At 41.2% G+C, this 72,089-nt stretch overlaps 2 protein-coding genes across 2 annotated transcripts; both read left to right on the forward strand.

Moving 5' to 3' along the window:
- The first annotated feature begins 34,224 nt into the window (after positions 1-34,224).
- On the forward strand, positions 34,225-35,364 carry LOC147443245 (uncharacterized). Its single transcript, XM_086529820.1, has one exon. It carries the CDS (start codon positions 34,225-34,227, stop codon positions 35,362-35,364), a length of 1,140 nt encoding a protein of 379 aa, XP_086385946.1.
- A 654-nt stretch (positions 35,365-36,018) lies between these two features.
- On the forward strand, positions 36,019-37,409 carry LOC147443246 (uncharacterized). The gene is made up of 4 exons (XM_086529821.1): positions 36,019-36,561; positions 36,645-36,761; positions 36,842-36,916; positions 37,290-37,409. The coding sequence occupies exons 1-4, from the start codon at positions 36,019-36,021 to the stop codon at positions 37,407-37,409; spliced, it is 855 nt and encodes a 284-aa protein (XP_086385947.1).
- The last annotated feature ends 34,680 nt before the right edge of the window (positions 37,410-72,089 follow it).

The following is a 72,089-nucleotide window of genomic DNA, read 5'->3' on the forward strand; positions in this document are numbered from 1 at the left end:
AAAATTGCCGAGTATGGTTGTGCATGGTACCTTATGGCTGCTCATGTGGCTGAATATGGTTGCTTATTGCATCAATTTTATGTTATTTAGTGGGCATTGTCGGCATACTCCCTTGGCTTCTGGAACAACCAGGGGATTCTGGAATGTCCTACCTCTACGTGTTTATGATTAAGGGGAATTGAGAATTCATACTTACTATCTTTTATGTGGTTTTTTTTACTCCATCTAGGTAGGTGTAGTACACACTTACTAACATCTCTTTGTGTTACAGGCGACTCCAAAGGATAGACTGACTGCACGTCTGAGCACTATTATTGACCGAAAAAAATAGCGGCAATTAATGCCAAACTCTCTAAATTTAGGAAACATGTATAAGTGGCCCACTTCGGGGCTAAAAAGCCTCATAAAACGTGTCCCGCCTCTATCTCATGAGAGGTTGCAAAGCGAAAGGAGCTCCACTTGGCTTTCCTGCAACCCCTTGCAAATGAAACCATCTCTGAATATATGTTATGGTTAGATTTACCTTTCTTACTATTTGTCTTTGAAAGCAATCTAGTTGGGTGACATCTATAACATGTGGGATACCCATGCATCACCTACATACGGTGCCAATGCTAACTATATGTTGTGTTGTTTCCATGGGTGCAGGTGAGGGTTACCTTCTCAACTATGGTTTTCAAAGTTCCTTGGCTTGAAGATGACGGACTATCATATCTTCTGGCCCTTGCTTTCAGCACTTGTGTATAAAGATTGTTTTGTACTATGAATGGGAATTATACAACCTTTTCATTGACATAGTTTCTAGTGTCTTTTGTAATTCGAAAGGATTCTTTGGTGTATATGTTATATTGTTATTGGAACACACACACTATTCTTACTTTGCTTGACCCATCACTTATACAAACCCTGATCAATAGACAGCCATACAACACAAAAATAAATTTTGTTCTTTTTATAGAGGTAATCACCACTAACAAGTGATTGACTGGTACATATTGTAGAAAAACCAAACCTCAGCAACAAGTACAAAATCCATCAATAGTATTACATCTTTGTGGAGTAAGTGATAGAATTTCTCAGTCCAATGGAGAGCATGAGGTTATGCTATAAAGAAACAAAACCCCCCTTCTTTCTTCAAATAATTGGACCCATACTGGTGTAATTTCGAAAATTTTGGCTTGTAGACCTGGAATTTTTAATGCATTTTCCCTTTTCCCCAATTCCTTTTCCTCGTAATGGTAAAGTTATTATGGTATCCAATAATGTAGTTTATGTGCATTTTGAATGGAGAATATATGGTTTTTTTGGATAGTGGATCACAACCAGTATTTCTTTTCTCAATAACCTTTTTTGGGAATGGTACAAGTGCTACCACATGCACATGGAATCGAATTGTACCTAATCTCGATGGCATACCCACAAAGGTAGGTTTAAATGCATCATCTCCTCATCAGATATATATTTACCCTGCTATCATACATGGTCTTTTGGGAATGTCCAAAGAAAGTGTCACAAATGGCAGAACACATGAACAATTACTAGCTGAAAATAAATAAAATTTGACACAGATAAGAAGGGAGAAGATTGACATGGTATTGGGGATGTAGGGTCCTTGAGAAGTAGACCCTTTAGGAGTTGTATCTTTGCAAAGAAATACTAAGTAAAAACGAAAGGGTTGCCAATCTTTGGGGCTAGTGCATCTACAGATAGAACTTTGTCGTATTGTGTCGACTCTCTCTCTCTCTCTCTCTCTCTCTCTCTCTCTCTCTCTATTCAAGTTCACTTCAGCTGTTTGGAGTTTTTGTTTGTGTTTTTGTATTGATCTTTGGCTTGGAGTGTCCAGGCCTATTACTTTGGTTGACTATTATGAGAGGTTTTGATATATTTCTTTGCTAGTATCTTTGCCTATAATACAAGTTGAATTTATTTAGAGGCGTATGGGGACATGCCAAGGATGGTCTTGGTATGAGCCACTCATTGATCAGTCCTACGGGAAAACTAGTGTCCACATCAATGGGGCAAGAGTCTTCTAAGAGAAACAAAATCATAAGAAGAAAACCATGGGGCCCAAATTGATGAAAATGTAGCATGCTAAGTACTTCAAAGCAGGCGTGTAACAACTGTGGTAAGACTCAAGCATGTCTTTTAGGAATGTCCAAAGAAAGCTTCACAGATAGGAGTGGACACAAACAATTAATAGGCAGAAAATAAATAAAATTTGATAGAGAGTAATGAGAGAGACATGGACACAATATTGGGGACCAAAAGAGTAGCACATTATTAGGGACATTGAGTCTCAAATAAGTGGACCCTTGGGGAGTTGTACCTTTGCAAACTTCAATAGTACAAAAATACTGGAAGGGGTGCCACTCTTTGGGTCCACTACATCTAAGGATGGAACTTCGTTGTTTTGTGTTGACTCTCCTCTTCTCCCTCTCTCTCTCTCTATTTAGGCTTAATTTAGCTATTTGTAACTTCTCTTCATGTGTTTCTTTTAATCTTTGGCTTAGAGTGTCCAAGTTATTAAGTTGTATTAGAGATTTTTGCAGCTTCTCTTCATGTGTTGATTTTGATTTTTGGCTTAGTGTGTACAATTCTATTGCTATGGTATTAGAGGTTGCCTTGGGGGGTTTTTGGGGGTTGTGGTACACTATCATCACCTATCACATCTCCACAAAGAGATGGACCCAAGACTATAATGTCAATCCTAGGAAGCAAGTGACTTGACTAGGACATAGAGGCATGCCAAGAGGGTGTCAATCTCTCATCCTGAACACAATACACTCCAATAAAGCTGTCTATGTGCACTCTAACCACAGATGACATGATACTTCTCTCAACAATCCACTCACACAGCAACATGCAATTCCAATAGCAAATCAACTGCAAATAACACCAAACTTAGGCGGCACTATCCTTGCAAGGTCAAAAACACTTATAGACCCTAAAATCCTAAATTTGCACTCTAGAGAAAATCGTGATTTTCTACAGGCACATATTACATGCCACTAAATTTGAAGTTTGTCGTACATAAAGTGCTCCTAAGTATTGAGACTCTGACTCAACAACCAGATAGCAACACTCGAAATGAAAGATATATCACCTACAAGGTCAAGAGAGTTGATTTTTAGATCTCGTGATACACTTGCAATGTTGATATCCATGTGTTTTCAAAATTTTGATATGATGATCATACAGTGCATGCAAAGAGATAAAGAAACAGTAGCTAGCGATGACACACGACATTAAAAAAAACCTTATCTGCTTATGTTTACTTAGGATAATGAGTTTATTTAAAAAACCTTACAAAAATTTCCTTTTATACCTTGGTTAAGGGTCTCATATGTACAAGGGTTGAAACTGCTTCAAAAATAGCTTAAGATAAAATTAGGAAACTTATAGCCCCAAATTTTGCATAATTACAAAGTGAACAAAGATCTAATGGTTTTAGGTGGGATAATTACAATCATTTTATGTTACAAGGGCTCAAAAAACATTGTTGGCAGATATGCCGTGAGTGGATGCTAGCATAGCGAGAATAGAACCAACAACTCTCTGTCGTCCGAGTGTGAAGCTTAACCCGTAGGCGCATGGAAACAAGAAGATGGGTGTCAACCACCTTCTCAACCTTCTAAGACAATCTCTAATCAAGGAAATCAAGTCTAAGCGTTCTTATGCACTAGTGAAACATTCCAACCTACAATGCTCATGCTATCCAAAACTAGGCCAAATGCATTCGAAATGTCACGTAACTCACAGGATATACTCTCCTTATCACGAGATCACTACCCTATGGACTGTGACTCATTATCCAACCTCTAACTACCTCTTGCGACAATCGCATATAAAGATAGACAACAAAAAACAGGTTACCATTTTTCATTGCATATGGTCCTAACGCGTAGCTCTACTCCCCATGAACTCATAGGTACAAAGAACTCGTCAAACGGATACCCGGTGTGAGCGGGATGGAAACACATAGAACGACTCTATAATGACCCGACACACACTCTTGGGATGATATACACACACACACTATGGGGCACCACTTGGCTTATACAACCCACCTAGCCGAGACAGGGAACACACCGATGGAGTGAGAGGAGAGAGACTACCCACTCCACACAGAGAGACACACACACATACACACCCAAAAAACTCAGCTCAAAGGAGGAGAATTTCTTATGTTTAGATACAAATGAGCTTGGGAAAACACCAATGGGGCAATAGCTCACACAATATGGGTAAAATATGCTAGATACAATCACAAATTGGAGAAGAAGCTTCGCTCATAGGAGAAACTTACACAGACAAAACAACAAAAAAAAAGTGAGGAATTTGGCAAAATGGACAGTGCAATCGCGTCTGGAACAGACCAAAACCCCAGTCTACAATGTCAAAGTGCTCAAATCCGACCTTGGATGAGCAGTTTACGGTCACTTACGGTCAAAACAGGCTCCAAAATGACCAAAAACACAGTTGCGGCTGTTCCTCCTCTTCTCTCCACTCTTTTTCTGGTCTTCTCTCTGGTTTTTCAGTTCCCACACTTAGCTTTATTACTTGGGCAACCTTGGCCTTTTGGTTGACCTCAAACGGACCCCGTACAGGCCAAAAACTGACTCCGTAGTGCATAGTTGTCACCCTGCTGCATCCTCCGCACATTTAGCACTCAGCTTTTTTCCAATAATGCATTCCGCCACCACGTGAAGTGGCCCCAAAATATGGTCCTCATGATGACCTTTCTGCATAATTATCACAAGAAAACACCCACGTTGTGTCCGTACTTATCCACGTGCAACTATTAACCCCATTCGACCTCCTGACGCCACTAGATGCCATCTGACGCACCTGCTTACCTCATGTCATCGGCCCACGGATAGCTTCCTTGAGAAGTTTTACGTGCTACTAACTCCTCATTATTGTAGAAAAAACACACTGGTACTGGTAATATTGAAAATCGATGCACTATGTACACCCTGTCCAACCTGTACACATGTGGGCCCCACGTAACCACCTGGCTCTGGAAAATGGGCAATTCCTTATTTGATGCACCATGCATGTGTATGTACATATGCGCAATCCCTTGCTCCAAAAAACTCCAGACATAATTTGCCCATCCCCTAGCCTGCTAGATCATTCATGATCGGCAACAGCAAAAAGCGATATGAGACTCGCAGCGTCACAAGTCTCCTCATCCTTCACCAACACTGCTTGATCCACGGAAAGCTCATCTTACTCCACCATCATTAACCTAGCATGATACAATTTAAGACGCAATCCATTTACCCTTGACTTATGTAAAATCCCATCCAAGTTAGCCAATTGATATGTACCATTCGGAAAACACTCCACTACCTTAAAAGGGCCTTCCCACTTAATCTGAAACTTGTTTTGCAAGGTGTTGTCCAGCTTACTGTTGTAGTGCAAAACCAAGTCATGCTTCTTGATACCCTTACTTTTGAACTTTTCATTTATCTTTACCAAAGCCTTATCCTGCATCTGCCCATAATGTTCCAATGCACTCATCCTATCCAGCTGAACCTCTTGCAAGTGCAAGAGCCTCTCTTTGAACGCATCACTAGGCGGCCCAAGCAACTTCTCTAACATCTTGACAGCACGCAACTCTACTTCCATAGGCAATAGTGCTTCCTTTCCATACACCAAATGAAATGGAGTAAACCCTGTACCTGTCTTCACCAAAGTACGATAAGCCCATAATGCACTAGGCAATTCCAAATCCCAATTCTTTCCTTGGTGCTCTGTCACTTTCGAAAGAATTTGTACCAACTCACCATTGAACCTCTCATTTAAGCCATTACATTGCGGTTAATAAGGAGTGGTATGATGGTGCCTAATCTTCATCTTTGCACATAAAAAATCTAGCAGTTTAGCTCTAAATCCTGGCCCCTTATCTGAAAATAGCTCCAATGGCACCCCAAACTTGCAACATATTTCATCATACACAAATTTTGCCACATCCTTTGTAGTGATCTGTTTTACTGCTATAGCCTCTACCCATCTAGAGAGATAGTCCACTGCAGTCAAAATATAGCTTTTGCCCCTGCTTGTGATAGGTAATGGGCCTATTGCATCAATCCCCCACCTTTCAAACACATCAAACGCCATAATGGTTTTTCGTAGCTCTGGCTTCAACACTCTCTTCCCAAATGCTTGACAACTATTGCAAGACCTACACCAATGGTGAACATCCTTGTGCAAACTAGGCCATACATACCCCTCTTGCAAGATCTTATGCAAGGTGATCTTTAGAGCAAAATGGCCACCACATGCGCCTTCATGATTCTCTTCCAACACTCTATAAAGATCCTCCCGCCAAGGTACACGTCTCAACACAAGATCAACCCCTTTCATGTACAAGACATCACCAATCAATTTGTACATGTATGCTCTACACACAAAACCATACTTCTTAGACTTCTGAATGTCCTTTGGAATGATTCATGTTAGCAAAAACTCCTCTTTTTGAGCCAAACTTTCCCGGCCATGATAAAGAGGTAAGTTGGTCCTCAACACAAATAGCTCCCCAATCATGCTTTGAGCTGTTTCATGTGCCTCTCCATTTAGAGCATGTTCAATGTGTCTGATGCTCCATGCTTCGAACTTTTTTAACAGGCCTTTAATTCTGAAACACATTTCCTTCAATGAAGTGTTCTTGCTCTTCCACACACCCAGCACTTGCTTCACAACTAACAAGGAATCACTTTTTATGCTCAACCTTCTAACCCCATGCTTCAAACAAATGTGTAATCGGGCCTCCAACGTAGCATATTCAGCCTCATTGTTACTATGCGCATCCAATTTGACCCCTCTCTTTCATACTAGCTTCCCCTCTGAATCATAAAGTGCTATACCCCCTGAAGCTGCATCATGGCTCTTTCTGTATGAGCCATCAAAAAACAACACATGTGCATTACTAATCTGTGGCACTTCTTCAACTACCGTTCTCACCACCTCTTCCTTAACAAGAAGGGGATTCTCCTTGTAGGTCAACAAATCGGCTAGGGTAGCTCTTGTACTGTCTTCCACTAGAAAAGAGAACTCAAACTCTTGCAGCTCAATTACCCATTTCTTGACCACATTTGACATGTTAGTGCCATTAATTAATTGTGGCAAAAAGGCATAACTCGTCAAGAAAACAAAAGGTCGTGGTAGCAAGTAATGACGAAATCGCCGACAAGCAAATATTACACTGGCCATCACTAGCTCTACTTCCGAGAATTTTCTCTCTACTAACAACTTCACTCGGCTTGCACAATACACTGGCCTCATATAATGGTTGCCCTTCCCCTTTTGCAATAGCATGGCTCCAATGGCATCATCCCCTACTGATGGATTTACATAAAACACTTTCTCCCAATCAGGAGCCTGCATGGCTGACAACCCCCCTAACACCTCTTGAAACACTTCTTCACACTTGTCATCCCATTGCAATGGATCATGTTCTGCCACTTGTTGTAATGGATAAAGAAGCTGAGAAGACAATGGAATAAACCGTGCCATGTACTTCACTTTGTGTATAAAGGTTGCCAATTGCTTTGTACTCGTAGGTGATGGAAGAAGAATAATAGACTTAACCTTGTCTGGATCAGCCTCAATGCCATTTTCTGACACCATATGGCCCAATAACTTCACCCTTGGCTGTGCTAGATGATATTTCTTTGGATTTAGTTGTCCTCCACATTCATCATATCGAGCCAATACCATCTGAAACTTCTCATGGTGTTCAGCCCTACTGCTGTAGACACAGAAGTCGTCCATAAAAGCTTTAACACAATTACCAATGAATGGTTCCAATACCCAATTTTCTCTCTCTTGATAGAAAGAAGGTCCATTTGTCAACCCAAATGGCAATACCGTGTAGCAATAACAGCCCCATGGCGTAATAAAAGTTGTCTTTGTGCGGTCTTTAAGAGCAATCTTCAATTGAAAATAGCCTGAAAAACCATCACACACACACTGTACCTCTCATAACCTGCCACTGAATCCAAGATTTGATCGATGAAAGGAAGAGGATATGGGTTCTTCTTAGTGGCTGCATTTAACGGCTTAAAATCTACACAAATCCTCCACTTCCCATCTTCTTTGGACTGACTACTACTGGACTCACCCATTCTGTGGTCTCCACTGGAACTATGAACCCTGCCTTCAATAGCTTGTCCACCTCTTCCCGCAAGGCTTCCATCTGCTCTTGGCCCATCCTTCTTAGCCTTTTCCACACTGGCTTAGAACCTTCTTTCAGCTCTATATGCATCTCTTCTCCCTTGAACCCTCCGATCTCTTCATATGAAGTAATGAACAAATCAGGAAAACTAGCCACCATGTGCAAATATATCTCCTTCTCCATAGTTGAGAGGTCTCCACTGATCATTTGTGTCATCAATTCCTACTTCTTTGAAATTCAACCTTGGTTTTCATCAGCCCTTCAATCACTTCATAAGGCCCTTCACTTTCATCTTCAACCTCATTTGCAAATGCAACTAAACTAGACTCCTGGATTCATTTGTCCATCAAAAGAAATGCAACATCAGCATCCTCATCACTACTGGTAGTGCTATCACTGTTCTCATCAGTCCTGTGGAATAGTCTTCATCACTAGACTCATCCTCATCTTCATAAAGCTCTTCCAATCGTTTCCTTGTGTCCATATTATAAAGCTTCTTGGCACCTGTCTTTCCATAGAGGCTAATCGTACCATGTCGCCAATCTTGAACATCTCCCATTGTACGTAGCCACGGTCTGCCCAGTATAATAGGATATGCTCCCAACCCCGCTGGCATCACATGAAAATCAACCACTGCCTTTGCATCATATGCCTCCACTTCTAAGCTCTTTACAACACCCAAACATTTTACTTTTTGATGGGTTGCCAATCTGATCCGAAAACCTGACACTCCAGTCACTGTAAGACCCATCTTCTCAATGCATGAGTGTGTTATGACACATATTTGGGATCCACCATCCACATAACCTTGTCCTAGATTTTTTCTTTTGTGCCACACATCTACTATTGGGCAAATGTCTGGTAGCTCGTGCATTGCCAACACCTTTACTGAACCTCTCTCTGGCTCTTTCTCCATTAGGTTAACCAGCCTCTTCCACTGTAGCTTTAGTTTAGGCACCATCTCTATAAGCTTCCCAAAAGTAACATCTGCCTTCCTGCTCGTCAGATCCTCCTTCAAGTCATAGCTTAATTGCCCATCCTCTAGTGGAAAATCTGAAACATGAAACTTGCGACGAGCCCTCCTTTTTCTCTTGGCCTTGACATCCTCGCCTTCATGGCTCTTTCCCTTCTTCTTACTAGGACCTAGGGCACTTCTTCCTTCCTTTTCCTCTATGGTCCTCTTCCCAATAGGCATCACTAATGTATCCTCTAGCTTTGATGCCTTCTCCAAGGTGACTACACTTAGCACTTTTATCTTTCCATTTTCCTCCTGGGTTAAGCCACTGGTTCCTTCTTCTCCCTTAATTTCAATGCCATAATCATTTGACCTAGTTAGCAGTTGTCTTGGCAATGGATACATGTCTCCCCCCATCCTTGGTGGCTTATCACATTGCGGGCTGATGTGGCCCAACTCTCCGCAATTATAACATGTGGACGTCTGCCTCCAGAACCTACCATTGCTTTGTCCAACACCATTCCTACGTCTTTCTTCACTTCCTTGTTGATTTGCATACCTCCCTCAACCTCGATTATTTCCCACTTGACCTAGCATGTTTAGGCTGAGATTCTTCATTAAATCTACCACTTGCCTCATGTCTTGCCTTAGCCCATCATCTTGCACTGCTGTAGTGACCACTGTTGGCATAACCTGAGGAGTAACAGGAACCACTAGTTCATGATGAACCGCTGGCATGCGGCCTTGCAAAGAATCCATAGGCTGAAATTCAGATCTCATGGGCAAAGACTCCACCCCTAACTGGCTCATTTTCCTCAACTTCCACTATTTGTTCCTTGCTACCTCTAGTGCATCTTCATATGTCCTAGGCTTCTTTAGCTCCACTCTCCAACGTATATTCTCCCAAAGACCAGCCAAGAATCTGTCCTTCTTCATCATGTCAGGCAGGGGTAATTGTGGTGCTAAGGCCTTGCACATCCGCTCCCATGCCAATGAGAACTTACATATGTACGCATCTACTGGCTCACCTTCCTTCTGCACCAAACCTTGTACTTCTTGCCAGACTTTGTCAGGATCTTCTGTCTTCACAAACTCCACTTCCAATACATGCCTTAGATTGTCCCAACTCAACCTTAAGGGTGGATCAGCTCCACGCAACTCCTCTTCAAATGCCTTGGACCAAACTCATGAATCACTCTTCAAACAGATTTGGAGAAGACGTAACATCTGCATCGGGTCATGAATCTGGTTGCTAATGCACGCAACCTCCATCTTTTCCAAAAATTCTTCTACATCTTCTTCACTTCTTCCATGAAACTCCGAATAAGAGAAAGCCATGGCTACCCAAGCTACGATGCTTTGAGAACCCCTTCGAACACACGGGCAAAAACCCAAAACTTTTGACTGACTCAATCCCTAGAAACCTCAATGATGCTCAAGCTTAGATAAGGACAAACACATGCACATCAAATGAGTTTTCATAGTTAATCATCGAAATTACAACAGGCAAAGGACATTCCAGGATCTCTCTTAATCTTCTTGGCCCGAACATAAAGACTATGCGCTGCTCGAAAAAAATCTTCCTGGACACATGAACATTTATCTGGATTCTCTGAGTTAAATGAAAAGGAGTGAATTGAGGGCCATTTTGATCATCCATTAAAGTCAACCATGCAGCTCCCAAGAAAGCACACCTGTCTTATCCTCTGATTTTGCCAAAATTTCAGCAGCATAACAGCATAAATGGATCAAAATACCAAAAAACCAGCCATCACAACTTGGAAAAATTTTGGCAGAGTTTCCCCAGAAGAAGAGCAGTGTGAACCCAAAATATAGACTGTATATGTATGCATAAACTGCCAACAATAGAACCCGAGCATCAAATAGGAATCACAAGTACATAGCCTATGGCGAGGTCATGAAAAGGGTGCTCCAGCTACCTATATCACCGAAAGGATCTTCACATTTGAGAATCCCCCAGCTCAATAAAACCTCACGCTATGGACCCTCACACGAAGGCTTGTGCAAATCTCGTATAGTCAAGTATCAGAAATGACTATCTTCCAGACCAAGTCTCAGAAATGGCATGGACTGTAAAAAAAAAACAAGTATGGCTCCACAAATGCGTACAATGGCAGTTTCCACAAGTAACGTACAATACCAGTAGACAATGCGCTCAAACAGGCGCCAAATGATGCATACCCACGGCAACTGCAAGTGACTACCACTGCTAGTATATCACTGTACTCCAGGTACATATACCTGTGTGAATCACCTGTACCTGTACCTAGCCCTGTAACCTCTAACCTGTAGTGTGCAACCTGTAATCCCAAATCTCGAAGCTTGAAGCTCAAAGCAGAAGGTACTCGAAGAAGATCCTCCGTGGGGGCGCCAAAAGAAATGTGAGTGGGATGGAAACACACAGAACACCTCTATAATGACCCGACACACACTCTTGGGATGATATACACACACACTATGGGGCACCACTCGGCTTATACAACCCACGTGGCCGAGACAGGGAACACACCGATGGAGTGAGAGGAGAGAGACTACCCAGTTACCCACTCCACACAGAGAGACACACACACATACACACCCAAAAAACTCAGCTCAAAGGAGGAGAATTTCTGATGTTTAGATACAAATGAGCTTGGGCCAACATCAATGGGGCAAATAGCTCACACAATATGGGTAAAATATGCCAGATACAATCACAAATTGGAGAAGAAGCTTTGCTCATAGGAAAAACTTACACAGCCAAAACAGCAAAAAAATAGTGAGTTATTTGGCAAAATGGATAGCGCCATCGCGTCTGGATTGGCCCAGAACCTCAGTCTACAATGTCAAAGTGCTCAAATCCAACCTCGGATGAGCAGTTTACGGCCAAAATAAGCTCCAAAATGAGCAAAAACACAGTTGCACTGGCGTTTGTCCCTGCTTCACTGGGCTCTGGTTCTGATTCTTGTGTCTTGAATTCTGCTATCTCTCTTTGTAATTCTGCGATCTGTTGTTGGACAAGTGTATCTTGTTTAGTAACTTGTCTATCATGTCAACCATTGTCTCTTGCAGTGTTGCCAGATTCTTTTGGAGTTCTTCATACTCTTTGTGAAGAGCTTTGTGTTTGGCTTTCATTCTTTCTTCCATGGCGCTATACCCCTCTTTGCCATATGCATTCATTGTCTTTGCTCCAGTCGTAATTCCTTCTGCAAGTTGGTGATTTGCGCTTCCAATGCTTGTATAACTTGAGTATCTGCCCCTGCACTTGCTTGCAGCACTGCCCTTGGTGTGGCCCTTAATTTTTTGATTGTCAAATCTTGAAGCTCTAATTTTTCTTTTAGCTCGAGCACTTCATCTTTTGCGGCCTCTAGATCATCTTCTACCTTCTCCTTTTCCTCTTGGAGAGCCTTGACTTGTCTTGAAACCTCTGCCATCTCTAGTGTGAGAGTGTCACATTTGCTCTCAGCCTCCCTTAGTGTTGTAGTGAGAGTTTTGAGCTCCTTTTCTGCTTCTTCAGCTTTTAGGTGAGTAACTTGTACCAAGTTTGAAAGGTTATCATGTTCCATTTGCATATTATCATCCCTGGTACGCAACATACTGTTCTCTTCAGCAATGGTAAGAGACCACGTTCTGACTCTGTCCAGTATCTGATAGGCGGCTCTTATGTCATCTTCATTTTCTGCTACCAGGTTTCTAGCTATTGGCCTATTGATAGGGCCAGCAAATGCAACCTGATGTCCCGTACTGATCATTACTCCTGCTGGTGGTACTCTCCACGGGTTGGTTAATGGTCTCCATATAGGTGCTTGAGGGGTGTGAATCAACCCTGGCACTCCAGGTTGTGTGGAGTATCCTTTTGGAGCTACTCTTTGTGATTCTTGGTCTACCCTTGGTTCTTCAGATCTATCAACCCTGTACTGGCCCGTAGAGAACTCTTGTCTCTGTTGTTCCTCTTTTGCAGCCCATGGCAGAACAAGAGTTTCGTAAACTACTATCGAAGCCTCTGCCATTGTGTACCCGTCTTGAATGAGGTCTTCATATGTGTATCTTTTGTCTTCCTCCTTATCCCTAGGTGCATGTGTGGCCTCTTCTGTTGCTCTTGGTGAGGATTGTGGTTTGGGTGTAGAGGATTTTGGACTTGGAGGAGGGGTGGAAGAGCCTGGTGGTGAAGGTGGTGGTGTTTCACCTTTCATCCTATCGCCCTCTTGATCCTTCTTCACTGGAGGTTCTGTCATTTACTTCAGCTTCTTCTTGATATCTTGAAATTCCTCCATAATGAAAGACTCTAAGTTCTGCTGTTCAAGCACCCTTTCTGTCTCCTCATACACCCGAATGTAGTGATCAAACTGGTCCTCTAGAGGTCTAGAGGAGCTTCCTCCGACTTTTGCCGGGTCTGGAATCTAGTGCTACTTTTCCTTTCTTCTTTGGTGGTTCCACAGGCTCTTCTTTGGGTATTGTTTCTAACCTTCTTCTTAGCCTTGTGGTGACTAGTGGAGCAACTGCACTTACTGGCTCGTCTTATGTATGTGGCTTTAGCTTGAACCACTCCTTCAGTGTTGGTGGCTCTGGCCAGTGTCCTCTAGTGGTGATGGCTTCATATGCAATCTTTGTGAAGGTTTCCCCTCCTCCAATGTACTTAGGCTTTTCCATGCCCATGCCAAGAGCTTGCTCATGCAGGTATTGGGTGTAGTTCATTTCTTTGGGCATGATGCTTTTCAATGCCCAAGTTATGGTTGTTGCCAGTGCATGGGGAGGAGTGGTGTATTTTTGGGGCCTCTTGCTACAAACATGGAAATATTGGTTGTAGAGTTTGCATATATTTGTAGCTCTCGGGTCCACCAGGTCTTCAAATGTTTGATTAGGCTTCTTTTAGGCGTAGACCTTTAGTTCGTCTCTCCTTTCCCAAACTGAGCTTCCCTTATTGTGGAGCCCAAGTGAATCTGCTATGGTTTGAGGGGTGATCAAAGTTTCTGTCTTCTGACCGTCCAAGGCCGTGTTCACTGCTACCTTTGAGCTGGCTAGCTCATTGACTCTCTGAACATCCACACCTAGTGGTGGTGCTGTGAAGAAGTTATGGAGGTCTGATCTTTCCACCTAGTTGAGGGTTTCTTCCCAGTTTGCAAATTCTAACATCCCCCATGGATTCATTGGGATATCCATTGTGTTGCCTTGTGGGTCTCTGAATGTGCCTTAGTATACTGCCACTCCTTTCTTTTCTAGAGTGGCCTCATCTACCCAAGCCTTTGTTGGCTTGAGTGTCTCCTCTGGCAGTGTTTAGGGATCACTAGCTGCAATAATGTCCTTTATAGACATTATTTTCTTCTTTGCTGGTGATTTACTGGCCTCCATAGATCCTGCGGGCACTTCGAGTGCAAAAGTTACTTAATCTTGCATTTTCTCAGCTTTTAGCTATCCAAATGACTTTTAGATTGAAACACAAGCTAATTAGGGTCTAAGGGTCCAGTGCGCATGGTTATGATTTCTTTTGGGTGCAGATTGATGCTATGAGACATTATACGTGTATAATGTCAAAGTGCTCAAAACAGAATGATATTTCACATGTGCACAACACTTATCATGTGCTTCATGAATGTATGCTTGGATTTCAATTTGGATGTTATTTGGGCAAGCTGTGACCACTAGAAACCCCTGTAGGCTTGAAGATGGATTCTAGCTTAGTTTTGAGTATATGAGGCCCAAATGGGATGAAATGAGGTAGATGCTCTCATAATTATGTTGTGGAGGCTGAGAGGGGTTAAAGTTAGCCTCCAGGTTCATTTTCAATTCAGTGAGACATCATACGCGTATAATGTCTACTCTGGCCAAAATGGCTCATGCTTGAAGTGTAAGTGGTCATTGGCATGGGATACCCTCTTGTGACATAAGAATTTGATTTGGGCTTCTCCTCCTGTGCTTGGAGTCAAATATCATTCATAGAGCTTTGGATTCTGATAATGGGGTTAAGATGGGTATAGAGCCATAGAACTTGATGGGACTTGAGCTTTGGACTAATATTACTGGGCTAAAGACCTTGGAAGTGAAATTTTTCCCAAAACTACCATTTGTCTATAGGAAGACATTATACACGTATAATGTCTCTATTGAGTTTTTTGGCTTAGACTTCCCATGTAGCTTCCTTTTGTGACTAGGACTCCCTTCATGAACTCTGATTTTTATTTGGAGATGGGTTATGTGGATGGGGACCTAGAATGCTTCCTTTGGTGGGATTTTTTGATTTTGTACTCCTAGTGGTCATCGCCTAGCCCAAACTTGTCCAAATTGAAGGCATGATGTGTGTACAACATGGTGCACAAGCTTGTGCTCAAAATTGTTGGGTTTCGCCTCTGCATATGAGTTTAGATATTATACGCGTATAAAGTCTACTAATGCAAAACAGCTTGAAATTCCATAGGCAGGTTGTGTATGGCTTGTGCAAGGTGTCCATGATCTCTGATATGAACTTGGACTTGTGAATTATGTCAAAAAGGCTTCAAGAGGTGTCATCACACATGATTCCACTCTTTTGAGTGAGTGAAGGTCAAAACACATCCATTTGTAATTGAAGTGTGCTGGGTAGCTCATGACGATGTGTTCAAAGAGTTAGACTTTCCAAAACCATTACAATCTGTCAATTCAGGGCTAATAGACATTATACGCGTATAATGTCTATTTTGGAATTTTTGACCCAGAACTGTTGTAGAGGTTGCTCATGATGTTTATATGGCTTTGATAGGTGTACATATGAAATAAGATAAGTGCTCTTGAGCTCAAGGTTTGTTTTTGGAACTGATGTGAGTAGTGATCAAAACATTCCCAATTTTATCCAAATTTGGTGTAGAGGTGAGGTGTGATATGCTTAAAAAGTTTGGATGATCAAAATGTTGGCAGCACTTCTCTGTGATAGAATTAGACTTTATACGCGTATAATGTCTATTTTTTACAAAATGCATTTATGAGCATATGCATGTGATATATGGGCTATGTTTATGATGTGTATAAAATTTCACATGATTTGAAGCCCTTTTGATAAGTTCAAGGCCAAAAAATGAAATTAGGCTAAGACTCTGCGTTTTATGGGTCTTGAGTACCCTAATTGGCTCCACATCTGATGAAATCTTATGTGCTCCATGTTTAGGGTATGCAGAATGGTTTGGTGAAGTCATGTGAGTGCTTTTTGTGCCAAATCTGATTGTGAGACATCATACGCGTATAATGTCTTCATTGATAACAAATGGTTTTGATGCCTTGAGGTGTTTTTTTGTGATTGTGCCCTAATCCCTACTAGCTGGTTTTAACTTTAAAAAGTTAGTTGTTCAGCTTTGAAACTCCTTGTTTAGCATTTCAATCTCCAAAAGAGATTTCTTCATTAGTGGACGTGTTCCCGCAAAGATTCTTCTTGATCTTTAATTCCCCTGCATGTGGATGTTGTTGGGCACCCTCTTGTGGCTATGATGAATCATGTGAACTCACAGATGCCCTTTTTGGTGATTTGTCTCTCAAATAGCGTCTTTTGCTGAGGAGACTGTCGGCAAAAAAATTTCTTGATGTTTGATCTTACATGTTGGTTGTTGCTGATATGTCGATGACGCCTGTGAAGTTTGGTAGAAAATGGACACCTAGCTCAGCCGTGAGGCCCAAATGACGCTTTGTGGTTCCGAAGTCTTACTCGATGTTTTGGTCCACTTTTGATGATCGATTTGGGGGGAGGCTAACTTGGCTTATAGCCATGCTTGAGACATAACTTCTCATGAAGTATTGTGTCGTTTTGGTGATTCCTTCTTGATCAGTCTCTGTCTTGTTTGAAGAGGTTAGGGTTTTTCCAGTTGACCTAAACCCACATCGGAGGTCATAGAGGTGTTCTTTTGGGTTAGGGTCAACCCCTGTCAAGTCTTGTAGCATTGCCGTTTTTTGAAGTTTTTTGCGACAAAGAGAGTGTAGAACAAGAAACGATCGTGGTAACGAGTCTACCTCTCATATTTGACGCCGGTTGGTGTGTCGTGTGTGTCATACGGAGTCGTAGAAGATCCAAGCGCTCTAGGTCTCCCAAGATCTCTCTCACTTGTAATAGTGAAAATGAGCTACTAAGTGGATCCAAAGAAACTTATATTGGGGTTCCCTGGACCACTTTTTACCAAATTTGACTTGTGCCCCTATCTTGTTGTGAAATGTACTTTAGGCTCATAAATTTCTTCATTTAAACTCCGGTTGCTCTGTTTTCAAAAAAATTGTCATTCAGTTCAAAAATTGGCCAAATTGGCTTTCCGCAACTTTTCTCATATTTGCACCCCATCTTCATCATAAGCTACCGTTCACTTATTGATCACTCCCATATTTTTCTTTTGTCCCCATGTCATCATTTCACCTATTCTTTCTATTTTTCTTTGTTTTTTGATGAAAAATAATCAAAAATAAAGAAAAATATCTAACAATTATCCAAAAATCAAGATAATTAGATAATAGCATAATACACCACTATATACATCTATTCGTAGTATTTTTGGCCGGATTGCTCCGTTTTCACTTTTTTGCATGAAAACTAGGATTTTTACATATGTACACACACTAGAGGCTCATCTTGGTGTTTGTCCTTTGTCATATGTTATCACATAATAATTAAAGGCATATCTACTCACGTTTACCAAAATACTCGCAATCAAACACAAAAACCCATGAAATCGTGGAAAACAGTGCCCCTTTTTTACACTTGTAGAGTGTCGGTTCCACATTGAAAATGTCAATGCCTCCCCCCTTCCTAGTCAAAGTCCCCCTACACGACAGTGTAGCGCCCTTGGGCATGTGCTGTGTATGGGACTCAAAAAAGTGCTAATGCTAGCCATGTAATGTGGACCTATATGCATACTCAAGCAATGCACGGAAAAATTAATATTGTGCAAGAGGAAGGTATAAGCCTAATGCTTATTGGCATTCGATGTTGAAGCTTCGTATGGATGTATGCTCCTGGTGAGGTCGTCGGAACAAAAAACTCTCCAATATTCTTGCTCTTTCTTTGATGATCAATAGAGTTTGTGAAGCCAGGCTGCCCATTGTCTTTGTATTTGTGATTGTTCTTTGCTTAGGTTTCCAAATCTGAACTTTGGGTATTAATTGATTGGAACTTGTCGTTGTTTGTTTGTGGAAGTTGTGTATTGTTAGTTCCTGAGGTTGTTGCTTTTGAATCCAGATTCGTGTATGTTGTCTTTGAGCCTTGAGTAACTTCTTTGGTACCCATATCTATTTTTAGCGAGAGTTCGTCCTGTTTGTAGTAAATATTATTGGAGAGCTATCTACAATTTCTTTTTGCTCATTCCTGGCAACTTGATTCTTCCTGATCCAAATCTGCTTGATAGCTTTGTTGTACGGAATATGTGGGTGTTGGGGTGCCCTTTGGTGACTTCTCTCCTTTGGCTTATGATTCATCAAACTCTTGTTGTGGACAATAGTATTTTCCCTAAGGACTTGCTCTTCCTGCCTTGAATTGCTCTTTGGAATCCATTGTTGGACAATGGGTGCTTGTAAGGGCTGCTTTCCTTTGTCCGTCGATTACAAATTGATAGTTTGTTTGCAGCTTTTGTAGAGAAAGAAACTTGTTGTTTTTCTGAATTAGATTGTATACTCACAGTGTTCTGACTCCATTCAAGTTGTACATTAACCTTCTCTGCCAAGGTTGCCCTAGAAATAAGGCATGTTGTATATGCATATCTTCTACCACATAAAATTTATGCGGATTGACATGTTGGTTGACCTGTACTATGAGCACCGTCCATCCCAGTACCTTGATCGAGTGTTCTGAATAACTGTGGAGTTTGTGTTTCGTCTCTTGTAATTGGTTGTCAAGTTGAAGTTGCTTGTACAGACTGTAGGAGATCAAATTGCCTTGGACTCTCGAATCAAGCATTTCTGTGATCTTCACGTGATTGTGTCCTATTTTGACATCGATTTCGGGCTCCAGTATGGTCTCTGTGTCAAAGTCTGTTACCTTAATGGCATTAATATTTAGAGGTGGTCCATGTTGTTGTTTCTGTCGAAGAAGCTTCCTTTTTGCTACCCTTTCCTTGGCCTTTGCTTGAGCTTCTGCAACAATCTTTTGTTTTGACTGCGTCTGTTTCTTTGCATGATGGATTTGTTGGAGCATTTTTGGGTTTAGTGGTAGATGAAATATTTTTAGTCGACAACCACTAATCCAGTTAAGCATTTATTCCCCATCTAATGTAGCAAGCTTGATGGCCCCACTTGGTGATAAGTCTTTGATCACAAAGGGTCCCGTCCCTCGCTTTTTGAGTTTCTTTGCGTGTTGTTTTAACGTGTAAACCAAAACATAATGGCCTATTTGAATTTTTTGGAGCATACATGCTTATCAAAAAATTCTTTTTGTCTTCTTTTTTGTGCATGGATAGAAGCTACTACTTTCAAGCAAAGTTCATCTAGCTTTTCAAGGTCATCTATTTGTGAAGAAATTTCATGAACTGTCCAATGTAGACATTTTGCTACTCTTAGTGTTGGGATTAAGAATTACATAGGCTGAATAGCATTAAGTTTAAACACCATGTTGTACGGAATTGTTCCTATAGAGGTGTTGTAAAATCCTATACGCTCATAAAGTTGAATGTAGCTTCTGTTCCCAATCTGTCCTAGACTCTGATACTACCTTAGTTAAGATTGTGCATAGAGTCTTGTTTGTAGCTTCTGCTTGGCCACTACCCTATGGGTGGTAAGGAGTTTACTTCTTATGAACTATCATGAAGTCTTCAAGAAGATTTTTGATCATCTCATTTATGAAATGTGTGCCTCGATCACTGTCAATTTCTATAGGTAGACCATTTCTAACAAAGACATTTTTTTATAGAAATTGTGCAGTGTCCTGGAATCAACCTTTTGTGTAGCTTTAGCTTCTATCGGTTTGGTGAGATAATCTGTGGCCACGATGATATAATGGGCATGTGTTTTGTAAGCAGGGGGTGAGATTGGTCCCACAAAGTCTATTTCCCACTTGGCAAAAGCTCTGGCTCCCATCATTGGTTGTAAGGGCATCTCATCCCACTTTATTGGTACATTGGTTCATTGACAAGACTCGCATCGTTTGGTATATTTGTTCGCGTCCATATGTAATGTTCGCCACCATATTCCAGAGGTGAGGACAATTTTTGTTGTCTTTTCCCTTGAGAAATGGCCTCTACTAATCCCTCCATGTGCTTGTTCTAGGATTGGAATGTACATGTTCTCTGTTGCACACAACCTAAGCTGGTTATCCTTTCCCCTTTTATAGAGACAATTTTCAATTAGAGTAAAATCACGAGCTTCTAGTTCTATCGTTCTCTGCCGTGCTTTGGTGATATTTTCAAGAAATGTCTATTTCTCCAAGGTCAACAATATATTGACTCCATTCTAGTGTAAGTGTTATTTGAAACAATGTCGTATGTACGATGGGTGGGCTTGATCTGCATTTAGCGCAACTAGTTACATAATCATGAAGATCAATACGCATAGTCAGCCAATACACTCCTAATTGTCACAGTTGTTGGAAAGTTTTCATGGCTGAACAATGAAACGTTAAAGCCTGATTATGCAGCTCCAATCTTGGACCATGTTTAATTATCGTATGAACAGTCACCCAAGTATTATGTCATAGCTATTTTTCTTGCCAAAATTCACTATAGCAAACGTATGCTCGTACTCAATTCCGCAAGATGTAACAACTATTTTTTCCAAAAGCCCTATGGGCCTCTCCATATAGCCGTCAGCCAATTGCAACTTCATCATGGTGGTTTTCAAAGATGGTTTTCCCCATTTCTTCCATACATCCTTTGTCGCGATGGCTACACCGGCTCTACTGTCAAGAATTGCCATGGTGGTGACACCTTCTAATTCAATTGGGAGCGTGGTATTGCCATCTTCCCGTTCACAGTATTCTCCTACCTTGTTTAAGGGCACTGGTTGCATGTTTGCTTGAGGTTTCTCTAATTCCTTGATTCCTTCCCACATTCGTGGATTTGGATCCCCTACTCTAAATTTTTCGAGACATTTTTCTACCGTTTTCACATATTAGGTCTTACTCTAAGAAACTCGGCTAGCATAATGGTACAAGTCACTAGAGTTGATAAGATGGTTATCAACCCTTGGGAGTCCCTACCCTTCCTTGTAGAGAGTTTTTGTGATGGAACAACCTTCACATCCGACTTTGCTTCATACTCTCCCATGTAAGAGGAAAAAGTTCTCAGAGATATATCCCAAGATTTCACGGACCCCTTGTCTCCCCAACACAAGTGCATTTCTAGATCTGCTTGAGGTCTTGCCTCAAATTCTTCAATAGGAGAAGAAAGGCATCTTCTCCCATACTGGTTTTGTTAACCCTTTCGCTTAGTTCATTGGCTTCATTGGCTTCCCTTATTTTTCTAAAAAGATCATTCAAGCCCTCGTCCCCTTTATACAATTCCGGTATGATAGGTTGAAAACCTTCTGAAGTTTGGTCTGTTGAGTTCAGCACTATCCCAGGGTTTTCAATTGCATGTTCAGGTTCCAATTCAATTTCCGGGCTAACAGTTATTCTTTCAGATCCGTGTGTTGGAGGGTCCTTGATATTGATACTGGAAGTTCTATCTCCTCCACTTGTTTCCTTGCAGCCGGCTCTAGTAAGGTTTGCGTTGTTTGGATCATCTTTTGACACATTTCCAATCTCTTTTTTTCTAACTCAGCAAAGGGATATGTCATCCATTTTTGTTCCCGAGTTTGGTCAATTTTAAGCCTTGAGTTCTATGCTTTCAAGAGTGTGTCTAGATGTTCGTTTACTTTCTCTACTAGGACACATCTGCCTGATCCCACACTTTTTGATTCCCCTTTCTTCTCAAGCTCTATTTGTGTTGGTGTTTCTGGTTTTTGAACTGTTTGTCTTTCAAGTTTTTCCAGTCTGTCTTTGGTTCGTTGTAATTCTTCTGTTAGGACATTTTGTTCTGATTCTTTCTTAACTCCTACACGTGCTTTTCTAGCCTTCCATGTGTGTCATTGGCTTTTTCATTCAATGCTAGGTGTTTTCAGTCCTAATTCTTCACTTACAGGTCCCTCTTTCTCTTTTTGAGCCTGAGCTCGTGTGATAACTTGTATAGGTATTACAGTTTCATTCTCTGAACCACTGCTTGAAGGGATCGCCTCCAAAATGTTTAAAGTTTTTTTAACCACTTTGCTTGGATTTTTTGGACAATCAGAAATCAAATGAGTGATGTTGCAGTCTGGAAAATATGCATTGACTCGGACAATTTCCATATGAGAACAGTCTTTCTTCATGAGTTGTACAAGACGGCGAGCAAGTATTTTCGAGCAACAAAATTAACGAGCGAATCTTTATAGAAATTTCAATACTAGTAAAAAAAAATTAAACTGCAATGGCTATTTACACATCGTATTTTGCTTGCAAAAAACACCAGATCCACCAATGTTATAGCCTAGACAAGTGGTGGATCATCAACCATATGGTCAACAATTGTCTACTTGTCCTTATCCAACAAGCTCTTTGCTTTAAATTAAATTCAAGTGTCGCAAAATTTAGAGAATGCAAAAAATGCATAGTTAAACCACATGTCAAAGAACCTGCCCAATTTCCCTTTGGATAGAGGCAGCCTCATAGTGTCACATTTGGCTATAAGCAAAATGTTGGCCATGTTTTTTCGCAAGTGGCCCGTGGTCAGGTGGTAAGGCATGCACATTTCTTGATGACTACCAATGCCCAAAGCCTACAAGCTACATTCAAGTCCCACTTTTGGAGAATGACCACGTTGGTGTGCAATAGAAAAGATGGCTGGGCTGGTAAGTCCGGTCCTCTGACAGCTCGCCATCTCAAATGGGCCGCTTTTTGCCTAACAAGAAATATATTTTTGGGAAAATTACCAAAACGCCCCTCTATTTTGTTGGAATTCCCAAAATATCCCTCAAATATCCCCTCTATTTTGTTGAAATTCCCAAAATATCCCTCAAATTTCAAAAATTCCCAAAATTCCCTTGTATTTATTTTGTTTGGATTGTTCAACATTTTTTGATCTTTATTCCTTTTTTATTGTTGAGATCCGTTTTTGAGTGATTAGCATGTAATTTGACACAAATTATCTCAAGTAAAAGGCAATTATGTTTGAAAATAGTGAAGCAATTCATCTCCAAAGCCTAAATGACAAATCAAATTCTAGTTTTTACATCTTGTATTGATAGACAATCAGTCTTCTTACAAAAAGCTTGAATTTTTTTTTTATCTTTGGAGATATTTAACTCACAACCAATGGTGTTTTAGGAATTTTGGTAAATTTGGTGGGTAAAGTTGAGAATTTATGACAAAATATTGAGGTTTTTTTGGGAATTTGTGAAATTTGAGGTGTATTTTGGAAATTTTCACAAACTAGAGGGGTATTTTGGAAATTTACCCTATATTTTTTAGATAAAATAGAAAACAGGGATTTTTTCTTCAGACGATGGTTTGCTACTACAACCAGTCCGCGCCGGTGCGGACTGCTTGCAGGAGCAAACGAGTAGTGTGATATGGCTCTAGATTGCTTGGCTAGGCCAGCGGCAAGGACATTGATTTAGAGAGAGAGAGAGAGAGAGAGAGAGAGAGAGAGAGAGAGAGAGAGAGAGAGAGGAAGCAAAGCGGCTCATGTACGTTTCTCTTTCCCCCACAGTGCGTGAGTGGCCATTTCACCGGATACAACCGTTCAACACCAAAGAACAGAGACTCACAGAGCTCTGAACGAGGAAGGAAATTTCTTGAGCCCGTGGCTTGGCTACAGCGTTGATCAGGGTGTCGTAGGTGCCGCAAGAGATGCGCGCACAAGGAACTTTGGACATGTTACCATATAGCAACACCCATTGCGTTTTGTGTACTTCCTAGATAGAACTAGAAACTTTAGAGCTTTTTTCTAGATGGATCTAGCAAAATTATTATTTTACAGAATTTCCTATATGGTGAGTTGTAGTTTGCTACATGGAACTAGCAAATTCAAAATGCCTCTAGATTTTCTAAATGGTAAGTATGTGGATTTGTTAGATCCAAGTAGGAAATTCCAAATTTTTTATATGGTAAGTTAGTAATTGCTAGATGAAACTAGCAATTTATAAGCTCCGTTGGGTTTCCTATATAGTAAGTTTGTAGAGTTGCTAGCTACAAAGAGCAAAATTCTGAGTTTCTATATGGTAAGTTAAGAATTGCTCGATGGGACAAGCAATCTCAAGGTGCCTCTAGAGTTTTGTTATAGTAGCTATGTGGTTACTAGTTAGAGCGAGCAAATCCTAGGTCAAACACAATTACTGAATGGTAACTATCTACTGCTAAGCATTTACAATGAAAATCTAAGATTAGAATTGGTTTCCTATACGTTTCTTCTGATAGTCTGTTTGTTAACAAAAGCACAACATTTTGTACATTTTATCATGTAGGAAATTATATTCTTTCTCATTGTATTTGATAGAGTGCTTAACATCATGAGCTTCTAGTGAACATGCACAAATATCTAGTTAGGTGAAGTTACAGAAAGGGGAAAGATAGGCCCTTCAGGCATGTTTAGAGTAGTGTATTAAGGCAACTCAAATGTGGCTTGATAGTGTATGGCTCCATGTCTTGAAACTCTGGCTTAATGTACTGAAGAAAGCAAGTCAAGTGCAATGAGCGGGTTATGAAGCTTTAAGGCATCCATCTGCATGTGTTGTGATGCAAGGTTGCTTGCAAGCCATAATTTACATTACACTTGCCATATAGTCGAAATCGTTCATGATATTGTAAGCACTTTTTAACTATTTTTGGACTAGGCTCTAACACAAGCAGTTCTAACTGCTTTATTTTTGCAGAGTTAATTCAACTTTTGACATCAGCTTTTATCTTCTTTTGTGTTTATTTGTGTTACACTGTATTGCCTTTGCAGGACCAAGGTGTTGATAGAGGGATTGAGCTCTAGAATAAAATATAACAACTTGTCATGCCTTCCTTAGCTCTACATGCCGTCACCCTCAACATAATCGCATGTGCCATATTATGCTACAAGAAATATTAGCACTCTTTGAGCAACACCGCTTGGTTGAAGCTACTTGCCAAAGTTTGTCAAGTATAATAACGAGCTCAAGGCCAACTTCTTCTTCTTTGAGTCTTGCATAAACTTCATCCAAGCCTAAGTAATAGCATGAGTGATTGTCAACAAAAAAACCCTTTTGGTTTCGAGTTTTACACTATTTTCAAATTTCTAGCAATTGTCCATGCAAGCTTCTTTTGATGGACTAGCTTTGTTACTTGTTTCAATGCTTCACTATATTACAAACTCCACCATAGTACTCTTTCCACACAAGCTAGAGCTCAATGATGTAGCTTTTCTTGAACCAAATATTCTAGCTATTCCAATCAACTACCTCGATCTCAATAGCATGTTCTCTCTTATAGAAGCTTTCAACAAAATTCCTTGGCATGTCATGCATAATGACTTTACCACAACATAGTGAGCTTCTAGAAGACACACCACATATCTAGCTAAGTGTGGTTGATGTCCTGATTCCTCACACCATATACTTACATATGTGCATTTTGAGGGTAGGAAATTACACCGATCTTATGCAACAAAATCACCTATTTGCATACATCTTGACCAAAATGAGACTATATCCTTATGTAAGTTCACTTGTATTTTGATTGTTGGTTGCTATTTTTTTACTCTTTCACTTCTTCAAATTCCATCTCCTCTCTTCAACTGTTTCACACTTAAAAGCTCAATTCTAGGACCTGATGCATGAAGTATATCAAAAGCAATCAATATGTCAAAAGCTTATGATGCCCAGGTTAACTTTTTCTATTAATGAAAATATCCTACGATGGGACTTACATGTTGATCGTTCTTCACCATTAAGTGGCACTCACCATGCTTATGTGTCATGCACCCTTAAAAGCCCACACAATTTGCAAAGTTTGAATTAAATTATGCAACTTAATGTTGTGGCTATAGATTTCAATGTATAATGAGTATTGTCACATACATGAGAGAGAGCAATGAGTGGTGTATGATCATTGTTCACATGTGTGTGTGTGTGTGATAGAGAGAGAGAGAGAGAGAGAGAGAGAGAGAAATGAAATGTTATATTAACGTCTTCAAAAGGCCAAAGTGACCTATGAGACCAGAAAATTACAATGTGGTGGATGTGATACAAAGTCAGAGTAACAAGATGACAAAAATGAAATGACAAATGTCACAATAAATTACTATGGAATCTTAAACTACTAGGTGTGAACTAAGAAGCTAGCTAGGATAGATAGATCACAAAAGATCCAGCATCGGTCTCGCTGGCGGATCTCATCAATCTCCTCCATGGTCACTAGTCTGACCGAGCGTCGTGCATGTCGAGCCAAAGTGATCCGAATCCTTTGATGCAGCCTCCGCCGATGCTGTGTAGTCCTCCACAATCATGGGTGTCTGGATCTCCCCAGCTCAGTCACTCGATCGAACAGTGTGCCTCTGGTGTGAGACGACAAGCTCTGCTGTGGTAGTAACTCCTCCGGGTGTCCAGTGGCAGCTCTAAAGAAATCTGTGATCTGTCTCTGAGACTGGCTAGCCTCTCCTCTCATCAGGCTCTCTCTGTGTCTGCGTAGCTCGAGCAAAAACAAACCCAAGCATCCCTGATCCTCGTACTGCATGACTCTGGAGAATGGTCCAAAGCCCTCTCTAAACAAGCAATGGAAGTGGCCTCGTATCTAGTAGTAGACGGGGCAGTGGCATGTGTAGTGCAACTCTGAGGCTCGATGTCACACAGGGGGCATGTCCTGGCCTTTGCTGGTACTCCGTTGTATCTCCCAGTCTCGATCCGCAGATGGTGTGAAGATGTGCGTATCTGGCCGATAGCACATCGTATCCCATGAGACAAGTGAGTGTCCATGTATCTGGGCCTCCTCACAAAACCATCAACCGTAAGCTGAAGGAGATGCTCTCTGTAGAAAGCCATCTTTGTGCCCAGCTCCTGTGCTGGCTGTATCCATGTCCTCCTGGTGTCTAGCTGGGAGATTTGTCAAATCATGCTCCTCGTATTTCAACAGTTGTTGATGGGTGGTATCCTGAGAGAGAGAGAGAGAGAGAGAGAGAGAGAGAGAGAGAGAGAGAGAGAGAGAGAGAGAGAGAGAGAGAGAGAGAGAGAGAGAGAGAGAGAGCCCTCGTCCTGTCTTGCGGTCTGCAGGAGAGAGAGAGAGAGAGAGAGAGAGAGAGAGAGAGAGAGAGAGAGAGAGAGAGAGAGAGAGAGAGAGAGAGAGATGGTAATCTTATGGATGTCTTTCCTCTGATAAAATCCATTAGACAGGGCTTCCATGTTTCCCCTTATTGTATGATGTATGATATGATGCATTGGGATGGCTGGTGCAGGCAGAATTGGAGGCAGGCAAGATAAAAGGTATCCCACATCCCTGGTGCAGCAATTTGCAAATGGTACAAATGCTATGACGAGGTAGGAATATGAGCGATCTATTACCAGCTAATCAAGGATTAATAGAAGATGGTCAAGTTTTCAGTTGTATCTAAAACAATATGCATGAATGCACCAATACATTGTGTTGGTCAAGTCAGGTCCATAGCAAAATCAGGGTATACCCAATAGTTGATTGCTATTGGGGTGTCCATGGTAGCTTCTTCATCGACTTGGTCTCACTATTTCTCTACACTATGAGTTGCAAAGAGGGTGTTAGAGGTATGTCAGCTCAAGTAAATTTCCCGATAAAAACCCATTATTTATTTTGGCTTTTAGGGATTTACTCTACTTATTTGTGGGTAGGGAAACCTATAGATGGGAAATAGAGGTATGTTGACTAAATTTGAAGGTGTTCTCACCTTCAAATTCAAATTTAGAGGTCAATCTCAAAATTTATAGGGGGATTACACTAATCCTAGGCCATGGAACTTCAACCTAGAGTGTAGGAGGACATTGGCCGGACACAGTTCAACTTCAACTTAGAGCTTGCGATAGTGGCCGGACACATTTATCCCAAGAGATCTTAAAGATCTATTCGACAAGGAGAGTTGAACTCAAGACTTGTTATGAGAGAGAGAGAGAGAGGGAGAGAGAGAGAGAGAGAGAGAGAGAGAGAGAGAGAGAGAGAGAGAGAGAGAGAGAGAGAGAGAGAGAGAGAGAGAGAGAGAGAGAGAGAGAGAGAGAAATGAAATGAAATGAAATGTTATATTAACGTCTTCAAAAGGCCAGAATGACCTATGAGACCAAACTGATACAAAAGTGGTGAATCTGTTACAATGTCTGGGTACCTTAGTACTAAAGTACTAAGTAAGAAGGTAAATGTGAGAAACTAAATACAAAGTATTAAATAAACTTCTTAGGAGCATTCTGGGTGTCTGGCTAGAATGCTTTTAATCCTTTGTTGTAGTCTCCTCCGGTGAAGTGTGCTTCTGCATCTTGGTCGCGGTCATCTCGATTTCCTAAGCTCAATCGCTCTGTCAATTAGGGTGCCTTTGGTATGAATGTGGGTACTCCTTTGTGTTGGCTGTTGGCCTCTTGCTTCCCCTTCCACTCCTGCTTCTCTCGATTCGAAGAAATCTGTGATCTGCCTCTGAGGCTGTAGTGCTCTTTGTCTTCTCATTAGATTATCCCTGTGCCGATGTAGTTCCAGTAGGTACAAGCCTAAGCATCTTTGATCTTGGTATTGCATGATTCTATCTAGAGGTCCAAAGCCTTCTTTAAAGAGGCAATGAAAACGCCCACGTATCTCATAGTATACTGTGCAGTGGCATATATAGTGTAATTCTGTCTCCGGCTCCATTCCGCATAACTTGCAAATTCTGCTTCAGGTGGGATTCCCCTAAATCTGCCAAATTCAATTTCCAACTGGTGTGAGGATGTACGAATGTGACCAATAGCACATCTCAAACCATGAGATAGGTGGGTATCCATGTAACTCGGGTGAATCACAAATCCATCTCCAGATAGTTGTAGGAAGTTTTCTTTGTAGTCGGTCATCTTCGTGCCCAATTCTTGTGTAGGGTCTACCCATGTCCTCTTAGTATCCAACTGTATAAGATCCTATCGGATGATTTTATTAATCTCCGTTCGTGTAATTGCCAGTGATGGAGCCTCAAGAGAGTATTGGAAGGGGGGTAATCTTTCCATACTGAACCCGTGTCTCTGAAACCACGAGGACAGTTGCGCATACCATCATGATGTATCCCCTTTCATTGCCAATTGTCGAGAGGATTCGAGTGCCAGTCTAGTATATCGGCCATTATTTGTATCCCACAAACCAGTCTATTTATATCCCATTATTTGTATCCCAATATTCGAGTGCCATTCTATTTATATCGGACATATCGTCAGACAGAGAGAGAGAGAGAGAGAGAGAGAGAGAGAGAGAGAGATGGGGGGAGACGAAAACCTCTTTAGGGAATTTTGAAACTTAGGCTTGGAGCAAAACGAGAAAGGCCAAGAAATTCAATCTGAGCCTCCCGCCACCCAAAAAGAAAGAGAGCGCTACGTGAGCTGCTTCCAGGCAGTCTCCGATTTCTGCACGAAGAGAGAGAGAGAGAGAGAGAGAGAGAGAGAGAGAGAGAGAGAGATCAGCTGTGCAATATCGGCCCGAAGCTGTTGCTGCGCGCGTCAGATGCTGCCCGAAGGTTAATTGCTGTTGCGCGCGTCAGAAGCTGCCCGAAGCTACACGAGACGCTAGTTCATTGCTGCTGCGCGTGTCATCTTCTGCCTGCCATCGACGAATTTGCTGCCGGATTGCGCCTATTGAGCAGGTAACTTTCTTTTAATAATTCTGTAATTCTTTTAAACCCAAACACCCCCCCCTCCCCTCCCCAAACCCAAAATCTGAGCAATAACTTTGATGAACTATGCTTCGTGCAAAAAAAAGAAAAAACCAGAGTTCCTCATTCTGGCAAATTAAAATGTGTCTTAATTTGAGCCCTGTCCCTCCACCCCAAAAAAATAAAAAATAAAACTTCTTTTAAGCATTCTTTGAAAGCTCTCAATGTTTGGTAAAAATGAGTCTTAGCTTAATATTGTGCCGTTCTTTGTTTGAATTTCCTCTTGGCAAATTCAAGGAAAGGAATTGTGTATGTTTGGAAAAATAATGTTTTCGAACACTACTTGGCTTTGTGTTAAGATGCTCGGCAATGACAATGTCAGCCGGTTTAGGGTTGGCAATTTACAATGTAGAGGTAAATCTCAAAATTTGTAAGTGGGATTACACTAAACGGCTTTTTTTAATCATGAAGACAGAGAACTTACGCATCTTGTAGTCATGGACTCATTATGGAGGGAGAGAGAGAGAGAGAGAGAGAGAGAGAGAGAGAGAGAGAGAGAAACTTTGGTGTGTGTGTGTGTGTGTGTGTGTGTGAGAGAGAGAGAGAGAGAGAGAGAGAGAGAGAGAGAGAGAGAGAGAAACTTTGGTCCCCATAAACGAACTAGGGATATTCTTTTGACTCTAGCACATAACATGAGGGCCTACACTTTGGCATACATGACTCAAAATAGGTATACATGCATACATGCTCCAAGTGGGACCTCACATAAAGGTTACGATAATGGCCATAGCCCATACCCTTCCCCTTGGGCTTTGGACTATGATCCAGATAATCGACAACTAAGGAAGACATACACCACCCCCATGACCCGGGGGAGAGGGGGGGGGGGGGGGGGGGGGGGGGGGGGGGGGGGGGGGGGCGTTGGCCTTTAAAATGATAGGATAGGCTAGAGCCCAATTGTTGGTAGACATAGGTATTTGCTATGGATGCAAAAGAACCATGGAAGACATAGACCACATGTCTGTTAATTGTAAGACATAGACCACATATAAACCATCCACTATCTAAATGGGCGGGGGGAAGACTTATGGGCATTTGCTGTAGATTGAAAAGAACCGTAGAAGACATAGCCCAAGTGTTTGTTAATTTATTAGGACGGTGAGTGGGTTGCTTGTAATAAGCACACCATTTTGCATGAAGGGGCAATAAGCACACCATTTTGAGAGAGAGAGAGAGAGAGAGAGAGAGAGAGAGAGAGAGAGAGATTCATGTGTGTGTGTGTGTGAGACATATCGGAACATATCAAATCTGTTAAAGATGTTAATGGCTTTGTGCTAAAGATGCTAATGTTTTGACTGTAAAGATGCTAATATTCTAAATCCATACTATTCTTTTCATTGTTCTTTGGTTGCTAGTTCAAAATGTCTCTTCAAAATCACTTGTCCACTGGGCTTCAAAATGATGGAGAACGAGCTTTCTTTTTACGAACATTTTCTCGTGAGCTACGAGAAGATCTAGCATCACAATATTGCCAAGATCTTTTGCAACGCTCGGAGATAAAAGTGTTATGGCCAGAAATAAGATATAACTTATTTTCTAACGGGAAAAAAGTTTGGAATATACAAAAGATTTTTCTTGACGATATGGTTGATTGGGATGGAAATTTAAATTTAGTGTTGGCAAAAGAAAAGTTAGGCCATATCAAATATTACAAAGTGACCCACTATGGAGGTGGAAACATGCCTTTGTCATTGATGAACTATAGAATGAGTATGATAATCAGTCTCATTCCGGCTAAAAGACTTTGTACTTATGAAAAGCCTTGGTAGATTCAAAATAAGTTACATAGAAGAATGCTTTTATGACATCATTTACTTCTTGTGAAGTTAAAGTAATTTATGTATTTTCATGTTTGTTTATTTCTCATAGCATTGAAGTGCTTAACTTTGTAATGGAGAGAGACCTTGTGTTTGATGAATGGGCTAGTACCTCTTGGAAAGCCATAATTTATTTCTCTTAGAGCATGTTGTGTCCTAGCTTAATGAATATTACAAACATGGCTAGTTATTTTTCTTTGACAGTTATGGAGAGAACACAGTTTTGGAAGTGTGATTGCAATTATCTTTGCAAGCATTCTGACAATGGCTGGTGCCTTGTAACCAAGCGTACCTTTTATCACCACAAACAACAAGATGTTCTAGGAAATCTCCATCCTTCCATTAGCAAAAAACAAAAAATGGAGTCAGAACAAAGACTAGATCTTGCCAATGACCTGAGTGATAGTAGAGCAATTAACCATCTAGCCGAACACATTGATGGACCCCATAATGCAACACCTACCCGAGCCATGGGACAAGGCAAGAAGCCCAACAATTCTCAAAGAAATACATGGTGCACATGTAACATGTATTGTGCAGGTGGTAGACAAGTTCATGCATCAACCTATTCTTCAACCAAGCAATGAGGACAACTTTACAGAAGAGGTTCTTAAGTGCACATGTGAAGGTGGATCATTATCATCGAGGCTTAAACGTGATTGCTTGGAATGCTGCGAGAAGTGTCCAGTTTGTGCCAAAGCAAGGAAATCAATGCTTTCCTTTGACTACATTCCCATCGGGCCTCAACTAAAGTTATTGACAAAGAGTAGCACTTATTTCCACGAGCTACTATGTTTATGGAGGCACAAAGAAAAATGGCTCAATGGAGATGCAATTAGCAACCAAAGAAGCATTGTTGATTTTTGGGATGGACAAAAATTCCAAGAAGTCAAGGACTTTTGGGATCCATCAACATCTTATGAGCTACCGGTTGTCTGCTCTAATCCTCTTTGCAAGAAGTCTTACACTACTTTTCCTACCAGTAGACGTTATAAAGCTCTTCAAAATGTTGTGGGAGAAGAGTACAACTTTGTCTGCATCGAGTGTAAAGAGGACATTGTGTGTAAAAGGAGCCTACAAAAGGTACATAGAAGCATCACATTGTTTTTTTTTTTAAGATCTCATGATTTCAAACCAAACTTATTTTTTGGGTTGCCATGTGAATAGGGTGATCCTCGAAATGTAGCATTGTTGCTACATTGGGATGGATTTCAGACATCACAAACAACCCAAAAGAGTTGTGGGGTAGTAGAGGTCATGGTGTTGAATCCAGAAATCAAGTCTTCCATTGATATCTTGCCAGTTTTGTTTATCCCTCAAAGTTGCAAGAAAATTATGAAGGTTTCTGGTGAAGTTTTTGGGGCATTTTTGGAACCTTTGCTAGATGAGCTGGAAAGCCTATATCTAAATGGTGTGGAGGTGTTGTATGACTATCCCATAGAGAAGATCTTTGGTGCCAATCAACAAGGTCTTTCAAAGCTATGTACGCTACGCGCTATGGTCATGATGGTTACAGGCGACCATCCGGCACATTGCAAAATAGGCCTCTTCAAGAATGGAGGACAAGAGTTTTGCAGGCGTGATAAACCTCAAGCAACTCTAGTACGACTTGGTATAGGATCAAAAGAGGGGCGATACATCTATAATGAAAATCGCCGACAAGCTAGATATCCACCTTCAAAGAGGACCATTGAGGAGATGACAAAAGCTCTTGATGAGGCTAAACGATGTTGCACAGACAAAGAAAAGGAAGCATCATGGAAAGAAGCTGGTCTCTCAGGAGAGTCCATACTCTGGAGATTATATGATCTATATGGATTTGATCTCTCTCTAGATTTAGTCTACGACCCAATGCATATCTTATCATTGAATGTATTCAAGAAATATATCTCACATTTATTTGAAAGTGTTGAGGCTCCTTTGAAGAAAGAAATCGATGTTGCTGTGTGTGTTGTTAAAAAGGCAGCACCTACCTCCATTCGATATGGACGTTGGACTAACTCCCCAAGCATCTACTTTGCAAGCTTCAAGGCAGAGGAGAACCAAAAGTTCATCCAGTGGTGTCTACCATATGTTTTGAGAGTTGTTAGTGGCATTCCTCCTGAAATGCATGTTTTGGGATTTTTGCTGATTGACATTGCACACAACTTCTACAACCATAGTAGAGATCATGGATGGTCTGTGAAAGACATAGAAGTTGTGAAGACATTGCTACAATCATGGAGAGTTCGAAATGAAGAAATATTTGGTGCGAACTCATCACCTCTAGAACATGTAGCTGATATGTATATCTTGATTAGTTAACAATAAGTTTGATATATTTGTTCAGGAGAATAATCTCTTGATAACTTGTTTATAGGTAATGGTGAGATGCTTGATGATGTCTTGTGCCATGGGTTGCATGACCGCTTTTGGTGTTACATATTTGAGCGTCTTGTAAAGGCATACAGCTCCATCAAAACAAATAACATGGAGGATGAAGCTTCATTTGCAAAGTTCTATTTGAGAAGGTTCTTCACAAGAGCTTTTCAGGCTATCCGTGGTGATAGTGAAAATCTCTTACCTTCTGAAAGGTTTTTGAAGGACCTACATTGTGCATTGATTCTTTCTCAAAGTAGCTCACTATTAGCAGATGCTCCATCACATGATTGCTCTCCATCACATATGGATGGGCTATTGGTTGTGTCTTCAATTGAAAAGGCTAAATCTATGTGGAGTGATCTATTAAAATATGGAAGCAATTCACCATGCACTAGAAATGTTCTTCTCAAGGGGATTGCAATATCAAAGAAGAGATGCACTTATAGAGATCCTACTAGTGAAGAGAAAACTTATCTAAAGAAGTTTTGGAACATTTCAGAGCAGTACTTCCAATGTTTGGAAGTAAAGACATACCAAAAGGTCCTCTTTAAAGGGGATATATTTAACGTGGGCGCCAATGTCATAGTGAAGGTGGATACCGATGATGCAACGGTGGAACACAGAGGTCACTGGAAGGCTTGTATAACATCCTTGTTCTCAACACAGCTTGATGGAAAGTGTATGCTTTTCTTTGGTGGACAGTATTACAAGCAATGCATTGTGGGAAATGGGGACTCAGAACAATTGTTAATGGATCCAGTTACTCAAATGAGTGTGCTTGAGAAGGCCCCTTTTCCTTTCACATGGGATTGTGTTCGGCCCATCTACTCTATACTTCACAAATTTATTCCATTGCCAATACCAAGGAGGCAGAGGCTCATTGCTTATGAGGTGAAGGATTTGAGGCAGCGTGATAGCTTGTTAATGGACGGAGGTTGTGGAAATGTTCCATTATGGGTGGAGGTCCATGATATAGTTCAAGTGTGCTTGAATAGCAAGAATGCAATACAGATTCAACATGCTATTGTTAGAGAGACTGATTACAAAAGGAAAAGGGCAAAGCTTGCTTTATTGGAGCATGATGCATACCAACAAAACACTTATAAAGTTTGCAAAGAGGAGCATCAATGGAGAAGTTGGGATACATGTTCCATTCAAATTAAAGATTGGACAGTCACAAAACAAAAAAAGGTAATAAAGCCTGGACATACGGCTAGATGGATACCTATTGTTTGGCATTCTCCATAGAAATATAATTGTGGTAGCCCCTTTTATTCAATCATAGCTAGTAATCTTGTAGAAATATTTTAGAAAGACTATTGCTTCATGGATGACAATTTTTGTATTCATTGTTATGGTGTTCTTTACATATCTTTTGTATAACTTCACTCATATGGTATGCAAGCATGGCTAGTACATTTGTGGAAGTAGTTTAGAATGCTAGTATACTTGTGGAAGTATTCTAGAATGACTATAATTTCATGGATGACAATTTTTGTATTCATTGTTATGCAGGTAGTATACCTATGGAAGTAGTTTAGAATGCTTATTGCTTTATGGATGACAATTGCTAACTTCATTGTTACGATGTTATTTGCATATCTTTCTTAGAACCTCATCATAGAGTATGCTAGAACTTTTGGGAGACCTGCTTTATGGATGGATATTATTGTACTTATTGTTAGTATGCAAGCATGGCTAGTATACTTGTAGAAGTAGTTTAAAATTCATATTATTTTATACATGACAATTGTTGTATTCATTGTCACAGTTTTCTTTACATGTCTTTCTAAAACATTACTTATAAAGTAATGACAAGTGTGTGTATAATTTTTGAGATAAACTTTGTTACTTAAATGTCTTGCTGCTCATGTGTGTGTTCAATGCTTTGTCTTTTCAGATATGAGTTATCCACAGTCCTTTGTGGAGCAACTACTGTCTTTCTCTAATGAAGAGGCCCTCAAATTTTTAGATTCTTGGAGGTCCAGTCATCTTGGAAATAAGAGAGTTGTTTCTTCTCCATCTAGCATCTCTATAGGTGTTGACACTACTAGCAACGAGAAATATGACCCAATCATATATGAGCAAGTGTTTAGGCCTCCACCTCCTAAGCTTAGAGAACCCAATAAACTCTATGGTAAGGATTTCCTCTTAAAAGAGGGTAATAACCAACATGGAGTTCTTTATTCAAACTATGGGTTTGTTAGAGGATGGTTTGCCAAACACAAGCCATTTGGAGACCTTAGAAATAATATGGAGAGAAAGAATACCGTGTTGGATGTAATAAGAAAAAATAAAGGTGAGCTTAAGCCTGTAATAGTAGCTCGACAAAATTATCATTGGAAAGAAGAGGACGTTTATACATGGGCCATCAAGTCTCTTGCGGCAAAACGAAAATGGAGAAAAAAGAAACCAAACAACGAATTATCTTCTAGCACCCCAATGGTATGTGTCATTTTGTAGGATTTTCTCTAAGTAATGAACTTCTATTATGTCAAAGTATAATCGAAATGTTTTCATGAGATTAGATAGAAAAAGAAAAAGATGATGATGATGATAACCAAGAATTTCATGAGAATGATGGAGGAGAAAGTGAACTACAAGGAGAAAGTGAGCTAGGAGAATATGGTTCACTCACAAACCTTGTGAGTAATCCTCTAAGGTATTGGAAATTTATATGAAAACTAATGATGAAGAAAATAATGCTTTTGTTGTTATTGAATAGCTAAAGGATGCTTGTGCACAAGAAACCACTTGTATATCTATTGAAGAAGAAGAGGAGCAACCACAAGCTACTCATGTAAGCACTTCTATCTCAAAATAGCAATAATGTATGACCTATCATGATAAAATTTGTTATTATGTGTTTAGAGAGAGACGGAAGCATACGTTCCTAAGATGCCATGGGAAAATCATGATTTACAAAGTGATGCTTATGAGGTATGTGTGGTTTACTCCTCTCTCTCTCTCTCTCTCTCTCTCTCTCTCTCTCTCTCTCTCTCTCTCTCACACACACACACACACACACACACACACACACACACAAGCGTGTGCGCACACACACACAAAGATATCAATTGAAATAATTGAGGTAAATTTAGCTATTTTTGTGTGCATGTGTGCATGTGTGTATGTGTGTGTGAGATATCCAAATTCAATTGCTTAATGCGCAAGCATATAGAAACTACATGCAAGATGAAGAGTTTGTCCAATGCTATCAAGAAAAGGATATGGAAGTAAACAATGAATTAGATGAGTGTGAAGACCATATCACAAAACTGGTACAATTCTAATTCATGTATTTTTTTTCACTTTAAAACTTTTTGTTGATTGCACTCTTCTCTTGAATAATTTGTGAAGGAAAAAATCAATGGAAGAACACAAATTATAAGTGGTATAAACCAAGAACAGAAAAGAAAAAGCACACGAAAGCGCAAGGTACTATTTACAGATGCTTCACATGGAATATTTATTTAATGAAATACTTACCCTACTTAATTTTAATGTTATAAAAAAGCCATGTTTTCCCACTTCTATAGGCTACTTCTAAGATTGAAGAGCTACTAAAGGAGAAAGATCAAGCTTCGAAGTTTTTGAAGCTTAAAAAGAAAAAGGCTTTTTTCTTCACAAGAATAAGATTCTTTAAATATTTTTGCATGTGGCTACAAAATAAAAGAGTGGACTTTAATTGTTTTAGGAGCAGAAATCTGATGGGGGATGTTCAATGAATCAAAATCAATGTGTGTTGGAATTTCAGGTATGGAATAAAAGCTAAAAACATTGCCTTACTTATGTTCACAAAAATAATACGTCACTTTTTAAACCATTTTATTTTGTTATGGCAATTATGTAGGCACGAAATTTGTCCAGGGATGACAAAGAGACTATATTAATGAAGTGGCTAAATCTCAAGAAAGTACAAGACTTGTACCACTTGATCAAGCCAACGTATTTTGCTATGCAGAAATCGAATAGTTTCCTCAAGAAGAGAGCAAATGAGGATACTAATAAATCCACTATGTGTGAAGATTTAGTTACATGGCTTTTGTTAGAAGGCCTGATAATTTTTTATTTTGATAAAGTTGGCTCTTTATCCATGAAGGATATCATTGTAACAAATGACAGATAGTTTTATAATCCAACCACATGATTTAAGAACTGTAGCATGTAACACACGTTATGTAAGCTTTCATTTGTTATACTCATAGCTATCTTTATGAATTAAGCCTACTTTAGTCTCCTAATGTTGAAGTAATCTCTCCTAAATTGTTTGCTCGTGGGAATTTTTTTAGATTAATTACTATTTTGTGTCTACATGTTCCTTAATAAATTATTAGGTGAACTACTAGGTTGTTAATAGAAAATTTACTAGATGAACTACTAGTTTGCAAGCAACCGTCCTTATATATTACTAGATGACTTGCTAGGTCGTAAACAAAAATTGCTAGTTGACTTATTGGTTTGAAAACACCGATATGTAAGGTCAAACTAGTAATTGAGTCAACTCCTACATTGAACTAGTGATCTTTTTACCATATTGAGACTTGAATTGCCATATGGCTATTCAACTCTCCATATAGTAAAAAAATTACTATATGTAGCATCTAGGAGTTCTCTTTTTTACTAGTTTGCACTCTTACTAGATGTGTGTATTGAAACTAGTGAATCATCTAGCAATCATATATTTTTTACTATATGGTAAGCTGTCCAAAGCCCCTTGTGGGGTGTTGGGACCCATGCTTCACTGGCTACAACAGCAAATTAGTATTGTGATGCATGGCTTGCGATGAGGCTGATAGCTACAGCTTGGATCAATATTCAATGGCAGCAATACTTACAAGGACAGCAGTGTGCGGCTTGATGCCAGATGGCTCTCTCTCTCTCTCTCTCTCTCTCTCTCTCTCTCTCTCTCTCTCTCTCTCTCTCTCTCTCTCTCTCTCTCTCTCTCTCTCTCTCTCTCTCTCTCTCTCTCTCTCTCTCACACACACACACACACACACACACACACACAGACTTTTGGCAAGCCTCTTCAAAAGGCAAGCAAAAGGTTGCACACTGCATACCCCGTTTTACTTCCATTCTTCTGCACTCTCATTGATCAGGTCATGCACGCATTACCAAGAGTAGGAAGACGATGGCGTGCACCTACATGTTTACTCTATCTCTGCCTGGTTTACCCCCCTCAGACAACCCCGGCCGCCGCGGGCTCCCGTAATGCTTCCACCTCTTCCTTTGAAAGTGAATCCAAACCTTGCTTGGATCTAAAGGATCTACGAGTGATCTGAAGCATCTGAACCCCAACTTAACCCTCCACTATGTTTAAAACCATTCACTCTTCTCATTGAACCGGCCTTGGATGTCTGCTTGTTTGCGTGGTTAATTACTTTGAAATGCATGAGAACAGGCACTTCAATTTGTGAGCCAGTGCATCCATTTTCCCAAATTAATATTTGACGTTGGGGATTTTTATGCGTCACCAATTTCCTTGTAAAATTCCAAAATCTACTTAAATGGATTTCAATCTTCGCGTCTAGATAATTTTGAGGTGCATGTGTGTATGATGAAACTTGTATTTAGGAACCTCTTTTCCCTGGGTGCTTCTGCTCATCCTAGTCACAACTCGTGATTTTCATGCCCCTTGTATGTAGACGCTTCTATATGTTGTAGACATGAAAATAAGTAGAAGAGGCTTCTCATAAGTTTTTACTATTTTATAGCAAAAGTTGACAATGAGGGAAAGAGTTCCAGATGGTCAAGATGATGATAGGAAGGTGAATGACAAGCTAAGTTTGATGGAGAGATCCGTCCAATTTGATGCAAGATATGGCTCTAGCCAAGCAAAATGTTGACAAATTAATAGTGAAGTGTAATGGGATGAATGGTGCTTGTAAGAATGACAAAGTGCATTATGTGGAGAAGGGGAGTGCAATTTTCTTGGAAAAGATAGACTATCTGCAAGTAGGACTAGATGCTATAAAGCAGCAGTATGAGTTGGCACTTATGGAGTTACAAACCAATAAAATATTATGGAGATCTTGAAACATGAGCTTATAATTTGTGTGAAGGCTAAAGATGAGGCAATTAGGCTAGTTAGAGCGGCCATGAGTGCAGATGGTCAACAACAAGGCGGGTTGAGGAACTCTTACTAGAGATTTCCACAACAAAGGGGTCTATTCTATTGGGTGATTTCACAACAACTCATTCTAATTTGTCCTTAGATTTGCTCAAAATTTATCTACGCTCGGTTTTTTTTCTCGGTGATTAGAAACCCCCTTCATAAGATGGTCACCCCCACATTTATAGCATAGTCCCAGTGGTTGTCATGGAGCTCCTTAAGCACCCCTCTGTTGGTAAGTAGATCTTGGTCCCTTGAAGCCTCCATTGGCTATGAACAACAATGTTATCTCGTCCAAACTATATCTACTTTCTCTTGCAGCATGTGCCGTTGTTGTGGTCCAACATTGCCGATCATGTTCCATGGTTCTGGTGCTCTCAGCTCTTTTGGTGGGTAGTATGTTGCACAGGCCATTGTTCCACTTGGCCCTTCATAATAGACAGGTACAAGCACTAAGGTTTGTTCCTATGGTTCTTCCACAGCGGGCGTATATCTCACCCCTATCGGTCTTGTCCCTGGGGTTGGTGGTTGTTGCCCTAAAATTGGTTGTGGGCGTTCAATCCCAACTGTACCTGGAAAATTCTCTGCAGTATATCTAGGTACTAGTGGCACTTGAGGTGGTGCTACTTGCAGTTTGGGAACATACTATTGTTCTCACACATACCCCTTATTGTAGTATTTGTTCGATGGTGCACCACTTTAATTGCTTAGCCTGTGGCTTGGAAAATGGGCTAATCCTCTTTAGCACCTCCTCTATTAGTCGCTCTTGATTTACTCCTGGTTCATTTAGTTGTACTGACTTCCCAAACTTTGATCCACTTTGTTGAGATGACGAATCATCATCTCTGTCTCTTTGATCTCCATCTATGTAGATTGCACAGTTATCTACCAGGAATAAAGCCTCTTTGGTTAACTCATTCAGAGTGGGGCTTTTCTTCATATGCAAATCCTTTTGAAGGTTTGCATTTCTCAAGCCTTGGATGAATATCAACATGAGTCTAGATTGAGTAGGTAATTCTTCCATTGGATAGAATTTTACATACAGTTTTAGCCATAGGGCTACCTTCCTAACAGATTCCCCTTCTTTCTACTTAAACTTGTGGATTTGAGAGACAATATTGTGGGCTATCCCTCTTTGAGAGAATTCCTCCACAAACTCGTCAAAAACTTCTTGGATGGTCTCAAAATCCCGTCTTTCAACAGAATCAAACCAGGTGGTGGCGTCCTCCTCTAAGGTGAGTTAAAATCCAGCAAATTTTGTATCAAAGTTTCTAACCTCTTCTGCTCGGATCACTCTCAAGAACGTTGCCACATGATCTCTAAGATCTCCTTCTCCTGAGTACCTCTTGTGTACCCATTTTTGGACTTGAGAAGGTCTAACACGTCTGTGTTCTACCAGTCAAACTCTGGAATCTCCTCGTCCTTCTCCCATCACAGGGTCTCTGTCATGTCTCAATCTTCCGTCAACTGCTCCTCCCATCCCATCTCCTCTATATGACCTATCAACAGGTGGTTTTGTTACAAACCCTCTTTCCATTTTGATTCTCTCCATATAGGGGAATCCTACTGTGGTCGGCACCATTGTTGGTCCCTTGCTCTCCTTGGGATAAGAATAAGAGTAAGTGGACATAGATGAGACTATAGGTGTCACAAACGATTCGTTCATGATAGGGACTTTGACTCTATAGAACTTTTGTTCCCTTGTCACTATGGGTCGCAACCATGATTTCAACGTTTTAGGATTTTTGTTGAGATACGAAGGAAAAATTGGAGTTTCTACCGTTCCAGCTTGCCTAGCTGAAAATCTGGTTGCATCCTCTATTTCGTCAAAGGGATTTGTAGATTTATTGGGGGTAAGGTTTAGTCCTTGATGAGTGGCGGTGAGGTCTGTTGGAATTACTCTAGTGGCTGTCAATCTTGCTACCTCTGCTTTCTCTATCGGCATATACTCTCGTCCATATTTGTCAACATGTATTATGAGACTCCCTTCATCTGATTCATATGAGAACAAGTACAAAGTCTTTTCTATGCCCAGCTCAAAGGCGAATGGTGCTAAACGTCAGAAATATGTCTTGACTCTCCCATTCAGGTATTCATAGATTCCTTGGTTAGTTGCAACTTCAGTTACCTTCTTGTCAAAAACTAGGGTGGCATTAGGAAGGTCTATTAGAGGAGGTATTTCGGTGATTTCAGAAACCATCTTCCCCTTCACCACATTATCCCCGTATTTGTTGTAGTTCTCTGGATCCTTAACAATAAGGTAATGTTCTCCCTCCTCATCCCGGAATCTATCCCCATCATCGTAAGCTAGAAGGGCATCCACTCCTTCTACCGTTTTCCCTCAATAAATATGTTTTTTCGTCCCCTTTCATCAGCATATACCAGAGCCCCATGGGCATTTGGTCCTTTTAAGTAAAGGGTTGTAAACCTCATTGTCCGAGGAGGGTTCTTAGAGGTGATCCCTCCTCCTCCTCCTTGGCTTCGTCAGTTAACCGCGGTGTTCTAGTCCACCATGAGATAAAATGATTGTTCAGAAGAGGCGTCGGTCCCACTACCATCTTCTATGATTGGTGCTAGTGGATCTATTCTAGCTTGGGTCACACTTTCCTCTGTAGACACTATGCTGACCTGATCTCCTTATAATTTTTCATCTCTTTGGAGGTTTCTTCTTGATCTTAAATACATCAATTCCTTAACACACCACTACCAATCCAAGCCTTTCACCTTAAAAGTTCTCTTTGTCATTTCTTACTCTGGCTATTTCAGCTCTCCAATTGGTTGACTGCTTACACTTTCGATTGGCCTTGACTTGCTGGACCTTGTTGCTGGCTATCTATACAAAACTTTAGACTCTGCAAATCTTTGTCAATGGTGGTTCTCCCTTTAGTAACATTCAGTATTGATGATTAGTAAGAACATGCGAGTACTTCCCGTCTGAAGTTTGTTTTGGAAGGGTTGGCTCCCTGTATATGTTCTTTTCACTGAATTGAATGGTAAAATGTGTTGTCAGAGTTAAGAGGAACACTTGGCAGGTTTAATTTAATCAAATAGGCTCTAAATTTGGCCCTTTGACTTTATACGTGTATAAATTCTATCTGAAAAAAATAGCAATATTTCTTCTCCAGATGTTCTCTACCATGCATGTAACTCTCAGAAACTTTCAAAATGAAAATTGGACCACTTTTGTGCAAGTTATAATTAGATGCAGTCTGATTCTAGCTCAATTTTTGTTCTTTGGCACTTACTCGCCCAAACATGCTCCAAAATGAATGCAATCTTGGCTATTGGCTTCTAAGGTCCCTTAGAATGCAAGGATATGCCCCAGTTTAGCTTTTGAAGTCAATAGGGCCAAAAAGACATCATACGCATATAAAGTCTTTTTACTAGTTTGAGGAATTTTTGCAGGTTTGTGCTTATGATAGTGTGCTTATACCACGTGTGTAGTCTGAAATTCAAAAAATGTTCAATATCATCAAAAACACATTATACGTGTATAATGTCTTTTTGACCCAATTGAAATGAATCTTGCTCCAGAGGTAGTTCAACACTTAGGGACTTCACAGATATTCTCTAACTTGAGTTTGGAATCAAGTTTGTTCAAGTTGTGGCCAAAATGGGTGTGTAGAATGTTTGAATTGTTTCTTGGTCTTTTCAAGCTTAGATTTTGGTCCAAATGCAATAAAATTTAAGCTATGGTCTCTCTCAATGCTCTAGGCCACTTGGGAATACACATTTGTATAATTTGAGTATAATCTAGGCCAAAACACATCATACGTGTATAAAGTCTTTTTGACCAGAATAAACTTAAATTTCTGCCCAAGGTTCTCCTTTATGTGTACACAAAGCATATGTGCTCAAAATCAAGTTTTGATGCCAATGTTTCCGCAATTCACCACTTTTCTTTATTTTTGGCTAGAATATGAAAAATTCTCTCCAAATGTCAGGTTGGATGAGCAAATGGTGTGAAATCTTGCAATCAAGTTTATAGCTATCTTCCAAGTGCTTTGGTGATGACAAACATGCAGGTTACTGCCCAAATCTAAGCTGGAGACATTTTATGAGTATAATGTCTTTCATCTCAGATTTCAGATCTATTTCTATCCAAGTTCCCCTATTTATCAGCAACATGTACATGTGTTTACAGCAAAATTTAAAGCTCAAAAGTGCTCACAAACACAAAATTTTGTCTTTTTAGTCACAACCACTCCGTCTTTTGGCTTTTGGTCCCCAAATCTATGCCAAAACTCACTCAAGGTGTCCCTAGGGTATAAAGATTCTTTTGAACACTTTGGTACAGTTAGTTTCCACAATTTTGGTCTCTTTTTAACCCTGGAGACTTTATACGCGTATAAAGTCTAGCCTTGCACAATTGAGATTTTTATGTGCAAAGGCCTCTCAAATGTCTTCTTAAGCTCTCAGTCATGTAAAACATTTTTGTGAACTTTGTTTTTGCACTGTTTTGACTAAGAATCGGTCTTCTTTCAAGATTTCAATGCAAACAATCAACTCAAGCAAATATTCTTTGATGGACAATTGTAGATCAAGATCAAATCCTCTACCTAAAGCTACTCCTTAACATAAAAAATGGGATCATTTTGCAATTGTGAGTATATACGCACTTATCTGAGACACATGGACTAGCTAATGCCTTCATCACCTCATCAATCACTCAAACTCCAAAACCAATACATTTCTAAACTAAAACCATCAACACGGATGACCAAGGCAAGACACACGCTTCCTAGCACCTCTCTATAGGTCCTAACTAAACTAATATAGAAAAGAATACTCTGGTACACCATAGGAAATCTCACCTCATAGGATTAGTCTAAGGTCACCTATCTAGGGCTTCGATCCCCGACAACGGCGCCAATGTTGGCAGATACGCCGTGAGCGGATGCTAGCATAGTGAGAACAGAACCAACGACTCTATGTCGACCGAGGGTGAAGCTTAACCCGTAGGCGCATGGAAACAAGAAGATGGATGTCAACCACCTTCTAAGACAATCTCTAATCAAGGAAATCAAGTCTAAGCGTTCTTATGCACTAGTGAAAGCATTCCAACCTACGATGCTCATGCTATCCGAAACTATGCCAAATGCATTCAAAATGTCATGTAACTCACAGGATATACCCTCCTTATCATGCAATCACTACCCTATGATTGTGACTTGGTATCCGACCTCTAACTACCTCTTGCAACAATCGCGTATAAAGACAGGCAGCAAAATACATGTTACCATTTTTTGTTGCATATGGTCCTAACGCATAGTTGTACTCCCCATGAACTCATAGGTACAAAGAATTCGTCAAACGGATACCCGGTTTGCAAGAAAACTCATTCGGAAGCTTGTAGGAGCTCGCTTTGTGATGTCGTCGGAATCGCACACTCTTGGTGTTGGATGAAAGCCTTCGTTGTTACTAACACGTTGACAGTGTCACTTTCGCAATGGACCTTCCATAGAGCACGTAGGGAAGAGAACAAATCACACACTCTCTCTCTCTCAATCACTCTCTCTCAGACACACACAACACACAATGAAACACAAAATTGATTAATTCAAAAGTTAAGCTTAGGGTTACAAAATTTAGCTTATATACAATTCCTCCCTAGAGGCTATTTCCCACAAAGTCTAATGGTTGCTCAAATGTTACAAAAAAATATCATTCGCTTCAAAAATAATGATACAACATATTAGGGAAACTTCTTCTGTGTTCCATTGTCAACAAACATCTTGAGCATCTCCTTGTTGGAATCTTCGATGGCATTTCTCCCCTCCTATTTCATGTCATCCTTGATATGAGTCAATGTTGGGGCTGTTGTAGAGTTGTGGGGAGATGTTGCAGATGGTGATGGGCAGTCCACCTGAGACCTTCTCTATACTCTCTTCCGAGGTGCATATCTTCTTGGGCATATGACTTGAAAGTGGCTTGATGATGAAGCTCAATGGCCTGGTCGCTGACAAAAAGTGCTCATAGATAATTGAATTTTGGTCCAAAAATGGTGGTCTTTAGTGTAAAAAAACTTGTATAGAAAGCCTCTTCAAAAGTACTCATGTAATGGAAGGGATAAACATTAGGTGCACAAATAATCCATGCAAAATTTTTTTGTTAGGTTGCATGTTGATATCATATGCCAAGCCTTTATTCCCCTCCAAAAAAGACATCCATTGGGTACCTGCAACATGAACATTATGGTACATATTGATGAAATCTGCTTACATTCGACATCTCTTCCATAGGATTTGACAAGATAGATATACTAAGCCTTTGTATTGCTTTATTGCCACGGTGAGAGAGCAAAGAATATATTTCTCATCTAGCCTCTCATTGGAGTCTAGACCTGGTAATGTTGGATAATTTAACCAATTTGGATGGCTTCTTTGCACTGTTTCATACTTGCACTAGGTTTTGGCTCTAGGCATTGGGCAAAAAGTAACATCTTGCTAGAGTGGAGAGGGTACTCACATCAAATGAATCAGAAATTTTGGATGCTTATCGAGCCACGCCTTCCTCTGTCTATGTTGTCAGTCAGTAGAATGGGCTGCAACCATATATGGGATGTAGCCATCTCTTGCTATATATCTGCTTTGCAACAAAGGCATTCATATATGATTAATGGCAATGGAAAGATTTTGGTGGAGCATTCTTCATTGATCTTTGTAGGTCTTAATAATTGCACATTGATAGAATGGAGGATTCTCACCTCCCATTCCATGGATTTTTTCCAGTGTATCTCATCCATTGTGGTAATTCTCTCCTATAAATCCTTGATTTCTTAATTTGTCAATCTTTGTGTCTTGGTTAGAAGCATCTCTTCTATCATAGATTCATTTTCCACTTGCTTTGCTTTCTGTGGAGCAGCGCTCAACTCTGGCACATCTTGAGACGTCTCCTCCTCTCTTTGCTCATCCCTTGTGCTCTTTCCACCTTGTGCTTTAGATTTTTGTGTCACTTCTATGGTTGATGATGATCGTGCTATTTCCCTTAGTTGATTTTATTGTTCACCTTTAGATCCCCTTTTTGTATCTTCATCATCTTCATGATTGTTGGTTTGAGTGATTTCTAGCGGCTTTCAATCAAGCTTTGCCTATAATGCCGCCACCAATCCATGTAGCTCCTCATTGTCCTTTTTTAAAGCTTCATTTTATTTTTTTTAGTTTGTCTTTGCGGGCCATGGTTGTCGTTGTCGTTGTCGCATCTCATCTCATGCGCTCTCCTATTCTGACTACTCTTTCTAGCTCTCTAATTTGATCTTCAGTATCTAAGGATGTATAGCTTATATCCAAGAGCTGTGCAAGTCTGGTCTTGATTCTTTCAATTGTGTGTTTTGAGTTGTCCAATCCTCTTCCACGATCTCTAATTGTACTTTTGTAATTGCTAGTTTGCCTCCCAATCTCCATTAAGGGCAAAAAGACATCATACGCGTATAATGTCTTTCTGGTCAGGATTGAGTCAAACTATGCATATGAGTATACCCATGTGATCTATAACAAATAATGAGCACATAGAACTAATTTCATCAAGTGGGAAGCACTATCGGAGCTAAAAAGTGCCAAAATATGGTTTGAGGCAAGTGTATGACTGCATTGCTCATATCTAGCACAAAAAGTATTGAAACTGAGTTTGGAAAGCTTTTGAGAGTTTCTTGCACGGTAGAAAATCTATGAAGTGGAAATCTTCTCATTTTGGCCAAATAGACATCATACGCGTATGATTTCTCAAGGGCATGTTTAGAGACCAAAGCTGACTTTAACGTTAACCTAGGGGTCAAGCACCTCAAGGACAGTTTAAGGACCCAGTTTCACCTAAGTTGAGTCATATGGTGGTTTAGAAAACCTCTTGAGGAGTTCAAAAATCTTCTAACAGTTTCAGGAGGATTTAACTATATTTCAGGTGTTAAGACCACAGAAGGAGGCTGGATTGAGGTTTAATACATCAAGGAGTACCTAAGATTAGAATTTGAGTTGAATCTAGCACATTGGACGTCATGCGCATATAATGTCTAAGGACCAGATTTAGGACTTATGTGGTTGGATTGAGCCTGCCAGAGTTTTCCAACTAACTCTAGCAACCCCCTTTATCAAGGCAAATCAATATGAAGAACATATATAGGGAGCCAATCCTCCAAAAAACAAATTTTGGATGAAAATTACCCGCAAGGTCATACTACTAAACGCTGAATAGTACTGAAGTGGGAATCACTGTTTGACAAAGATTTGTAGAGTCTAAAATTTTGTATAGATAGCCATCAAAAAGGTCTAGCAAGTGGAGACCAATCTGAAATACACACAGTCAACAAATTGGAGAGCTGATAGACTAGCCTGGATAAGGAACGACTGAGAAAACTTTTGAGGTAAAAGGTTTGGATTGATAGTCATGTGCTAACAAAATTGATGTATTTAAGATCAGGTAGAAATCTCCAGAGAGACCGGAGGTCACTAGGAGCCCATGCCAGCTTAGTGTCTACTGAGGAGAGTGTGACCGAAGTAAGAATAGATCCACTAGCACCAATTATAGAGGACGGTAGTGGGACTGACACCTCTTCAAAGCAATCTATTTACCTCACAGCTAACCAAAACATCACTGTTAATCGACAGAACCAAGTGGGAGGAGGTAGTACCTCTAAGAACCCCACTCAAACAACAAGGTATACAACCCTTTACTTAGAAGGACCAAATTCCCATGGGGCTCTGGTATATGCCGATGAAAGGGGACGTGAAAGCATATGTATTGGGGAAAAACTAGCCGATGGAGTGGAAGCCCTTCTAGTGTATGATTATGGGGATAGATTCCGTTATGATGAGGGAATACATTACCTCATTGTTAAAGACCCGGATAACTATATAACAAATACGGGGATAATGTTGCAAAAGGGAAGATGATTTCTAAAATCATATAAATACCTCCTCGGATAGATCTTCCTAACGCCACCCTGATGTTTGACAAGAAGGTGACTAAAGTAGTGACCAACCAAGGAGTGGTAGGAATCTACGAGTACATGAATGGTAGGGCCAAAACGTATTTCCGGTGTCTAGCACCTTACGCCTTTGAGCTAAGAACGGAAAAGACTTTATACCTATTTTTGTACAAATCAGGTGAAGGTAGTCTCATAATATATGTTGACAAGTATGGACGGGAGTATGCGCCAATAGAGAAATCGAAAGCAGCACAATTGATAAGCACTGGAGTAATTTCAATAGATCCAGTTGCAACTCAATGTCCAAACCCTACCCTAGCAAGTCTACAAACCCCTTTGAAGAAGTGGAGGATACGGCAAGGTTTCCATCTAGTCAAGCTAGAGTGGTTGAAATGCCAATTTTTCCTTCATATCTGAACCCAAATCCTGAAACTTTGCAATCTTGGTTGTGTCCCACAGTGATAAGGGAACATGAATTCTATAGAGGAGAAATCCCTATTACAACAGGATCATATGTGACCCCCATAGTATCATCAATGCCCACTTATTCTTACTCTTATCCCAAGGAGGGCAAGGGACTGACGACGATGCCGACCATAGCAGGATTCCCTTGTATGGAGAGAATCAAGACGGAAAGAAGATTTGCAGCGAAACCACCTGTTGATAGAGCCTATAGAGGATACAGGTTGGAAGAAGCATTTGATGTCAGATTGAGACATGAACAAGAACCTGTAAGAGGAGAGGGACGAGGAGATTCCACATCTAGGTTGGTAGACCACAGACGTGTTAGACCTTCTCAAGTACAGAAATGGGTTAACAAGAATTAATCAGGGGAAAGAGACCCCAGAGAACACGTGGAAACATTCTTGAGAGTGATCTGGCAGAAGAGGTTAGGGACTTTGATACACAGTTTGCCGGATTTGGACTCACCTTAGAGGAAGACGCCGCCACCACCTGATTTGATTTTATTGAAAGACAGGATTTTGCGACCATCCAAGAAGTATTTTTTGATGAATTTGTGGAGGACTTCTCTCAAAGAGGGATAGCCCACAATACCATCTCACAAATCCATAAGTTCAAGCAGAAAGAGGGAGAATCTGTCAGGAAAGTTGCCTTACAATTGAAATGATATGTAAAATTCTAACCGATGGAAGAATTACCTACTCAATCTAGACTCATGTTTATATTTATCTACGGACTGAGAAATGCAGACCTTCAAAAGGATTTGCATATGAAGAAAAGCCCCACTCTGAATAAGTTATTGTGCGATAAAGATCAAAAAGACAGAGATGATGATTTATCATCTCAACAAAGTGGAGCTAAGTCCATGAAATCAGCACAAAGAAGTGAGCCGACGATAAATCAAAATCACCTCATAGAGGAGGTGTTGAAGAGGATTAGCCCGTTTTCTAAGCCACAGGCTAAGCAACCAAAGTGGTGCGCCATCCAACAGAAATGGACGAATCGCGCTACTGAAGAGTGCTACTACAATGAGGGTTATGTGCAAGACTGAAAGTATGCTCCCCATGCATAGGTAGCACCTCCCAAAATACCACCAATGCCTAGATATACGGCAGTGAATCTAGGACCAATAGGGGTTGAAAGACCACAGCCAGTTTTGGGGCAACAACCACCACTCCCATGAGCAAGATCAATAAGTGTGAGGTATACACCCAATGTAGAAGAACCAGAGGAACAAGACTTAGTGCCTATACCTATATATTATGAAGAGCCAAGTGGACCTATGGCTTGTCCTGCATATTACCCACTAGAAGAGCTGAGAGCGTCAGAACCATGGAGCATGATCGACCAGGTTGGACCACCAACAACGGCACATACAACAGGAGAAAGTAGATATAGTTTAGACGAGAGAACATTGTTGTTCATAGCCAATGGAGGCTTAGGTGGCCGAGGCCTGCTTACCAACATAGGGGAGTTCTAGGAGTGCCACAACGTTGATACCATGCTATAAGTGTGGGGGACCACCTCATGAAAGACTATCCTCATACAAAAAAATTCTGAGTCAATGCGTATTGTTGAGACTGCGGCATCAATCATTTGATCACCGATTGTCTAAAAAATCCAAACAAAGTGGTTAAAACAACTTTGAACATCTTGGAGGCAATTTCTTCAAGCAATGGTTCAAAAAATGAAACGGTAATACCTATATAGGTTATCACACGAGCACAAGCTCAAAAAGAGAAAGGGGAACCCATAATCAAAGAACCAAGACTGAAACCACCTAGCAGTGAACAAAAAAGCCAGCGAAACACATGGAAGGCTAGGAAATCACGGGTGGAATCTAGGAAAGAAAGAGAACAGACAACCCTAGCAGAAGAATTAAAACAAACCAAAGACAGATTGGAAAGACTTGAGAGTCAATATGTTCGAAAACCAAAAATTTCAAAAGACATAGAGCTTGAGAAGAAAAGGGAACCAAAAAGTGCAAGATCGGAAGGATTTGTATTAGTTGAGAAAGTAAATGAACATCTAGACGCTCTCTTGAAGGCCTATGAATCAAGGCTTAAAATCAACCAAACACAAGAACAAAGATATATGACATATCCCTATGCAGAGCTAGAAAAACAAAGACTGGAAATGTGTCAAAAGATGATCCAAATAGTCCAAGCCTTGCTAGAGCCAACGGCAAGAAAACCAAAGGAGTGGGTAGAACTTCCAGTATCTGTACCAAGAACCTCTCCAACACATGAATTTGAAAGGACAATTGTTAGTCCAAAAACTAAATTGGAACCGAAGAAATCGATTGAAAGACCTGGGATAATGATGAACACTATAGATCAGGAGTCTGAAGGCTTTTAACCTATCATACCAAAAATGTATAGAGGGGACAATAGCTTGAATGAGCTTTGGAATCAGATAAGAGAAGCCAATGAGGCCAATGATTTGAGCCAAAGGGTTAATTAAACCAATATGGGAAGAGATGTCCTTCTTCCTCCTATTGAAGATTTGAGGTGGGACCTCAAGCAAACTTGGAGATGCACTTGTGTTGGGGAGACAAGAGATCGATGAGATCTTTGGATAGTCAACCTATATCTCTGAGAACTTTACCCTCTTATATGGGAGAGTATGAAGCAATGTCGGATGTGAAATTTGTACCATCACAAAGACTCTCTGCAAGAAAAGTGATGGACTCCCAGGGATTGATAACCATATTGTCTACTCTAGTGGCTTGTACCATTACTCTCGCCGAGCTTCTTAGAATAAGACCTCACATGTGGACTAAAGTAGGGAAATGCCTAGAAAAATTTGGGGTAAAGGGTCCTACTTCATGAATATAGGAAGGAATCAGAGAATTAGAGAAGCCTCAACTAAACATGCAACTAGTACCCTTAAACAAGGTAGGATAATATTGTAAAGGGGAAGATGGCAATACCACACTTCTAGTTGAATTAGAAGGTGTTACCACCATGGCAATTCTTGACAGTGGAGCTGGTGTAGCCATTGACACCAAGGATGTACAGAAGAAATCGGGAAAACCAGCTTTGAGAACCACCAGAATGAAGGTGCAACTTGCAAATGGTTATATGGAGAGACCCATAGGGCTCCTAGAAAAGGTAGTTCTTACCTCTTGCGGCATTGAGTACGAGCATACCTTTGCAATAGTGGATTTTGGCAAGAAGAATAACTGCGACATAATACTGGACAACCATTCATATGACAATTAAAGATAGTCCAAGATTGGGACTATAATCATATATACCTCACAAACATGGAAACCACTAGGAGAATAAAGATTAAGGACCATAGTTACAAAGATGTGGACCAAACCCCGGTAGAGGAATTTGACCGCTATGTCAATAGGATCTGAGCTTCTAGCCTGGCTAGGTAAACCAAAGGAATTATGGATGTGTGGAGCATCCAATTGTGGAAGCTTAATGCGGGAAGAATGTATTCTAGAAAGAGTTATCGAGGATAAGGAAAACATTCCGGAACCTTTCCCAAAGGAGGCCCTAGAACCCTTAGAATGGACGCGTATTCTAGCAACATTAGATGTGTGTGCTATTACGGAGGAACTGATGACTAAGTTTTGTGACAAGGACGGTTATGATGTGGTTCATTAGGAAGTGAATGGGGTATAGGAGGGCCTCTTTACTTGGCAGTTTAAGGGAATGCTTAAATCTTAAGCCAAGTTTGACCAAGCCTAAAAGAGAGGGCAAAAAGGCCTATGCTGAGATTTTTTAAAAAGCCATTTTCATATTTTGAATTTGAAAATAGTTTATTTAGTAACCCAAAAGAGAGGGGGGTAAATGAATTTTCAAATGTCTTTTTTCCACCCCTCTTCTCTCTCTAACATATAAAACACTCTTTCTCACTTAGAACTCATTGAAGGAGGCACTTTTTAGCACCCCCCCGCCAGAAAAAGTAGATTTTTCACATTCTCTCACTACATTCTCTCTCTAAAACGTGAGACAACTCTCTCTCTCTCTCTCTCTCTCTCTCTCTCTCTCTCTCTCTCTCCCCCCTTTTCTCTCATGCCACTTCCTCTTCCAATCATTAAGGAACATTCTTGGTTGTCTCTTTCTGAAAAAGTGCAGATCCTCCAAGGTTGCAGATATGTCCTCTCTCCCACTCTCTCTTCCTTTATTCTCTCTCTCTCTCTCTCTCTCTCTCTCTCTCTCTCTCTCTCTCTCTCTCTCTCATGCTTCTCCCACTCCAACTCCAGCTGAGTGCAATGGAAAACTCCATTACCTTTGTGTGCTGCAGCATTTCTCTCTCTACAGTCATGATCAACAATTCGAATTCAAAAGAGATTGAGCTGCACTCCCTCTCTTTCTTCCCTCCACAACACAATCTTTTTCTCTTAACTCTGAGTACTCTCCACTTCCTTCCTCCATAGCCACCTTCACCTGCTTGTAGCAGTCACCATTACACATTCTCACTAATTTGCTTGATTAACTAACACAATGTCCTTCAATCCCCCACCACTGCAAGAGATTACTAACAAATCAAAACGATATCGATTAAACGTTGATTTAGAGCAGGAGTATGCATCTGTGCGACTTGGCACATCTAATCCCAATGCTGGAGAACAGCTACGGAACCATGGATGCAAGGCAATCAATTTATGGGTTGATGGCCATATTTACCCTTGTGATCCAATGACCAATGCATCACCGCCTTTCCGTAATGTCACTCAGCTACTACTGCGATTTATTGGAGATGGCAAAGACGGACTGTTTGGCTACTGCTGGAGATTACATTCAGCTTTTTTCAATGAAAGAGAAGCAAAAAAACATCTCTGTGCTGCCTATTCTTCATTGCAAGAGAAGTACGTGAAAGACATTCAACAAGTCAGAGAGGAATCCAATGAGAAGACGAAGCAGCTTAATGACGAGATGTTAAAGCTTATTACAAAGATAGAGCATCAAAAAATGGAGCAAGAGCATCGTCTAGACAATTATGTTCAGCTACAACACACTGCACGTAATATGCGCCGGCGAATCGATCATCTCACACACATCCATTGGGCTTATCACATTCGCAAGCGCAAGAGACATACAATGTCTATGCTATCTTCAAGCGGTGGAGCTCGAAAGAAACGTGTCCGTCAAACTCGGTAGAAATACAAATGCAAGCTTCTAATTTCGTACATTTTTTGTAGGTTGCTGTAATATTATTTCAATATGTAGGAACTTGGCTCCGATGATGATGGGAATCGAGTCCAATGCTGAAACGATCGGACATACTCTGCTGCAGCATATCATCAAACCAAAGGAGTTGGTGGAGCTATTCAGTGAGCCATCCAATGCTGGCATTGCTAAAGTTTTGCGCCAGAAGTATTTCAGTGAGTTGAAGAACATTGTTTCTCCTCAGAAGATGATGGATGTGTGTGACAGCGCAGGAATAAGTTTCAAGGCCTACGAAGCTTTGTATAGGCTTGTCACACTAGGTCACGAAGAAAAAGGTTTGTTTAGGTTGCTGCCAACGCCTTACAGTGTTAGCGTCGCAAAAAGGTGCGCCAATAATGATGTTGCAAGCTTGTTGGGTGGATTTCAATATGTGAGGATGTCCTGCCACTAGAAGAGAACAAATCTTTTCGTTACAACGAGTTCAATAATGTCTATGTTGACTTGTTCAAGCTCCAAGAGTCAATGATCAGATTTTATGGGTTGACATAGGAAGAGTGTTATGGCAAAGTTATATTTGTCATGAAACTTGATGAGTGCCAGATTGTCAAAGGTCAACGGCTCGAAAGGGTAAGCGTTACGCTTATGAACAGAGCCTTGGTGGGCATTGATGTTGAGCTAAATGCCAGCGAGAAGGGAAACACCTGTTTAGGTGTTCAATCTGAGAAGAATATTTGGTGGTTGGTAGCTTTTCATCTCCCACATGAGACACATGAGTCTCTCAAATGGTATTTTAATCAAACCCCAATCATTGACGTCATTCGGCAACAACAAGAAGGACAACGATTGCAGGTTTTAGGTCTGGGTACGTTCCAAGTGGAGTGGCATTTGGCAGGAGACTTGAAAACTCTCAAGTGTATGTTAGGATACAAGCAAGTGCAATGACCCTATTTCCATGCATTTATTGCTGCCCACAGTAAAGTCTCATTAGGAACTGAGGGCAAGGGTAAGGGTAAGGGTGGCAAAGCTACAGTCAACTCTGTAAAAGGTAAGGATAATGGTAAGGATGGCAAAGCTGCAATCAATTCTACGAAAGGTGTGACCACTACACAAACAGTGGGTACAGCACTCCAACAATGGTTTCAAGGTATCCTCAGTTGTAACCAGGGTGTACCCCCTGATCAAGACATGGATGATCCAAATTGGGATCCTATTCTACTGATTCCTCTAATAAATATGCATGTGTGCACTCTTCATGCCCGTCTACGAATTCTTGACAAGAAGTTGATGCTCCATATTAATTATTCTTGGAATATGGAGCCTGCAGAAAGAAGGGAAGAGTGTATCAAAGAACTTGAATCTATTCTATCAAGCATTGGCCTTCATGGTGGTGCGGTAGAGCTATCAAAGGATAGGAAGGCATCTGGAAGTACACAAGATCGTCCTAATAAAATATGTATGGGTGGTAGTAAAGCTAGGCATATGCTTTCAGACTATTCTAACTCTCAAAGTCCCAATGAGTTTCAATTGTGGAAAAAGGTATGTGACATTACCACCTACAGAGGTAACAAAGCAGCCCTAGGAATTAAGCGTGCTCGTGTGTGGCACTCTATAGATGATACTTTTCGTTTTCTTGAAAAGGCAAATCTAACTTCTGCTGAGATATCCACTTTAAAATTTGTAATCAATAGTTTCACAACGCAAATGGTGGATGCCTTGGGGGAGACACACATAACACATTACATGGTGGGTTGAACACTTTGTCTTTGGATTAAAAAAAACATCAGTGTTTGAACTAAAGGTTTATATTTTTGCAGCATATTCTTTTTGGTCATAGCTCATTTTTTCTCGACACATTCGGCTCATTGGGCATCTGGAGTAGCCAAGGAATGGAGTGCTCACACTATCAAGCAAAAGTAGTGTATTTTAAAAATTCAAGGCATGGAGGTGGGAGGAAAAAGAGCAATGCCCTGCACGAAATGTTCAATTGTTTCTATAGAGTTTTAGCGGGAAGATAAAGGAAGAATACTAGAGTGCAAAGAAGCTTGAAATGCAGAATCATTAGGAGAAATATGAACCTTGCATGGGCCTTGTAAGGAATCCTAATGTTTAGGGATTAAGGCTAATGTTGTGTGGGGTTTAGGGGGCAAGGGCATTGAAGAAGGTAGTTTTGAGTAGGCTTTTCTAGCCTTTTTTTTAGACAAATGTAGGATGTGGACCTAAAGGGTTTCTTTCTCTCTCTAGCTTTTTTGAAAGTGAAGGAAGCATAGGGGTGTGTCCACATCAGCAATTCCGTGGGTCAAAAAGAGTCAAAATTTGACTTTTTTTAAAAAAATTCATTTTTATTTGTTTTTTACTTAAAACTCCCTCCCAACATATATACATATCCAAAAATCATTTTTTGACCCATTTTTTAACCCATAAGCTTAGAAAGTCCATTTTTCAAAAATCTTTTCCCCCAAAAAGTAATAAACATTTTGTTCTCTCATCCTCCTCCCTCCTCTCTCCCTCTCCCTCTCCTCTCCCTCTCTGCCCCTACCTTCCTCCTCCTCCCCAATCTCTCCCTCCCCTCCCTCTCTCCTTCTCTCCTCCCATCCTGCTCGGCCTCTCTACCGTTCCCCCTCTATCTTTTCATCATTTGCTTCCTCACGCAACAGCTTCCATGGTGCTCACGGACATCACAAATGATTTGCTTCCACCACCACGTACTCCGCACACCAAAAGCATACATATTCGCTTACCCACGGAATTTGCACCGAAGACCACTAGTGAAGGTGATCAAAGGTCATCACAGGAACGTCGCACCACTTGTGAGACCAATGTTGACATTTGGGTGGATGGCCATTTGTACCCTTACGATCCTATAAGCCGCTTCCATCCACCGTTTAATAGCCTTTCCACATTTCTTCAATTTCTTGGGAGGGGAGAAGCAGGCTTGTTAGGCTATTGCAAGCGGCTGTGTATGGGTGCAGGTGCTTCTTTGCATATGTGGATGCACGAATGTCAAGCTCTTCACCTCAAGACGACGGCATTACAAGAGAGTGTTGCCTCTTCGGAGAGGGTAGTTAAAAGTCTTGAACAACAAATGCAAGAAAAGGAGTCCCACATCCAGAAGCTTACCAACACCATCACATACTTGAAAGAAACACCCCTTGGTGCAAGGGAACGCAAACGCCCGTATTCATCCATTGAAACTCTTGCACATTCCGGAGGAGCACGCAAACGACGAGTTACAGCCACAAGGTGATTTGGTCTTTACTTGCATGCTGCATTCTTACTTCACACTATTTTCTAACATTTATGTTTATTTGTTGCTAGAAACTTCATCCAGGAGGCATGCGGTGGAACAAGCCAAGATAATCGAGTCAACCTTCTCACTAGTTGTCTCAATACCGAGGACGTTATTTCTATCTTACAATCACCTGGAGGTAAGCACATTAAGGATGCAGTCACCAAGGACCTTATGCGTAAATTAAGAAATGTGGTTAATGATGATGACGTTCAACAAGCTTGTGATGAGGCTGGAATCAGCACCAAAGCCTATCAGGCTATTTTTCAACTCCTAAAGGATGCCCTCAAAGAACACGGCATTGTGGAAAACCTATTTCCCGTTCCTCACAAGGTCAAGCTCGCAAAGAAGGCCACAAATGAAGATGTGTTCTCCCGCATTGGGACATACCTACACATTGAGGACACAATGCCAACTTCCCTTTATGCTTCGTGCGCAACAAAGACAAGGGGAAAAGGTAAGAAACAATCCATAAGACCTTCGAATAAGGGCTTTCCTTACACAATGTGGAACAATATTTTCGTGGATCTTAGAAGGCTTCAAGAAGCCATGCTTAGATTTTACGAGTTACCTGAAGAAGGTGACACACTTTACTTTTTTCTTTGGTATTATTCTTTTCATAGAAGCTGAAGTTTAAGGTCTTAGCACTATTTATTTTGTAGTGCTTGGCACAAAAGTCGCTTTTGTGCTGAAACTCGATGAGTGTCAAATAGTGAAAGGCCGAAGGTTAGAGAGGCTAAGTGTCACTCTAATGAACGAGGCCCTTCTGCAAACCAAGCGAAGGGATTCAGTCGAGCCATATCCCACCCTATCTTTTAGCGTGCAATCAAAGAAAGACATTTGGTGGTTGGGTGCTATTGAGGTGCCCAAAGAGACCAATGGAGTACTTTCGTGGATTTTTGAGAGAACTCCATGGATCACAGAAGTAATACACTCCCAAATTGCAGGTCAGAAGTTGGAGATTGAGGGCTTTGGTAGGTATGATGTGGAGTGGCACTTAGGTGGGGATTTGAAGACCATAAAGTGTTTGTTTGGTTGCAAACAAGGGGCTTCTTCTCTCATGCCTTGTCCATTTTGCACTCGAGGGTACAAACCTAATGGACAAAAATCACATAAGAGCACTGCAAAGGCCAGTTACATGCTTCCATGGCAAGGGCATGGAGAACAAGGTTTAGATTGTCATGATGTCGGAGATGAAGGTAGAGAATGGGAAGCGTCTATTCTGAGATGTCCCATGCTCAATGCCCCAGACCGTGATCAAAAGGACCACACTTGGAATCCAATCTTTCGATTTCCTCTATCGAATGTACATTTTTGTACATTACACGCATTCATGCGTATTTTTGATAGGCTATTGAAGCTCCACATTGACTATGCTTTCACAATGAAACCGTTGGAAAAGTCCCAGGAAGCGATCGAAAGAGTAGAGGTACTCTTGAATTCCATTGGCTGTCACGGTGGAAATGTGTCTATAGTTGCTGCAAAGAACACAGGGGAGGCCCATGAAATTGCTCAACAAGTGTCAATGAGTGGACAAAAAGCTAGACACTTTTTGAAGAAAGTTTCCCAAGGAAATCCAAGTCGATATGATGCTCAAAGCAGCTCCAACCAGCAGGCAGGTAACCTTTGGGAGCTTTGGAAGGAGTTATGCAAAGCTACTACTGGCAATGATTCAAATGGCGAGCTTGCAAACAAGCGCAAGCAAGTTTGGGCCCATTTTGATAAAATGGTCAAGCTTATGAGCCTTAACAGCACAACAGAAGAACAACAGCAATCATTTCAAGAAGCTTCGGCGGATTTTACCAAGGTCTTCACCCTTTCTTGGGGTGAAAATAACATCACACATTACATGGTAAGTCATTCATGGTGTATTCATTACAAGGGATTGTTTTTATTTACTAATGTGGATCGTTTTCTCATGTGAACAGCATATCTTGTTTGCGCATGGTGCATTTTTTATGCACAAGTATGGATCGCTTGAAATTTTTAGCACTCAAGGCATGGAGAAGTCCCATTATCGAGCAAGGGGAGTGTACTTCAAAAATACTCGACATGGTGGTGGAATGGTGCAATCCAATTATTTGGAGGAGATGTTCAACTGGTTTTTTCGCACAACATTTGCTCGTAAGCTCACAATGGAGCGTGCGCGACAATCCAAGATTGCTATTGAAGTGCAAAAATGGAGTCGTCAAGAGCATAGCAACAAGTGGCAAATGTCGCAAGGTCCCACCAAGCATGCTGCATGGCGGCGATGCAGGGTGCGACAAGGATCAAAGTGGATACTGCGCGAGTCACTAAACGTGAACGCAGGGTCCAACTCTTAGCGACATGTTTATTTAAAAAATAATACTTCTTTTAAAAAAATTAGTGTGAACAGGGCCCTTTTTAAATGGGCCCTTATAAATATTTCATGCTCTCATAAATCACTCATTTCTTAAGAACAGGTGAGCTCTTACCAACGAAATGGCGCGCACCAAACAAACCGCGAAAGAGCATCCGCCTACCAACAAAAACACCCTCCAAGGATGTGAGAAGCCGTCATGGCTTAAAGGCACAAGAAAACGGCCACGAACACCTGGCCGTTCTTCTGGTAGTGGGCATGGTGGTAGGGCACGCGAGTCATCAAGGACTGTTGAATCTCCACCTCCTCAAGATATAACACCTAGAAAGAGAATGAAGCAACGTGCCCAGCGCTAGAGAGAAGCAGAGGGCCAGCAAACATCAGAGTCCGATAGGGAGCAGCCGTCGCGCCCCCAATCACAAGCAGGACCATCCAGGACTCGGGTGGTCAATACAGACACCGAATCAGAGAGTGAGCCACCATGGCTGCGAGAAAAAATACCGCGCACACACCGGGTGCCGTTGGGGGGAAGACATTGCCTCAAGGCAAGGGAGATCTCCCCACACGACAAGATCAGCAACCAAGGGAAGAGGAAGAATCAGAACAGGCTGCAGAACTAGCCCCTAAGCATGTAAACAGACGCAAGTCTAAGTTTTTCAAGAAGCCTTCACGCCGCTCACCAGCAAATGTGCAAGTGCCCCCAAGACAACCGCAGCGGCGCCGAAAAATAGCAAGGGCATTTGCAGAAATCCGCCACTACCAGAAGACGACGGAGCTCTTGATTCGACGCGCCCCCTTTGCTCGCACTGTGAAGGAAGTGCTTCAAAGCTATGGAAATCAGTATAGAATGCAAGCAATAGCGCTAGAGGCTATTCAAGAAGCTGCAGAGGCCCACATCATTTCAGTGTTGGAAGATACCAACCTATGTGCCATTCATGCAAAGAGAGTGACAATACAGCCAAAAGATATGCAGCTTGCACGACGATTGCGACGAGACTTCGAGCATTAGCCGAAGTTACCCCTCTTTTTGTATTGCACACCCTTATCTTTGTAATGATTTGACTTTCCAATGACAATATGATCAACAGTTGTGTCTACTCTGTCTATTATCTTTGTAATTTCAAGTTCTGTATGTAATTGTAGTCAATTTCAGTAAATTTGTGCATTTTAAGTACCCTTAGGGGTAGATAAGCCTACAAGGGGCAGAAAAAGGCCTGGCCACAAGGGCGCGCAAATGGCCCATCCAAAACTGATGGATGGGCCATTTGCGCGCCCTTGTGGCCAGGCCTTTTTTTGCCCCCTGTAGGCTTATCTACCCCCAAGGGTACTTAAAATAACCAAATTTACTAAAACCTAGTGGTTTTGCATCAATATTTTATATGGATCCTTATGGACACCTTTTTTTGGTCATTTCAAGCTTTGAATTCCCTATAGGATATCAAAACAAATAACATATTGTGAAACTAAGTGTCCAATGTAATTTGACTTTTTGGCGCAAGGGTGTAGTAGGTAGAGCTAAAGCAAGTGATAGTTTGCTGGAAACTTCATTTCATAATTGATTTGAGCTTTTCTAGTGTCCTTGAGTGTGAACATATACTTGAGTGTGAACATATACTGGAATTGCCATAAAAAGGTTGCATTTAAATGAATGATGCAAAACCAATCCATTGCAATAAATTTGTGCTTTTTAAGTACCATAGGGGGTATATTGGCCTATAAGGGGCAAAAAAATGCCTGGCCACAAGGGCGCGCAAATGGCCCATCCAAAACTGATGGATGGGCCATTTGCGCGCCCTTGTGGCCAGGCCTTATTCTGCCCCTTGTAGGCTTATCTTACCCCAAGGGTACTTAAAATAACCAAATTTACTAAAACCTATTGGTTTTGCATCATTTTTTTATATGGATCCTTATGGACACCTTTTTTTGGTCATTTCAAGCTTTGAATTGCTTATAGGATATCAAAACAAATAACATATTGTGAAACCAAGTGTCCAATGTAATTTGACTTTGTGGTGCAAGGGTGTAGTAGGTAGAGCTAAAGCAAGTGATAGTTTGCTGGAAACTTCATTTCATAATTGATTTGAGCTTTTCTAGTGTCCTTGAGTGTGAACATATACTAGAATTGCCATAAAAAGGTTGCTTTTAAATGAATGATGCAAAACCAATCCATTGCAATAAATTTGTGCTTTTTAAGTACCCTAGGGGGTAGATTGGCCTATAAGGGGCAAAAAAATGCCTGGCCACAAGGGCGCGCAAATGGCCCATCCAAAACTGATGGATGGGCCATTTGCGCGCCCTTGTGGCCAGGCATTTTTTGCCCCTTACAGGCTAATCTAACCCCCTAGGGTACTTAAAAATCACAATTATACTCAAATTGACTGCAATTACATACCTTGAAATAACAAAGTCAAAAAACAATTCATATCACCAATTGAAACAATTTTCAAGATTGACAAATCAGATTGAAAAGAATTTGCAATATAGAGAGACAATTTCAAATATTTTTTATTCCTTCTAGCACGGTGATTTTACATCATGTATCTGAGGAGTTCAGAATTTTTTTCACCATTTCCTGGCGCCTATTTTGCGCATAAGGCAACTCCCCAGTCAAGAGGGACTGTGCTATGGCATTTGGGTCAGTTGAGCCAATGGAAGCATGTATCCCTATTTGGGCAAGCACTTTACCACGAAAGCCAGTGCCAAACGCTGTGCATACAAGGGATCTACGCACTAGGAACACTTGATGCGCAGTTTGAGCAATGGTACTCAAACACAAAAACTTGCTCAAAGCTTTTAACGACCAAGTCATAAAATGGGCCTGGGGAGTAAATTCATTATGGATAATGGCCACATCGCCAGGGGGGAGTTGTGCGAGGTAATGCGCAAGGGAAGCTTGAGGTCCAAAGCCCGTCCGCTTGCCACCCGTCCTTGCAGCAAAATCATCAACCTCCACAACATCCTGTCATAAACCGATGAAGGCTGAGAAAAAAGACACAAAGGATAAAATAGTAACATGAAAATTAGGATACAATTTACCTCCTGCTCCTTGTCATCCTCCTCCCTGTTGCCCTTTGCATCCAAGTCAATGGTCCCATGCACCACAGATACAAGCTTTGGATCATCAGATGGGAGGTTGCATAATTGCATAGGCATCCTAGCAGCCTCAACCTTGGCTTGCGTGGCTTGGAAATCTTCATCAGCCACGTGCAACTGCTCTGCTGCCAGGACCTCCGCACATACAACTGCAATAGTGTCAGCAACAGAGTCCCCATCTAGCAAGAGCTTGCTTTCTAGGGCATCTGGCGTATTGTCTAAGGGACATTTGCTGCTGTTGCATAGCACGCTCAAGCATTCATCCATGCGCAGGCCAAATGCTTTTTCCAAATCATGCAGGAACACAAACTCCTCCCCATCCACTAACACTGAGGAGAAGCGGCTAATTTCTACCTCTGGGATGCCACATCCGTCAGTGGTAGTGGCACTGGAGTGTCACTAAGGCCAGCCGCAACTATGGATTTCTCAACCACTTCCTCAAGACCCCTAGGGTACTCGAGCTGGTGTGCTTTTCCTTCCGCTGCAGGGTTCATGGGGATAACCTGCTGCTCCTTGGTGTCCTTGATAAAGGACCCAACTTGAAGGTGTGGTAAGCGGAGCTCCTCCAAATCAGGTTCCTCGCTCACCAAGAAGATAAATGTTGCGAGCCGAGAAAGTTACTCCACCCCCAACTTGCGCTTCTTGAGCGCTGACACCCCAGGGACTTGCTCGTCCAAGTAATGGCCTGCATTGGTTGCAATTTCTTGGAATCGTTGCAACCGCTTGGTGAATGGGTGATCACCTTTGTGTATATAGCGCAAAAGATCGCAAGGCACCTAGATCCCTGCATGTGGGGGGATAGATACAGAATATTTTATGATGTGCTCCTCCATGAACGCAGAAATCTCCTCAAATGCATCCATGTGAAGGGCAACTGTGGCGTCAAGGTCAGGGAGACAAGTAAAAAAGGTGTGGAGGTCCAACTTCCCTTTGTATTTGGTGTCCTCGAGGAAGAGGATGAAGCGTGACAAAGGGGTGGATGTGGGTACAGATGCAGAGGCTGTGGCAGCATCCATGTTTAGCCTGGGGTGTGGATAGAGAGTGGAGGAGCTCAGGAGTTGCAAAAGTGAAAATAGCGAATGAGTTAGGTGGCCCCCCTTTTATAATGTACCCTTTTTTTAAGACATTAAAAAAAAAAGGCACTTTCACCAAAAAAATGATTTCTCATCCCAATGCAAAAAATTATATTCAAAGGCATGATTTGCCGAAGCAAATCATGTTGGTTACAGCGGGGATCAATATGAAAATTGCAAGAGTTACAAAGTTATAAGATAGTTCCATCTATCCCCCAGTCCTCCTCGACCTTCAATTTGTCTTCCATTCTCTTCCCAATCTGCGGACATTCATTACAATAAGCATCTAATGATCGACAAACCATGATGTATTGAAAATGTGGTGGAAGGATTCTCACCTTGTGACCTTGTAAACAAAATTGTGCTTGTTGAAGGGCCTCAAAACCCATAATAACCAAATATTCTCAAACATTACTGAGAGTCCAATGCTTGTTCACTTGGACTACCTCCAAAGCATCGTTGGGCATCTTCACTGCAATGTCAAAGCTTGCAATAGCGCCGTCTACACTCTGTAAGGGAGTCCACACTCCAAGCTTGCACATCCAACGATCATAGTGAAATCGTATGTACAAGGAGGTGCGGGATTTCAAATAGCGCATTCCAATACCTGAAGCTCCAACCTTACAACGGTACCGGTCCCCGTTGTGCATGCCCTCCACAAAACCCCAGTCCTCTTCTAAAAGCCTTCCTAATTCCTCGTAATGCGCATCTTTACATACAAGCATTGTGGTAGTCTCCACAAATCCAAACTCTTTAAAAATGTGCACAAAACAATGAATAGGCAAACACTAGCTCAAGCCCACAGACCTAGAAGCTTTAGAGTATTTCAAAGAGTTTTGGACATCCATTATCATCTTTTGCTTGAAAGATGCTACCGACCAAAAATCTGGGACCGGCCACTCCATACTTAATAAGGAAGTTACTTTGATGGGTTCAAGCGTTCCAAATGCTTGTGTAGAAGTAGGGACAATATAGGAGTGAGAATAGAAGAAAATCCTTCTTTGAACCAGTTTGGTTGGGCAAAGATGCGGGAACATTATTGCTCCAATATCCGCATGTATAGCATTGAATGTGCCGTAGAGACTATGTAGTGGCTGCTCCTCCACCAACGTGGATGGAAATATGACTATAAATGCATGACAAATGTTAAGTATGAATCCATAATAACATTACACTGTGATTTCACACCTGGCTTTGTATTCTCAAAACATGTACTTACAATGTGTTGGAAATCGAGGTGGTTGTTGCAAGTGCATGGTTGACATTGAGAAAACATGTTGCACAATGGCTATGGTCCCCTTGTCTTTGCGGTTCTTGAAGCCAAGGAGCTTTCCTTTCCAATGAAGATCCAAGTTTGCACGATTCCGCACACGATGAGGGCCAATAGCAGATGGTTGCATGTATACCCAAGCACCTTTGGTGAACTCTTGTGGCACCCACTCATCATCTACACCTCTAGTGTTGTGCCATGCAAGTGTTGTGACCTCATCCTTTGGTCGCCTTTGCGAAGTAGAGTTGGCCATGGTTGAGCAAAGCAAACTAGGAGGAGGAGAAGAACCTTGCTTGTTGCTACAATGTAGGTGTGATAAAGTGATATGAGAAAATGGTCAACCCTTGTGGCAATGGGAGGAGAAGGTGGACAACCCTTGCTTGGTGTGGCACTGCGAGGAGAAGGTGGATAAGCCTTGCTTGGTGTGGCAATGGAAGGTGGTAGGGGAGGAGAGAGGAGCTTCCTTGCTGCAGCAATGGAGATGGCGTAAAGAGAGAGAGTGTTGGAGTAGAGGATGAGTGTGATGGTTGCAACCAAGGAGGGGTTGGAAAAGGGATTCTAGAGAGAGAAAATCTCTTTTTGTCTAATAATTAATTTTGGGGGAGCTCTGGATAGCAAAAAAAGATTTTTTAAAAGTTTTTAAAAAATTTTGAATTTTAGGGTTTTTGAATGCACGTTTTGACTTTTTGAGATCAAAAAATGCTTTTTTGACCATAAAATAGTTTTAGGGGGATTTTCAAAAGATGAAATTTGAGTTTTGAAATTTTTGAAAAATTTCAAATTTTTGGGATTTTTTCAAAACCAGATCAAAAAGGAGGGAAGTTGGAGGTTCCATATGGCCCCCGCCCCCCCACCCCACCTTCTCACTAGGTAAGAGCCCATTTAAAAAGTGTAAGACTACTTTGTCCCCCTACATTTTTGAGGGCATAGAGTGTGTCCACCACCCTCTTCTCATTGGCTGGCCTCTAATTAACCTTAATCCCAAAGGGCCCCTAGAGGGTTCATATTTTTCCTAATGTAGAGAAAGTGGTTAGTGTGAGGCGATCGCAATCATATCATGCTTCTAGTGCAAAAGATCGATTTTGACGGTGGTTGGCGACAAGGTGACGAAATGGTAGATGTTGGGTGGAAAATCAATAAATTTTTGACACTAACCATTCCCATATTAAGCTTACATTATAATGCCACATGATTTGTTGATGCCCAATCAGTGGTTTCATGTAACAAATTTTGACAATTTTGGAGTTATTTTGGATTTTTAATGGTATTATTGAGTTTTTAAATTTTAAAAAAAAAAATAGTACTATATAAGTCAAAACTCACAACTTGAAATTCATTTCTTGTTTGCACATTCTAGAAGATCCACTCGAGCAAAAACGCACACGCACTCATATCTTGCACCACATGGACGATTCACACGAGCAGGCTGGCACTACGCACAATACCACCACAACCACTCACACCGCAGAAAATCCGAAGTCGGAAATCCATGCAAAATCCACGGCTTCAAATCCACATCCTCGACCACAAGTGGATAACCCAGTGCCCTAGCCTGCTCCAAACACCGAAGAGCCTCCCCAACCATCAAATCCAGATGATCAAGCAACATGCGACACATATTTGGAGGTCTTGATGATTTAACCCATGCCACTCGCACACCTCTTCCAAATCCCCCACCGATTTCACCTATTCGCAGAGCAACACAAGAAGCAGAACAGGTATATCTAGGTCCGCTTCAAAGTCCATCGCCATCGCCTTCTGCCACAACCACTGGTGCTCAGGCCACCCCACATACTACGCCGCGAAAGTTTCCACCGCAAATCAAAGAGAGAGTAATCAAGGTAATACCAGGCGATCCGGTATCTAAAGAAAAAGAGGCCAAGAGGAGGAAAAGACAAAGGGAGAGGGAAAAGAAAGAGGCAGCTGAAAAGAAATCCCCGGCAGCACAAGAAGAGCAGAGAAGACAGAGAGAGCAGGAGGAAAGGCAGAGAGCTGAGGCCGAGAGAGCTCATTTGGCCAACTTACAAGCACGAGCAGAGGCAGAGAAGAAGGCAGCAGAAGATAGAGCTCAAGCCACCCAACAAGAAAAGGCTGGGAGCTCAAAGCCTTCCTCAGAGAGCCAAGCAATGTGCAAAAAGAAAAAGGGATAAGGTGACACCAGAAGAGCAACAAACCCAAGAGGAGAGGAGGAAAAAATACAAAGATGATCCTCCTCAATGGGCTAGGCAGGCGGCTCCTCCACCACCACCGACAACCTAAAAAGCGGAGATAGAGGCCAGGCACAGTGGCTCTGAGTGAGATAAGAAAATACCAAAAGAGCACTGAGCCAATCATACCCAAAGCGGCCTTCTCTCGGGTGGTGAGAGAGATGATAGATGAATACAATGATTCCGTTACAAGAATACAACGCGCAACTTTACTGGCCTTACAGGATTGCCGCTGAAGACATTTTGGTGCAGCTTTTTCAAGATGGCTTCTCCTTATGGCGCATGCAAAGCGTGTAACTTTAAAAAATACGGATTTCGCCTTAGCACTAAATTTAAAAAATGAAGGATGCTTTCATAAGATGTAGTTTATCCCATGTACTCTCTCTTCATGAGATTTGTAATCTTTCTCTATAATATCAACTGGCGAATTTCTACCATTCCGAGCAATTGTTCAATTTTAATTTGTCCATTGTTTTTTATATGTATTTGAATTGTTGGATATGTTTAATTAAAACTAACCACCATGGCTCCATTTTCGCCCGCTGAGGCACACACGTGCACAGAATCTCAAACAGGCAGGCACCGGGCGGTCGGAAGGAGCGTCTCGGAGATAATTTTGCAAAATGGGGCAACGGGGGGGGGCGTACGGGCCCAAGAAGGGAATGTGACGCATCGGCGGCGCCGGGCAGGGTCGGAGGGTGCAAATAAAGCCCCTGTGCGCCACGGCGCGCAAGGAGCAATTCCAGCACTGGCAGAATTGCTCCTTGCGCGCCATGGCGCACAGGGGCTTTTTTTGCACCCTCCAACCCCGCCCAGCGCCGTCGATGCGTCACATGCCCTTCTTGAGCCCGTATGCCCCCCGGTCGCCCAGTTTCGCAAAATTATCTCCGAGACGCTCCTCCCGGCCGCCCGCCGGTGCATGCATGTTCAAGGTTCTGTGCACGTGTGTGCCTCGGTGGATGAAAATGGAAATTATTGGACAATATTAATTAAAAAAACAAGTACTGAATGGTGACAAAAAGCATTGACAAAAACATTTATTCTTTATTGATTCGAATATTACATCATGGTCGATTGGTGTTTCTACGAATTACATCTTTGGGTAATGGGCGAATGGCTTACTTGACACCAAGGGATTTTACAATTTCCTCTTGGTTTGTCAACCCTTGACCTAGGCTCAAGGCGCAATGGGAGAGGACTGAGCCTGGGTGTTTGGCTGTAAAGGCATACAATGATGCCTCTCGATCCACCAATATACATTTATGAGCGTTTAAGGTGAGAGAATCTTCAGCGAGTATGCCACTTAATGCTTTACACTTTAGCAGCTCTGCAGAACCATTCTTGGAGAACTCTGTGTGAGAAACTCTAAGAATCGATGGCCCCAGATGGCTCAGGTAGTTCCAAAGAGAACTATCTTTATCCGTGAAGACGTTGCGCGAGCCTCCAGTACGCATTGCGAACTTATCAACATGATAAGCCGTTTGCAAAGCATTTTAATTGATATTAACACTTGTAGTAAGGAATACTGGAAATTCTACCATGTTTAAATTTATTTACCTCAGTTTCTTCATCCCTCTCTTCAAGATTTTTCTTTGTAAGATCGATGCTAGATCGATCATCTCTACCAATTGCAATCAGTGGTTTGTGTGGATGAAATGCGCTCTTTGGTACGCTTTCATAAAAAGAGGCACATAATTTTATTTCTACTAGTGTACTTGCTACTGCTTGCACCAACTGTTGTTCGTTTTCACTAGGGAGGAAGGAGAGGCTTGCTGAGAGATCTTGGTCTTCGAAATCGATTTGAAAATTGACTTTCTCTTCCTTCCCACTGGGATCCTTCATGCCCGCATAGATAGCAAGCACTGCAAGTGACTCATCTTCTCTGAGTCCTAACCTTTTGGCAATGTCATCAAGGAACATAAACTGACGATCATCCACCACCACTGGATGCAAAGTGAGAATTTGGAGGTCTGGGATCTCTTCCAACACCTCATCTCCCTCTATCATTCGATCTTCCTCCTCAGTGGTGTTGGGATCTTGCATGAGTACGAGTGCCATAGATGCTTTGGCCTGCTCATCTATCTCTTCGATAACTTCATTTGATTCCTCCACAATGGTCACAAGAGGTCTTTGGTTGGCCTTTTCCTTTGATTTTCCCTTGTCCATGCCCTCAAGCACAAGTAATGTTAGAACCATGTCCCATGAAATAAATTGGGTGCCTATGCACCCCATGCCCAAATCCATGAGATCATCCTCATCCTTTGTCTTGAAGTCCCGTTCCGTGAGGCCTTTAATAAACCTCAACAAGTGAAACCAGAAGTTTTTGTCAGCCGCATAGAGATGCTTCAAGAAATCCACTGGCACCCACGCCGTGTCGGATCCCTCAAAGATTATGGAATATTCCTCAATGTGTTGCGCCATGTAGTCAAGAAATCTTCTGAATGCCTCTGCATGAAGGTTGGCAGTGGCTTGCATGTCAATTGTCCCCTCGAACACACTGAGTAGTTCATGTGCTTGATCTGCAAGTCCTACCCTTTCTAATTGTGTGAGAAGTGCATCAGTAGACGTTGCCATGGGTTCGTTCGCGAAGAAGATGCGAAGAGAGGTTAGAGCTAGAGTTTTGTGAATGTGAGAAATGAAGTTTAAAAACTAGAAAGTCACTTATATACCCAAAGTCACTTTTTTTAAAGCACTTAAATTAATGTCAAAATAACTTAAAACTTTTATTTTAAACAAAATCATGCGACAAAGCATTGAAAGACACCAACATTGAAAACATTTGTGCTCCACAACAAATAAATTGCACATTTCAATCGAAAACTTGAACAAGCTGAGAATAAACAAGTATGCACAGAAATGAGATTCAAAACACCGTATGTATCAATGTGGACAAAATCCATGTCAGTTAAAAGATTTTACAAAAATACATCGCGAAGAAAGAATGTTCTCACACATAACGCTCTTCTCTTTCCTGGAGCGAACAATCTTTTCATTGATTACAAAGAGATATTGTTTGGGCAAGGTATATCTGAGATTAAGTACTCGCAAAGGTGGCTAAGATGCCAGTCATTGTTCACTGTAATGTGGTGCACTGCATCGTCGTGGAGATGTATTTGCAAGTCAATTGATTCTCTAGCAGCAACCTCAGAGTCTAGTGCCTCTCATTCTCCCATCGTCAGCTTCCATCTTCTATAGGGAAAGACCATTAAAAAGCTTTGCTTTGCAATATGGTATATGAACACCACCTTGTCAGCAACTACAGAGCACTTGATTCTATCTCCCTGGTGGTTGACCACCTTAGTTTTCCATCCAGCTCTGCAAGAAACCCGTTGATCGCACTTCCCCCTTTGCAAGTCCACATTGTTGGTATCCTGTGAACACTCTGAAGTCGAAATACAAACACAAACACATGAAGAGACATAAACCATGTTATCGTGGCTTTATGGGAACCATAGGTGCACTTCATTGCTGCTTGCACATCCACCTCGATTTTCCTTTTGGTTGCTGCGATCAAGGCACTGTCTGGCTTAGGCCATTCCAAACTCTCCAAGGTTGGCAAGTGAACCCGAGATAGAGTACCATATCCATTTTGCCTAGGTGTGACATAAGTATGATCATAAAAAAAAATGTCACGTGAGGCAAGCTCAGAGGACTGACAACCAACATAGAGCAATTTGCCAAGCTCAGAGTGGATGGCCTCAAAAGTTCCAGTGAAGGACTCTATTGGCTTCCACTCTACAAAATCGAATGGAAAAACATATGTAAACATGAACAAAAAGCAATGGAAATCTTACAGTCATCAAAAGCAACACACAAGGCAAAAATACTAAATAGGTAACCGAAAAACTTGCAAGAGGAGTAAAATTACAATCTGCAGAAAACCTCGATGGAGCCACTGCTGTCTCTAGCTTCAGTTGTGTGAAGCAACATACACATGCTGCACCTTCGCAAGCCTCTTGCCGTCTTGTGTTTGCTTAAACTCCATGATTCTTCCCTTCCAATGGTGTGCTCGAGAAGCCATGTGTCTCCTTGAGACCTTGTGTGCACCTCTTGAGCTGGGCTGCATTGTCACCCACA

This window comes from Adiantum capillus-veneris, chromosome 14, assembly GCF_014529385.1.
Source record: "Adiantum capillus-veneris isolate H3 chromosome 14, ASM1452938v2, whole genome shotgun sequence".
Classification (NCBI taxonomy): Eukaryota; Viridiplantae; Streptophyta; class Polypodiopsida; order Polypodiales; family Pteridaceae; genus Adiantum; species Adiantum capillus-veneris.

Bases quoted from the DNA above. Each gene is read 5' to 3' on its own strand.
- LOC147443245 (XM_086529820.1), top strand. From the start codon at position 34,225: ATGGAGGATGAAGCTTCATTTGCAAAGTTCTATTTGAGAAGGTTCTTC.
- LOC147443246 (XM_086529821.1), top strand. From the start codon at position 36,019: ATGAGTTATCCACAGTCCTTTGTGGAGCAACTACTGTCTTTCTCTAAT. The intron at 36,762-36,841 runs GTGAGTAATCCT...GTTATTGAATAG, and splicing joins ATGGTTCACTCACAAACCTT to CTAAAGGATGCTTGTGCACA. The intron at 36,917-37,289 runs GTAAGCACTTCT...CTTAATGCGCAA, and splicing joins AGCAACCACAAGCTACTCAT to GCATATAGAAACTACATGCA.